General features: G+C 41.1%; 4 protein-coding genes across 6 annotated transcripts; 3 read left to right on the forward strand and 1 right to left on the reverse strand.

Annotated features, from left to right (window-relative positions):
• The first annotated feature begins 1,301 nt into the window (after nt 1–1,301).
• On the forward strand, nt 1,302–3,709 carry LOC146692335 (uncharacterized). 3 transcript variants are annotated; one of them, XR_014915173.1, is made up of 4 exons: nt 1,302–1,782; nt 2,550–3,434; nt 3,524–3,550; nt 3,642–3,672. XR_014915173.1 is itself a non-coding variant. In XM_085432419.1 (2 exons), exons 1-2 carry the CDS (start codon nt 1,740–1,742, stop codon nt 3,323–3,325), a joined length of 819 nt encoding a protein of 272 aa, XP_085288545.1. In that variant the 5' UTR covers nt 1,302–1,739; the 3' UTR covers nt 3,326–3,709. The 3 variants fall into 3 exon arrangements, 1 of the variants encoding a protein (XP_085288545.1); XR_014915172.1 differs by having other exon boundaries at nt 2,550–3,550; nt 3,642–3,688; XM_085432419.1 differs by having other exon boundaries at nt 2,550–3,709.
• A 9,117-nt stretch (nt 3,710–12,826) lies between these two features.
• LOC146692336 (inositol polyphosphate-4-phosphatase type I A-like) lies at nt 12,827–22,334 on the reverse strand. Its single transcript, XM_085432475.1, has 6 exons — nt 21,726–22,334; nt 21,450–21,660; nt 15,541–20,401; nt 14,722–14,821; nt 13,581–13,625; nt 12,827–13,022 (listed from the first exon to the last, which is right to left on the reverse strand). Exons 1-2 carry the CDS (start codon nt 21,936–21,938, stop codon nt 21,607–21,609), a joined length of 267 nt encoding a protein of 88 aa, XP_085288601.1. The 5' UTR covers nt 21,939–22,334; the 3' UTR covers nt 12,827–13,022; nt 13,581–13,625; nt 14,722–14,821; nt 15,541–20,401; nt 21,450–21,606.
• A 4,907-nt stretch (nt 22,335–27,241) lies between these two features.
• Nucleotides 27,242–31,242, forward strand: LOC146692337 (inositol polyphosphate-4-phosphatase type I A-like). Its single transcript, XM_085432478.1, has 3 exons — nt 27,242–29,074; nt 29,140–29,350; nt 30,399–31,242. The coding sequence occupies exons 1-2, from the start codon at nt 28,862–28,864 to the stop codon at nt 29,191–29,193; spliced, it is 267 nt and encodes an 88-aa protein (XP_085288604.1). The 5' UTR covers nt 27,242–28,861; the 3' UTR covers nt 29,194–29,350; nt 30,399–31,242.
• A 24,996-nt stretch (nt 31,243–56,238) lies between these two features.
• On the forward strand, nt 56,239–58,045 carry LOC146692338 (uncharacterized). Its single transcript, XM_085432420.1, has 4 exons — nt 56,239–56,437; nt 56,521–56,546; nt 57,141–57,209; nt 57,316–58,045. Exons 1-4 carry the CDS (start codon nt 56,320–56,322, stop codon nt 57,409–57,411), a joined length of 309 nt encoding a protein of 102 aa, XP_085288546.1. The 5' UTR covers nt 56,239–56,319; the 3' UTR covers nt 57,412–58,045.
• The last annotated feature ends 6,849 nt before the right edge of the window (nt 58,046–64,894 follow it).

Raw genomic sequence — 64,894 nt, forward strand, 5'->3', positions numbered from 1 at the left:
TCACCTCTGTTTTCTGTTCATTTAGGTTAAGGAAGTTAAAAGCCATCCATGCCATCCTCAACATCCTCCAAACAATCTAGCAAACCCTTCAGACGACTCACAGATTCACGTTTCAGTGGCAGGTAAATCTGTGAGTTGTCTGCATAGCAATGGAATGAGATCCCATGTTTTTCAAAAAATTGAACCCATGGGGAGCATATAAATAGAAAAGAGAACTGGACCAAGATTGGACTCCTTGAGGACCCCACAAGAAAGTGAGGCTTCTGAGGACGATGTTTCCCCCAATCTAACAGAAAAACTTTGGCTGGACAGGTAAGATTTAAACCACTCCAAAGCAGTCCCTTTGATTCTGACACAGTGCTCAAGCCGAGCGATAAGAATCCCATCAAATGCAGCACTGAGGTCTAACAGTATTAAAATGGCAAAATCTCCCAAGTCAGAAAAGTTAAAAGGTCATTAAAAACTTTTACAAGAGCAGTTTCAGTGTTGTGGTGCGTTTTTAAAACCAGACTGAAATACTTCACTAATGCCATTTTTATCTAGAAAGGTCTGGAGCTGAAGAAGGACAACTTTCTTTAGGAATGTCTGGACTGACAACCAAACATATCAAGCTTCTGTGTTTGAGCCAGAGACTGCACTTGTGGGTGAACAATACAAACATTTTATATTTCTTATATCAGTAATGTAACTTGCAACAAAACGTTCTGGGAAGCTTAAACTTAGTTTCAGAATAATTAAATCTGAAACTTTGTTTTATTGAAAAGGTTAATAAAGTTTGAAATTGTATCAAAAATAAAACAAATTATTAAATAACACCGGCTACAATATTGGTAACATATGTGTGTTGTTCAACAGAACTTTTTCCCAGGCTTTTGTTTATATGCTCAGTCGAAAACCACTTTAACATAATTTTCAGCATAATTACTATTTTTTGTGACTATTCAGTACTTGAGTATAATTTATTGAATTATTGAGTAATAAATATGAAGTAAAAAGTTTTGATCACAAATGGGATTTTTCCAAAACTAAGCTTGCTTAATAGTTCTGAACTGTTACTGTAAAGTTTATAATAAAGTCATAATAACCTGATATTTAGAATCTCCATATATCATTTCCTTTATGCTTATATGTTGTCAAACAATGGCAGTAAGAAACATAGTGTTAAAATAGCTCTATATAGCATTATCTAATCTTGAGAAGAGGTCAAAGGTCAGTTATGGGGTCTTGCTATATGCTATGAGACAAACATAGCACAGTTGTAAGTATCATAGTTTCTAGGCTCTAAGGCTTTGTCAGTTTAATAGTGAGCTTTACAAGATTGATTTTCGTGCTAAAAGCTGGCACAGAACTAAGTTCGCTTATGACCACTAGAGCTGGAAACAACCTCAAGCAATCCTAAGGCTAATCAGCACGGCTAGCATTGTTAAATGTTGTCATTGCTAACATATAGCTGTTTAACAGCATAGTGAGTAGCGAGAACGCTAAGTTATTGTTAGCTTTTAAAAGAAAAATGTTGGCAACCGTAACCATGGCCTGCGGAGGGTATATAAATGCTGCACAAGGTTCCATTCGTCCCTTTACACTTGCTATTGGACTTGTTTTGACCTGCTCCAACCTCAGCCTGTGGAAAGTTAAGTTTTCGGAAAATATTTACTGAAAGCGGATTTGACTTGCTCGCCACAACAAGTACTTCATCTTTGGATTGTTTGTACTTGTTTTTCATACAGCAAAGCCTGAAGATGGCTCGTCGTGGACTCGACAGCCCCCTGGACTTCGCTGCAGGTACTTTTAACATTTCTTCAGTTATTTTAAGAGCTACTAAATGACTGTAATAATTTAATAAGTTCCAGTGTGAATATCAAGTTTTAATGTTATCAAAATATGCTTATTCCAAGATTTTTCCCCGTAAATTGTTTGTATGCTTTAAATTTTCCGGGAGAGGTGTAGAAATTATTAACGACTGGTGTATGAATTTGAAAAAAAAGGTGTTACTTTGATTTGAAGGCTTCAAATTTGACACTTTTTTAATGATTTGGTTAAAAATAGCTTAACGGACTAAAATTTGTAAAATGCCCCAAAATCAGTCTCTGTGGTAACAGCATCTTCAGCATGTCATGACGTCAGAACACACAGGTGTAAACACACCAGATCCCGGTCCCTTCCTAACATCCTGTTCTTCTTGGATCAAAGGCTTTATTGAAATAAACTATAACTTTTCCCCTGCTACAAAACATGATAATAAAAAATAACAAAAATAAATGAATATAAAAAAGAATATGAAAACAGTAATCATAGTACAGTAGTAATAATGGTATCCTTATGTTATGCCACTACTATATCTTATTATATAGCAGTTAATGATGTGAACTTAGTTGACTTAGCTGTTTTTTGCTTGCATGAACAAGTAGAAGTGTCATTCAGTCTGACATAAATGTAGCCTAAAATGCTTTTCTCTCATCGTCTGCTCAAACTAACAGATGTAGCTCTGTTCCTTTAGCACTTGATGTTTATTACATTCTTAATGTTATTTTAAACTTGTTTCCTCACAGGTCGTCTCGACTACGTGGTTGAGCGTCCTGCAGAAGAAGGCCTTCCAGAGGTCATCAGGATCCTGGATGACTCTGATACCGAGCGTGTCAGTGAAGGTGAGTATGGTGAGTATATCCCTCTCCCATCCTCACCCTCTTCTCCTGAAGCACAGGATCCTGATGACAGTGAAGAGGAAGGTGAGTACCCTCCCTACATACCTGAGGACGTCGAAGAGGTGAGTGAAGACACTGACAATTCCTCTGACTGGAACAACTCAGAAGAGTGGGCCGATTGGCCTAGTGACGACTCGGGGTATGACACCATGGATGAGAGAGCTGATTCCCCTCTCATCCAGGAGCTCCCTCCAGAGCCGTTTTGGCACGATTGGCAACATCCTATTGCTCCAGGTGCTGCCCCGTTCGCCATGCCGCCTTTCGGCCAGGCCAACGCCCCACTCTTCCCGGTTGGTGATCCTTTAGCTTCTCCTGCTTCCTCTGCTCCTCCCTCAGCTGCTTCCTCTCCTGCTCCCTTAGCTGCTTCCTCCCCTGCTCCCTCAGCTCCTTCCTCTCCTGCTCCTTCTTCCGCTACTCTCTCAGCTTCTCCTTCAACCTCAGCTCTCACCTCCTCAGCAAAGAGAAGCGGAGACGACACCTGCACTGATGAGGTAAGTGCAAAGAGGTGCAAGGTAAGTGATGACACGTTTTATGGCCCTTCAACATCCTCGGGTTCTGTTGGTGTCAGACGCTTCTGGGAAAGGCCTTTTAACCTTTCACTTGATGACAGCGACTCTGACTAGATTATGTTAGAACTTGTTTTTAAGCTTTAAATGTTTAAGTTGGCCTTTGCAGTGTTTGTAAATGACTAACATTTTTTTCTCAAGCTCTAGCTCACCATGCAGGACAAAGGTAAGTCCGTACTTAATGTCAACACAAATAAGTAGAAAAGGTTTAAAATGATGTCGTGAACTGACTGTAGTCTCTTGTTTTTACATAAGGTATAGCCTGTGGCTCAGGGATCAGAGGTAAGGTAAAAACACATAACAGAAGAAAAGTAAAGTGAACAACTCTGTGATCTGTGAATTCATGCTTTTCTCTTTGTCTTTTTGTCTTCAGGTGCTTTACACTTGTCCTCTCCCAGCATTCAGCACTTCAGACACTCAACGCCCAGGACGGAGCTAACACAGAGAGATACTCCACCCAGAAGACAGCCTTACCCCAACCCGATGAGAAGGATGGATGACCAAATGACAAACTGGAGAGTGGTGCTGTGTTCCAGCTATGTAAGTTATCACCTCACATTGGCTACAAACTGTCTTGAAGACTAAATCCTTCCAATAGCTGGTGTAAATCATCGTCCTACAGTACTGTAGGTTTAAGTTTAGTTATAGTTATTGTGTGTATATGTTGAGTTTAAAATTGCATTTTAACAACATGCTGCAGCTACCAACAATGGAAATGCTGTTTTGTGTTAAAATGACGTCTTTCTCGTGTTATTGCTTTGCAGGGCAGCTGAGAGTGGACAGAGCTGCACAGAGGACCAAAGATCCACTCTCAGCACTTCATACCTGACTGGCCACAGCACCACCCCTCTTCACCCAGGGTGAGGAGGGCCCTGACCCCACCTGCACAGAGGGAGTTGTGAACATGCACTTCTGTGTCGGTGGGTTTAGGAGCCTCCTCACACTCACACGGATGAAGACTGTCACTGGAAGATGTCTCCATTGCATCAGCAGGACGTAAGCATTTGTATAATATTACAGTTTGTGATGTTTTATACATGTTTTTATTGCTTCACTTCAAACTAGGAGATATAAAATAAACCAGTTTTCATAATATTTTCTGTGTATTTAGTTGTTTTCTTAATAAGTTATTTGGAACATCATTGCAACCTGTCAGCTTTTTATTGGGGATTTATAAAGTTGCTGGTGGCTCAAGTGTGTACAGTGGGGTGTTGTTTTTGTCACATGGTAAAAGTGACCTCATAGGGAGCAAAAAGAACAACTGAACAATTTGGGGATTCACAGACTTTGGTAATCATTAAAAGATGAAGAAAAATAGTTTTATGTGATCAGTTTTAAGTAGTGAGCAGCAATTTAATCAAATGCTGGGATGAAATGGGACAAAAGGGTCATGTGACAGCCACATTAGTTCCCTTCCCTCGTTTAACAATGTGTAAGCAGACTGCTTTAACCTGCAATTTACTGCATGTTATTAGGCTGCATGGTACAACTACAGTCTGCTAACCACCTGTGGTGAGCGAAGGTTTTGAGGCATTGTTCGAACTACTGATGAAGCTTTATCAATGCTTGTTAAGTTTCCCAACCACATTTCATCCCGATGGTCCAAGGCTTACATCTTTATGCTCACAAACGTGCTTCTGTAATTAACCAGTAACAAATGTATTACTTTAAGTTACAGTGTGAGGGGCACTGATGAACATAAATTAGATTTAACTTGATTATGTGTTTAGGTCAAGAGACACAGACCTTCATCTGTAAGAGGCTTTTCTTAAATGTCTGATCACGATGTTTGTGTTTGTCTGCAGCATCACTGCAGCAGAGAGGGTATAACACAAGGCCACAGTCACGTGGTATTCTGTCCTGCTATTAAGTGAATAAAATACTGAAACTCTGGCAGTAGACTGGAGCGAGGCAAAGAGTATGTAAAGGGACAATAAGAGGAAATGATGGGAGAAAAAAAAAAAAAAAAAAAAAAAAAACATACATGTCTGAGAAACAAAGGAAGAAGAAAAATAAAAAAAAAAATGGTGGAAAAAAGGATTAGAGCCTAAATTCTAAAGCTGCAGCTTTGCATGCTGGCAGCTCCAAGATCTCACTGACATGTAATCATAGACTGAATAAACATAGGCCAGTGTGATGTCATTGATTTGTAGACTTTAATTTGTAACAAAGGGCAACCTCTGGGTACACACGACACAACACTGGGAAATATACCATTCACATCTGTGCCAAATTGAAACTCTCAAAACCTAAACTCTGCTGTCAAAACCTAACATTCCTTTGTCAAAATGTAACTGTTGACAAAATGACACATACTTGCATCATATGCAAACACTTACAGATCAGGGGGAGCACACTAGTCTACTTTATATAAAACACTGCAGTCTTTCATTGTTTATTCAGAAGGCATATTTTCAGGAGACACATTTTCAAACAACCAAAACAACAAATAGGCCTACTCAGTATTGTACATTGCAGTACCATGAGAATGGGTGAATGACTGAATGTAGTGTAAAGCACTTTGGGGTCTTTAGGGACTGAGTAAAGCGCTATACAAATGCAGGCCATTTACCATGAATTCAGAGAAAGCAAAAAAAACCCAAAAAACACCATAATACAGTAATAGAAAAAACACCATACTGTAAACACAAAAAATCATGACAATTGTGCATACGTGGGCTCATGGATCCCGCCGTCTGTTGGCGTCTGGCCACAGGACCTCATCGACATCGCAAGCAATGTCTTCTCTCGCTAGGCACCGGGGAAAATATCCTCTTGCATGTCGAAACCATCCATGGATTGCTGTCACCTGAATGTCGCCGCAGGCCTGTTCCATTGCCTGCAGAAGAGGCATGCGGGCATGTGGTTGGCGGTCATATACACGCCATCTCCAAGCCGAAAAAAATTCCTGTATAGGGTTTAAAAATGGTGAGTAAGGGGCAAGTATACCACTTCAAGTTGGTTGTGGTTGGAGAACCAGGCCTGGACCAGAGCAGCCTGATGGAAACAAACCTGGGCTGATCTGGTCTGTTCTGTACAACTATGTTATGGAGAGCATCTAGAAATGTGAGTATATGTTGGCTGTTGTATGGACCTAGTTTTGCATGATGATGCAGAAGCCCTCGAAGGCTTATGGCGGCACACAATGTGACATTTCCCCTGCGCTGCCCTGGGACGTGCACAATTGCCTTTGACCAATGACATTACGACCCCGTCGTCTTGTTTTGCACAGGTCGAATCCAGCTTCATCAATGAAAATGAATTCATGAGGCTGTGCAACTCCATCCATGGCCAAGAGAACATATTACTGTACTACAGTGCTACACATACAGAACCCCATCACACAGGTACCTGTGTAGCTCTCAGAATGGATCCATGTGGTACTGATATGGTACATATTCAGCTGCTACTGGATTTCACCAATACTGTATTGTACATGTAAAGGACAGTTACACTTACCCGTACATATTCAGCTCAAAGTCCTTTGACCCTGTCACTGTTCCTCTCAAATGGGACTCTGTAGAGCTGCTTCATGGTGATGCTGTGTTTACCCAAGATGCGTCTGATGGTGGTGATGCTCACATGGTTTATGCTGTTGAACACTTGCCTGTCTGCAAGTATTTGCTTTCGTAGCTGGTGGAGACGGATGGCATTGTCTGCCCTCACTAGGTCCACAACGGCAAGTTCCTGCTGTTGTGTGAACAGGCGTTGGCGTCCTCCCCCAGAAGGTCTTCGAGTCAGTCTAGAGAAATACAACCACATATTGTCATCGCTTTGCTTATTTTTCTTACAGTACTTTACTGTATGTACTGTGTCATCCACTGTACTTCAATATAAGTAATCATGCTATGTTTCACAGAAACTACCACTTTGGCTGCAAAAGGAGCCTTAGCACCCTGCAATACCCTGTACACTTGATATGGTAATGGTATATACTGTAGAACAGTGCTATAAAAACCATCTGAGTGGAGTAGAAGGTAGAGAGGTGAAGACAGACCTGTTTTCTAGTCGGAATGTTCTTATTACAGATGCCACTGTGAAGCAGCTTAGATGTGGGTGGACTCTCTGCCCAGCTTCCCTCATAGTCAGGCCATGGTTGATGACATGGTCCACCAAAGTTGCTCTTATATCATCAGAAATATGGGTCCGTGCATGGCCTCTTCGACTTCGACTTCGACCTCGACCACCTCCACCTCCTCTTGCTCTCCCTCCATCCATGCTTGCAAAGTTCTTGAATTGGCTAAACTGAGGGCTTTTTGTAGTTGGCTAATTGGTGTTCAGTTTTACAAGTAAGTGCCTTCAGGTGTGTATTTGAGTGGTTGCAATTACCCAATGTGTTTTGTATTTTGTCTGTGAATCCCCAAATTGTTCAGACCACTACGAAGAACCATCACGCCACAGCAGCCTTTTATTTCTGTGACACACAGTTTACACAAACACCCATTATAAAAAAAAACCTGTGGTTATAAAAGATAAGGCACTTTCATGTATACTTTCAGTTATCTCCTAAAAGCAGGAAAAGTTGATTTCAATCAATAAGAGACCCTCTGACTGAACTGTGCTTTATTTTAGGTCCCCTTCAGATATGCGATAACATGCTAAATGAAATATAACTCTCCAAATGATGCTATAATTGACTCTTGCACACAGGATGTAGGGAAGAAAAGTATTTAAACTTCAGTTTCACGTGGTTATTGCTTCAAGAACGTAAAATATGATTTTGTGAGTTTGAAAACACATAACATTGTGTGCTAAAATCCTTCAATTCAGAGCCTGGAGACATGCTTACAGCTGAGTTTTACTAAAGACATTGCCCATATTAGGAAAGAGACATGTGTTTGGCTTCACTGATTATGTAATTTTCTGGCCCTCTTTCAATGTGACAAATCAAATACAGTCCACTCCGGAGCTGCAGACATTTCACAACTCAGAAACCACAACCGAAAAAAAATCTGCTTGATTTATTTATGCACTTTGTAAAAGACATGATCCACTTTGTCTGACTTTCATTATCTGTATCATTGTTATATTATATGTAAACAAGGAAAGCTTTCCCCTCATAGACATAGAAGTACTCCTGATAATTTTATCACAGCTGTGGTAATGTAAGCCACAGCTGGCCAAACAACATGCTAACATGTGAAAAGGAGAATCCACGTCTTCATACACTGAACAAAAATATAAACGCAACACTTTTGTTTTTGCTCCTATTCCCCATGGGATGGACGTAGAGACCTAAAATTCATTCCAGATACACAATATAACCATCCCTCCCAAACAGTGGTCACAAATCAGTCCAAATGTGTGGTAGTGGGCACATCTGCTATATTGAGATAATCCATCCCACCTCACAGGTGTGCCACATCAGGATGCTGATCTGACATCATGAGTAGTGCACAGGTGTACCTCAGACTGCCCACAACAAAAGGCCACCCTGGAATGTGCAGTTTTGTCTCACAGCAAAATGCCACAGATGCCACAAGCAATGAGGGAGCGTGCAATTGGCATGCTGACAGCAGGAATGTCAACCAGATCTGTCGCCCGTGCATTGAATGTTCATTTCTCAACCATAAGCCGTCTCCACAGGCGTTTCAGAGAATATGGCAGCACATCCAACCGGCCTCACAACCGCAGACCTCGTGTAACCACACCAGCCCAGGACCTCCACATCCAGCAGGTTCACCTCGAAGATCGTCTGAGACCAGCCACCCAGACAGCTGCTGGAACAATTGGTTTGCACAACCAAACAATTTCTGCACAAACTGTCAGAAACCGTCTCAGGGACGCTCAACTGCATGCCCGTCGTCCTCATCGGGGTCTTGACCTGACTCCAGCTCGTCGCCGTAGCAGACTTGTGTGGGCAAATGCTCACATTCGATGGCGTCTGGCACGTTGGAGAGGTGTGCGCTTCACGGATGAATCATGGTTCACATTGTTCAGGGCAGATGGCAGCTGAGAATGTCCCAGTTCTTGCATGGCCAGCATACTCACCGGACATGTCACCCATTGAGCATGTTCGGGATGTGCTTGACCGGCGTATACGACAGCGTGTACCAGTTCCCACGAATATCCAACAACCTCGCACAGCCATTGAAGTGGAGTGGACCAGCATTCCACAGGCCACAATTGACAATCTGATAGACTCCATGCGACGATGTGTTGCACTGCATGAGGCAAATGGTGGTCACACCAGATACTGACCGGTTCTGGGTCCCCAGACCCCCAATAGCGCAAAAAACTGCACATTCCAGGGTGGCCTTTTGTTGTGGGCAGTCTGAGGTACACCTGTGCACTACTCATGATGTCAGATCAGCATCCTGATGTGGCACACCTGCGAGGTGGGGTGGATTATCTCAATATAGCAGATGTGCCCACTACCACACATTTGGACTGATTTGTGACCACTGTTTGGGAGGGATGGTTATATTGTGTATCTGGAATGAATTTTAGGTCTCTACGTCCATCCCATGGGGAATGGGAGCAGTAACTGTCACGGTCCTGGGTCTCCTGACCCAGCGTTTTTGGTTTTTTGTGATTTTCGTGTTGTTGTACTTGTGTGTGATTTATTCCATGGCTTCTGGTTTTGGTCCCTTGCCCTTCATGTCTCCCTGTGTGCCCCTCTGTGTGTCTGTGGGCCCTCGTCTCTCCTTGTGTTTTGTTCCATGCTTCCCCTGCCCATCATGTCTAAGTTCTCCCCGTGCTCTCTCTTCCCCCTGTGTGCCCTCTATGTATTTATGAGCCCTCGTCCCCTTTCGTGTTTGTTCCGTGTCTCCCCTGCCTGTTGCGTTGGTGTTCTGCTCGTGCTCTCTCTCCTCCTGTCTGAACCTCTGTGCTCCTTGTTTCACCTCTCCCGTCAGTGTTCAGTTCACCCCGCCCTGTCTCGTTATGGTTATCAGTGTCACCTGTGTTCCCACTCCCCTCGTTAACCCTCTGTGTATTTCTGTCTGCGTCTCCCTCTGTTCAGCGTGACGTCGTCCCTCATGCTGTGTGTGATTCCCCCGTGTTTCCTAGTGAGCCTTATGTTAGTTTTTCCCAGTCTAGTTTTGTATCGCCTATCATCTTCTGTTCCGCAATAAAGCTGCCTTTTGAGTTTATTCCCTCGTGCCTGTGAGTCCTGCATTTTGGGTCCTACTCCTGCCTGCCGCACAGCGTTCCATGACAGTAACAAAGGTGTTGCGTTTATATTTTTGTTGCGTGTATATAAATTAAAGTTGAAAATAAAATAACTGTACAACAAAATACACAATACACAATATAGAACTATATAAGAATGTATGAAGAAATCTAAATATAAATAAATATATACACAATAACAGCAGCTGTACAAGTATTAACCGGAAATGAAGAATATAGTGACCAGTGTTGTGCAAAACCAAAGTCCAGAAAGTCCAGTGTGTGTGTAAGAACCACATGTGTGGGTCAGTACTGTGTGGTGGTGTGATTGAGAGACCGTATCGCCTGCGGGAAGAAGCTCCTCCTCAGTCTCTCTGTGTTGGTCTTCAGGGAGCGGAATCGCTTTCCTGACCTCAACAGAGAGAACAGTCTGTTGTTGGGATGGCTGAGGTCCTTCACCATCTTCCTGGCCTTGGTCCAGCACCGCCTGCTGTAGATTGAGTGCAGGTCAGGGAGCTCGGAGCGGATGGTGCGCTCAGCTGACCGCACAACCCTCTGTAGAGCTCGTCTGTCCTGCATGGTGCTGTTCCCGAACCAGGTTAAGATGTTTCCCGCCAGGATGCTCTCTATGGTGCACGAGTAAAAGTTCCTGAGCACCTTGGAGGGCAGTTGGAAGTCTCTCAAGCGTCTGAGGTGGTAGAGACGCTGTCGGGCCTTTTTCACCACGGTGTTGATGTGACAGGACCATGACAGGTCCTGCGTGATGTGAACTCCGAGGTATTTGAAGCTGTCCACTCTCTCCACTGGGCACTCGTTGATGACGGGGGTCTGGTAGTTCCTCTCCTGCTTAGTGCTGAAGTCCACTATCAGCTCCTTTGTCTTACTGACGTTTAGAAGGAGGTTGTTCCTCTGGCACCAGTTCTCCAGATTCCTAATCTCCTTCAGGTAGGCCGTCTCGTTGTTATCAGAGATCAGGCCCACCACGACGGTGTCGTCAGCAAACTTGATGATGGTGGTGGAGCTGGTAGTGGCCACACAGTCATATGTGTACAAAGAGTACAGCAGGGGGCTCAGAACACACCCCTGGGGGGCTCCAGTGCTGAGAGTGGTGGAGGCTGAGACATGTCCGCCCATCCTTACTGCCTGTGGTCTGCCAGTTAGGAAGTTGGAGATCCACTGACACATAGATGAGCTGAGTCCCAGATGCTCCAGCTTGGTGGTGAGTGTGGAGGGAATTATGGTGTTAAATGCAGAGCTGTAGTCTATGAAGAGCATTTTAACATAATTCCCCCTTCTAGTGTCCAAGTGAGTGAGTGATGTGTGGAGGAGATGAGAGATGGCATCGTCTGTGGAACGATTTGGACGGTAAGCGAACTGTAGTGGGTCCAGTGTGTCTGGTAGTGAAGAAATGATGAAGTCTCTGACCAGGCGTTCAAAGCACTTCATCACTACTGAGGTGAGGGCTACAGGGCGATAGTCATTGAGAGAAGCAGGGTGGGGTTTCTTCGGGACAGGAACAATGATGGACTCTTTGAAGCATGTGGGGATCACTGACTGAGATAAAGAAATGTTGAATATCTCAGTGAATATCTAATTTGTGCTTTGGACTGTCACCAGATTTCTTCTAGAAGTTTCTTGCCAGTCAGCAACTATCTTGGCAACACCACTTGAGTTTGTGTGTTGCATGCTAACATCCTTATCATATGTGTAATAATAATACTAAAGCTTCATCTTATGCACACACAAAAAACAAATATGGCTCCTTCGTGCAGGGTTTTCTGGTATGTTCATTTATGCTTCCCAATTAAAAAAAAAAAAAGAAAAAAAAAAGAAGAAAAAGCAAAGTTCTTGCTTCTCAGCCACTGCGGCCACATCCTCACCGTTTTTTAGGCAGTTATATAAACATACTGTGAGTGAGTCATAAGCTTAAATACAATAGTTGAAGGAACAAAAACTTAATGTTTAAAAATACCAGTCAAATCTGATTAAAGTAAATAAATAATAAGTATACAATGTAGTTTTAAGACTTCTCAATGTTTCGTAACATTAATGTTCTATGAACTCGTGAGTCCAGAAATCTGAATGTCATGAAAAGTATTATTCGTGTATTATTATTTTACAATACAAGGTTGTTTTTTTCCTGATACTTCATGCAAACCACATTTCTCCAGGCCTGTCCTAATCAGCTTACTCAGTATCACTAGATCCAATGCTGCTCCTCCAGCAGAGCACACAAAAGTAGGAGAGACCAGAGATGCCATGGCTTAGTTAGGAGACTGTTTGCTTCAAGGCCACTAGAGGGTGCTGCCATAAAACTACAATAAATGAATTGACCTTTTGACCTGCTCACACTCTTTTATGCAAAACCCTGCTGATGACACACACACACACACACACACACAGATTCTAGGTCTGACCAACCGTGGGCAAAAAGATGACAGTCAATAAAATTCTAAAATTTTATTTATAAACACAATGAATAGTAGTTAAAAGTCCAGTGTCCCATTTAGGTACAAAGTAAAAACACACAGTCCAAGGCCAGAGCCAGCTATGCCACAAAGCCAGTTGCACTCCACACGTTGTTCACTTCAACAGGGGTAGCAATTGTCCTCTGAGACCCACCACCCTGTAAGTAGAAAGCCTGCACAGAGCGACAAAATAAGACAATTCACTATATAATTCACAGCCCATCCATCCCAAACATATCAGATCATTAGAGGTTTTGTCACATTACATACCTGCACTGAGAGACAAAATAACACAGCAGTGTTTGTAATGTGGGCTATAAGTAGACTAGCATATCAGTGCAATCAATTACACCTGCCTCCAATTAGTCCAGCCCTTTTACAGTCATTGACTGGGTGAGAAAACACGAGCAAATCAACCCAAGAGACAAGCAGGAAGACTCTCTGAAGGCTCCTGTGGCTGCACAGGCAGTCTTACAATTACGAGGTTGGAGAGTTGTTGTTTCAAAATGTTCACACTGATTTCACATGCTCATTAACTCACAACCAGCTGACCATATATATTTCTGCTGCTGAGCTGCTTTTTGATGGAGATTTTCTGAATTTATTTTGCTACCATAAGAGCAGACTCCATGCTGAAAGCATGTGCACTGTCACTTGCAATGAGTGGCACTAATGACGCTAAATTTAATTACAGGTCATGGACAGCCTTCATAAATGCTCATATTACTCACCCACACTGAATTCCAGCACAGGTTCATCTGGGTCCTGACTATTTCCTGCAAAGTAACACAAACGTCATCAGAACATTAAGTCAGAGAAACAACATTTGGAGCTTTTGTACATGATAAATTATACTGCAGTAGTAAAACAAAGTCAAGCAGCAGTACATTTATTAAAATCACCTTCAGCTGTAATATTTAAACTGATTTAGTGTCAATTTAGATTATGTTGAGATTAAAATGAAACTAGTACCCTTGTAATGTCTTTTTAAATTAGAGGTAAATATTTGTATATTTTTTACATAATATAATTATATTTACTGGATTTTCTCTCTATTGTAGTTTAGTATTATAGTTATTACTTGTTTTTTATTGACTTGTCTTGTTTTTACAATGATTTGCTCTGAATGCAGCCTTTAAAGAAAAGACTATCTGTTCAGTAACTATCCATCAGACTGGGTCCATGTTACCAGCCAAATGGGTAATAATTAAAGTAAGTTTTGAATTACGTATATTTGGGTGTTTAGGTGACACTTTTGCAAAAAAAAAAATAATAATTAGGTTTAAAAGAACTAAACATGTATGTATTTAAAAACAATAAGTGTGTTAGAATTACTACAGCAACAGCTTGTAGCTCACTGTACTATTTTTGAGCACAACTTTGGTGCTTTTGCCTCATTTTTAAATCAGTGATCCCAGTAGCACAGTCTAAGCAGAGACCTCAGTGCTTGGCAAACAATCAATAGAATCAATATAATTATTAAAAAGAAACAAAATAAATGCCAACCATATAAAAAAAAAACATAAACTTAAGGAAAAAACTAAACTTGATTTTGTGTCTTTAGGCTATTGTTAACAGCAAGCATGAGGTTAGTGCATATGTATTATTATTGGAAAGATTACTGCAAAGAAAAAAAGGTTGAACCAGGAGGGGGCGATATTGCTCTTCTTACCATGAGTTACATGCAGGCTATTACTTACCATGTCACTCACATTTATTTCACAAAACAGCTGAACCCACTTAATTCGATTTAATTGTATTTATGCAGAGCTGAATCACAACAACAGTCTCCTCGAGGTGGTATAGATTGTAAGGTAGAAAGTCTACAATTAAAAAGAAAAAACCTCAATACAGTGGGAAGGAACAACTCACTTTTAACAGGAAGCACCCTCTGGCAGAACCACGGTCAGGGAGGGGCAGCCCGCTGCGACCCTTTGGGGATGAGGAGACGAAAAAGGGGACAAAAGACACACTGTGGACGAGAGCCAGAGATGAACAAGAACTAATTATTGAATGCAGAGAGGTGTATAAACACATGGTGGGAATCCCCCAGCAGGGTAGTCCCAGGGTAACTAAGGGAGGATTCATGGTCACCTGATTCAGCCCTAGCTATATGCGTTGGCAAAAAGGTAACTTTGAAACGTAATCTTAAAAGTAGAGATAGTGTCCGTCTCCTGCATTCAAACTGGGAGCTGGTTCCACAGAAGGATGATCCCCTTCTACTTCTAAATATCCTAAAAACCACAAGGAAGCCCACAGTCTGAGAGCAAACTATCAAACTACGAGGTCTTTAAAATAAGATGATTATTCAAGACCTCATGTGTGATGGGAAGGATTCTGAATTTGATGCTGGACCCACAAATCATAAAAGAGAAACACTAACTCACACACACCAGAAAGTGCCAAGAATTATAATTATATGTAATTTAGTTTTGCGTTCCTTTATAATGCTTTCAACTATACAAATAAGACACTTCATGGGGGCGCCTGAGCCTTGTAGACACAACAAATACTGAACAAACCTCATGCGCCCTGTTGTTGACAAAACGATAAAAATGAATGTGTACTTCTGTCTTATTTAGGTCATTTTTGTAGTTTTTGTAGACAGACTACTGTAATTTCTCAATAAAATGTCGCTTATTATCGCTCACTCTCAAGAACAAAAACGTGAGTAATTTCCCAGTAGCTCACCATATTTGGGATCTTCTAACATCCACACTTCATGTTTAAACGGTGGTGCGGAGGCGGTGTACCGTCGCAGGCCGGATGTAGCATTCAGCGCGGTGTGCCTTTTTTTCAGTTGCTAAGCAACAGATTTGTCCCGCCCCTTTCGTTATGACGGGGCGGGCCAGTCCTTTGACTGGTGACGTTACAAAGAAACGTCAGGTGACGTTACAAAGAAACCTTAAACCGACCTTATATATAGACCTGGCTGTTCAGTTGAAACGCATTCACACAGCGGGACAGCAGCGCTTTAAACGTTCAAACACGGAGTTTAACACAAAACAACATTTTAGACATAAAAAACAAAAAAGTGAAATGGCAAGCTCGAACTGTAACACAATGACAAATGATGAAACAGTTCAGACCAATGGGGATAATTCTACAGTACATGCTTTGGTATCCCTCTTGAATAACTTGTTCAGTAGTTTTTCGATCAAGCAGTGGGGAGAGCTTATCTCAGGCTATCCGGATTGCTTCACCGCTAAGCGGCTTGTAGGTTTTGTAGAGGACGTAATGGACCTGTGTGAACAGTCAGTAGCAGTATCACCACTGAGGTCTTCCCAGAACTCCCCTGTACATGAAAACTGTTCTGTCCACACCACTACTGGCAAAACGGTTTTGTCACGTGTGAAATTTTTGGACGATTCTGCTGAGCAGGAGTTTGATACAGCACAGAATATAGATGCTAACAGCCAAGAAACAGCTAACACAGAAGAAAGCTGTCAAAATGCTGACCAACACAGTGCTGCAAAAGCAGAAAACAATCCAATTCCAGATCCCCAGCAGCAGAAATCCTGTGTTGAACATGAAGCCAGCATCCCACCGTTAACAAACGTAAGTCAAACGGAGTCATATAAAAAGATACAGCATCACAGATCTTCTGTAGACTGTGAGCCACCTGAAAAAACCTTAGACTTTGAAAGATGGTTAGAGACATTAATTCAGGCTGTGCTTTCAAAGCTTGGTAAACTTTTAAAGTGCCCTCATTCTCACCAAAAACGTTTGTTGGATCTACTCTTGGACAAATTCAAGGGGATGGATTTGCATTTAGACCGAAAAGTGCAGAATTATTTTGACTGCATTGCTAATGCGATTTTCACTGATATTTGTGACAAATTACATGAATTGTCACTAATATCATTGGAAATGGGGAGGAGTGGGGAGGAGGATTCAATGAATTTAATGGAACAACCAATATTTAATATCATAACTACTTCAGTATTCCAAGAACACCTGTTGGCAGTAACAGTTACTGATAGACTGGAATCATATGAAAAGAAAGAAAGATGCAGACTTTCAGTGGAAATCTTTGTGGAAGGACTGATTTCCCAGGTTTCAAAAAAATCAGGCACAGTCTTCAGCATTGAAAGTGCTGAAGCTATCTCCAACCGGCTTACCATGAAAATCTGGACTGAAATCAGGGCCAGATACGACAAAATCCCACCAGAGAAGTTCAAGAAACTCAGCGAGAGGGTTTACAAATCCCTCTGTAAAAGATGGAAGCATGCAGCGGTTATGGTGACAATCTTGCAATTAAACTTCCAAGATCTTGATGAAGATATTGTTAAAACTTTCAAAAGAAAGATATTCCCAGAACCAAGTTGCATATCTAAGTGCTTCTCATCGGTGCGTGCATTTTTTGGGAGGTGTAAGGGAAGAAACAAAGTTTCCACTTTATAGTGACGTCGTGATATCAACAGCAAAATATTTTCTAAAACTCACTGGACACTTTAAATGAGCTAGTTTTACATTTAGATCAGATCAAGTCATTTTTGAAATCCCCAGGAATGGTCGCGGCAGATGGCCACCCCGCCCTGAGCCTGGTTCTGTCGAAGGTTTCTTCCTCTTAAAAGGGAGTTTTTCCTTCCCACTGTCGCCTCGTGCTTGCTCAGAGGGGTTTGTTCTTTTGGGGTTTTCTTTTTAATACTGTAAGTTGTTACCTTACAGTGTGAAGCACCTTGAAAACACCATTGTTTCCTTTGGTGCTATACAGATTGAAGTGACTTGCACTGATAACATAACTAAGCTGGAACTTTAATTTAACATCAATAAAATTATAAAAATATTACATCTTGATTTCTGCTTGTTTTCATTGTCTGTGACTTAATGAATACAAATGTGTAATTTAACAGATTCTTTCTTTATGTTAGTCTGACCGGTGATTCCACGTTGGCCTTAGGTGTTGGCGCGGATACGCTGCAGCCCCTGAGCCATTAATGGCCCAGCACACTACAGTAAAAACAAAACAACAGCCATCTGTCCAACTAGGAAAGGAAAATAATAAACTGCCTCCTTGGAGGCAACCTGACTCAAAACAGTTGCAGTCCAACTCAGACCGACTGCAATCACTCTCAGGCAGATTGATGAAGATCTGCAAATAACTGTTGTCTAATTTATAAACGCAGACAGATTGCCAACACGTCTGTTCACAATAGAGGACTGTACTTACATGGTTGCAAACTGGTTGTTATCTTGCTTATATGAAAACATTGCTTTGGAGCAATGAAACTCAAACACATTCATTTTTAAAATGCTTCAAAATGAAATTTTGAAGCATTTGGCTTTATGCTTTGAAAGTGCCGTTGTGAGTGGGAGTGTGAAATCCTTACTTGATGTGTTCCCTTTGCCTTTACTGTTTTCAGTTTTATCAGTTTTCAGTTTTATTTGTCATATGCAAGTTAGCACAGGGTCAACATTGCAATGAAATGTGTTTGACGAGCAGCAGTCACTCAGCAGCATGGTACAGTAGAAGAAAATATAATAAAATATAATAAAATAAAATAAAAAATAGAAAAATAGTAAAGAGCAAAATATTTGAAAGACGTGGTAAAAGAGAAAAGATGACTAAATATATATATATGTATCTATAAATATATGTACACTAGTGATTAAATAAGAAAATCTTGAAAAGAAATATGACGGGAGGTCAGATGGGATATTGCACAGGAATGAGCAGCAGAAAATTACAGTATTACTCAGACTTTTAATAGTCATATTGTCAGTTTTGGCCGACGGTCATGGGTCACTTCCACTAAAATAGCACAAGACTGGAGTAAAATGTACTTTATTAATGAGAACACATGGTGATACAGCAAAGAATCCAACCCTTCTGAAAAGCAAATGGCTTCCTGTTATACTCTACCTGATTCAGGTGAGCATCTGGAATAGACCAAGTCTGGGGGTCAGCAAACCAAAGGGAAACAAAACCCTCCCCATAAGAAAACCACTACAATATAACCAACATCATAGACATATGAAGATTTGTAACAAGTCCTATAAATAACTCCATAACATATAAACTTCAGTCTCTTCTATATACATTAAAACAGCGGTCCCCAACCTTTTTTGCGCCACGGACCGGTTTATGCCCGACAATATTTTCACGGACCGGCCTTTAAGGTGTCACAGATAAATACAACAAAATAAAACTAGTACCGATACCGGAAAAAAAGAAGATTTATTCATAACACACGTGAAAGACCCAGGAAAACAGAGTTAACGATAAAAACGATAACAAAATAACGATAAAAAACGATAAAAACTCTGAAAACCATACATTTCACACACCTTAACCACAGTTAGGTTTCAGCCCTCGCTGACTCAGAACAAAGTAAGACAATCAGAGTTCGATTGGTTTTTACTTGTGCAGGGGAAGCCTGGTCGGATTCTCAGAGTTGCAAGCTCTACACCCAAACTCAGACAACTCCAACTCCAGCCTCCACTCGCAGCCTTTTATTGAATGAAAACAGTTACACAACCGCCCATTGTAAACCCCATATGTTGTGTGGTAAAAGCTAAGGCACTGTGTGTGTGTGTGTGTGTGTGTGTGTGTGTATGTGTGTCTGTATACGTGACTTCCTGCTTACAAACGTTTTAACCGCATCTCTAGTCATAAAAGGGTCATCTCCCCTCAACCTCGTATATGGCTTAACCTCTCTAACAGTCCACCATTTACATGGTGAGCCCATAAAGGGCAGGAAGTGAACACTCCTTACCAAATAAGGAAACCAGAATCTTACATAGATTGTGCCTGCAGTTGAAAACTATAGCTAGTAACATCCCCAACATCCTACATGTGGGGGAGGAACAGAAAATATCTGAACATACAGTTCAAGACAAGGTCCAAGCACAATAATGACAACTTTTAACAAAATCACTCCAACACACACTCCCCTAGCCTGGCACATTGGTTTTCTCCAGGAGCTCATAAGCAGGTGATTGAGCTGCTTTTACTCTTTACAAAGTGAGTACTGTTAACACTTCTCTTTTTACATATACAACTAATTTAGGTTACAGACAAATGATTAAATGTGAACAGCTCTAACACGGGTTCTTTTCCTGACACAGGTAGGATGGCCAGTCCCCCTGTCTCTTCACCTTTAACGAGTCACTTAATTAACAACCCAAAAAGCCTAATAAAGAATCACAATCAACCAGTGTGTGTTTTTCTTCATTACGGTTTTTAAATACAAATCAGTCAGTCAATTAATAAAAATACAAGTAAGGGTAATGGAACCCCTGGTCTCCATTACACACATAAATACCATAAAGACACTAAGTCGTAGAGCTCTGAACTCCTTGCTTCTATGATATTTACACTTCTTCTTGGCCTTCTCCTTCACTCTGAGTCACTCCAGGATAAACGCATCAGCTCAGACATACAATAATTAAAATATGTGTAGGTGACCGTTTGGCAGAAGACGATGTCGAGGCGGTACTGCAGTGACACGTCCGTGGCTATCGTCGGGGCGGTGTCCTGCATCAGAAGGAAGTCAATAGACTTCTTGGCTTTGTTGCTCATCATGGCGCTGTAGTCTGTGGGCGTGGCCTGCAAAAAGTGTAAATAAACCATCAGAGACCAAACACAAATATGCCTTCCAACCACTAGTTTAGACAACATCTTGCAAAGAGTGTGTATTTCAGAGTGCAGTTGTTTTTAAATTTGACAGAAACAGAAATAAAGACGGAAGAGAAGGACAACAGGGAAAGCAGAAGCACCGACACACTGAAATCTTTTAGGGTCAAGCTCCAGAACTAGCCACAAATCCTGCTGGAAAGAACCTAAAAATACTTAAAAATACTTGCAGAGATCGAATGGAGCCGTTAACTCAAAAGCCTGGTGTCAGGCATGTTCTTTAATAAATAAGAAACGAGCTGATATGTTACAGACCCCAGTCTTTACGTAAAGAAAAAGCTGACATTTAGAGCGGTCTCGCAGCAGATTTTAAAACAGTGACACTGATTTGTGGGGTTTTTGGGCACAAATTTGAACCTTTTTTGTTTTATCCATGTCCTTGAACACAGCTCGTGACTTGGGCGCTTTCATATGTACCGATTCATTTAGGTTTGTGCACTGAGGCCAGATTTAGGTATTAAAAACGAGTCAGTCATAACACTTCTTACATTAGTTAAAAAGCTGAGCTTACACTAAACCAACATTTAAATTTCCCCTTGTGGGACTAATAAAGGTATATCATATCATATCATATCATATCATTACTAAAGTATTGCTGCAACATTGTAAAGACAAAGATGACACACAGACCAGACATAAAACACTGAACACTTTTTAAAGACGAGTCATTTAAGAGTATTTTCTCATAGAATAAAGTCGGCTGATATGGTGAAGGAAAAATCTGCTCACGAATCCTCCAACTTCTTAAAAGTAAGGAGTGACCTGAGCTGGAAATCAACATGAGAGGGATGACTCAAGAAGAAGAAGAAGCAACAAGAAAAGAAAAACAGAGTTCAGAGTGTAGTTAAGATATCAAGCTGTATCCACAATGTGTGCCAAGAAACTAAGCTTGTCTGTTGTCATGCTAAAGAAATAAAAAATCTGGAATCAGAAAACAGCCAATAACTGCTGATCAACTCACCCACTCCTCTTCGTGCCAGTCCACGTGCAGTGACGACTGGCTGTTGTGACCGCTGTACTTTGCTCTCAGCGTATCCTGGTCATTGCGGAGCACTACTTGTTCAGACTCAGCGGAAGGAGAAGCTTTGGTTGCGATGTACTCGTACTGTGTTCAGGGCCTAAATAGCTGAAGCTAGCAGCTTGCAGCCGCACACTGCCACCAGCTGACGGGTCTGAAAGGAAGAGGGTATGAATGAAATATGAAGCGTCCCCACGTAACGTCAAACACTTTTAGTACCTTGTCAACCAGACTGGCGAGCGTCCACTCCAGTCCGCTGGCCGATTGGTCTTTGGCAGCTTGAGACAGCCTCTCTGCGTAATAGCTGACCTGAGTCTTCAGCGTGTTGACGTAGGCGATGATCTCTTTGGCTCGGACAGTGTCCTGGGGTATGTGGATGATGACTGAGCTGGAGAGGGCACTACTGCAGGGAACAAAGACACACCGACACATCTGTATCCGAGCTGGGACTGAGGACACTCACCAGCCACTTTATTAGGTACATGTGTTCAAAAGCTTGTGGCAGCAATTTAGTGCATTTAGTCAAATAAAGACAATAGAGTGGCCTGCAGGTGTATATTTTTGTAATGTTTCTGTCTTATGCCTGAAATATGCTTCAGCAGGAAATATACGCTGTAACTGGAAACAACAGCATGATGGACCGGTTTAGTGTTAAGAGGTGTTACATCTGAAGTTAGAACGTAAATTTCCTGCAGAAATCTAAATCAAGCTTCAGAGGTACTGTTCCAAAAATATAGGGAGGGACGTTACCCACCAGATGTAAAAACAAACACTGTCTGCATGCACATGCCTGCTCTCAATGAGCCTAATCGTGGCTTAGAAAAAACAACGAGGAGCCGACTTCGATAAACGCGATACCACTCGCTTCACAAATTCAGACCATCTGTGTACAGTGGCGTGTCTAGAAAATTTTTGTTGGGGGGGCCAGGTAGGGGCACAGATTTGGAGAAGGGTGGCAGATTTAATTGGCAGATAATGTTTTAAAAAAAAATTCTACCAACCCTTAACCATAATTCAATAATCCTATAAACCTAATAACCAAATGCACTTTTAACTCTTATTAGAATGAGATTTTAACCACTACGGTGCAAAGTTTTTAGATACTGCGTTGATAAAGTACAAGAGATACAATCAGTGCTTTGTCAGTGTTTACTCAGCAGTCAAGGACAACAATATTTGCATAGTATTTTTACTGACATATAGTGCACATATGTTTTGGGCAAAAACATTTTTGAAAATTAAAATACGAACATTTGTAACAAACAATTGACAAATTAGCCAATGCCAATGCAAAACTTTATCTGCCTGTTAAAAAAAGAAGATAATCTTCTCACAAACTGGTGTTTGATTTTGAAACAGGAAAAAAGTGGGGAAACAACTGAAAAGACTAACATTTGAATGAAACCTGAAAGCAAGTAAATACTTTCTATGCTGCCTTATCGTAAACTTTGGTAATATTGATAAAGAACAACACTGGCTGATGATAAAATACAGTCAGCTGGCATGGTGACACTGCCAGTATTAACCTGCAGGGCTGGACTGGGACAAAAAAATTGGGCATTTTTACTACAGACCGACCCACCAGGTAGTAAAGCCATAAAGACTTTGACTGAAAACAAACCCTGTTGTGACAGTGATGTACAGTCTTGTTGGTATATGTATGATTTCTATACATTTTACGTCAGATAAAAACTTTGGTTGTAAGATTTAGATAATTATTTAATAAAAACTAGGTATTTTAAATGAGAATAAGAAAGAAAAGTATTTCTTTGTGCCCACCTTTCCCTGTTAATGCCCTACCTGGCCCCCTGGCAAAACTTTGCTAGACCCGCCCCTGCAGTTACCAGCTGTCTGCTACATAAAAAAGGATCCTGGTGTTATTTGTCTCTCAGAAACAGTTCATAACTTCCCTTCAACTCATTCATGTCACCTAAAAGGTAAACCTGTTTCTCCATCACCTGTTCAGCTCTGATGGTTCAGTAAGGACATCTCCTGGTTTCATCTTCATGTTTCCCTCTCACCACATATCTAAACAGACATCATGACCAGCAGCTTTACAGCTGTGGCTCCAGCAAACATCAGCTGATACTAGAAATTAATATTAAATACATTCTAACAACAGCCGATCAAGCTTAAACGTGCTGCTGTTGTTTAGCGCAACATCTGCTGGTTTCCTCTTTCTGGCGCAAAGTGGGCGATAAACAAGAGAGAAAAGCCGATCAGCTGATCATTGATCAGTTTCATGATTGAAGTAGCAACAGGAGAGGGAGGGGGAGAGAATGAGAGAAGAGGCAGCTGTGCAGCGTAAAGACAGAATAAATCCAGCTTTGTGTCTTTTTTCCATTCTAGCTAAAGTCCGGGACAAACTGCGTCTCTTCTCAGCTCAATACCAAACGCGTAATATTTTCTCTGAATGAGGGACCATTCCATTTTTTTAAGGAGCCGTTGGCAACTCTACTAACCTTATGAATAAAATAAAGTTCACTATCAGTAACATCATAGCACCCACCCAGCTGTATAGAAACTCCGTCAAACTGGCTAGAACGCAGTATGAGTTATTGCAACTGACAGTAAAAAGTCAGCAACATGAAAATAAACTCCACCTAAACTTGGTTTATATCTGACCCAGATAGACTGCAGGTCATAACTTCTGAAGTTCAGTTCACCTGACACTCGGACTGGCGGCTGCTTCGGGTCTCTCCTCCTGCCTCCCCTTCCCTCATCCACCTGTTGCCTCTGTGGAAGCCCCGTCATAGCCACCACCAAACAACGGAGTTATTTCTACACATCGACCGGTGTTCCAGATCAACTGGCGTTTAGATCAACTGGCGTTGGTCGAACAGATGTGTGGCAGTCTTGCGTTTCAGGAGCTACTACCGACAAACCAGCAAAAAAACGCCAAATGTGTCATCTGTGACACTTGTGAGGTTGTCTCAAACACACTCCGTCAGTTTTGATGCTGTTGAACAACAAAATGTTTAAAAATGTGGCGAGTTCACCTGGTGATATCCTCATGCGCGACGCGATCGCGAAAACAGCAAACAAGTAATACCACGCCGATGTTGTTCACAGGACAGCAAGAGTAAACGATCGGGAGACTGTCGTCGTTATCGTTCCCCTCGCACGGTTTATTTCTCCGAATTCAGCGTTTTTGCTCCACAACTAAAGCGAGCAGTTTGCTCTGTGCACCAACATGGAGTCGGGTCAACCAGCGCCACCTCTGGCCAAGTGCCACAGCCTACAGCCAGATCAACCTGTGACACACATCTGCAGCACGTTTGAATTCGTGTCATGCACATTTGTACCTTTCAATTGTGTCTGTTTGTGCGTCATGCAAATAAACCTTTGAAATGAATGAAATGATATCATATATTTATTATCAGCCTACATTTGTACAAAATGCCAAATGACATACACATAGTCATAAGAATCACCATCCTGATATCAACACTTATGCCCATAAGAAAAATGTCGTGAACAAATATATGACACACCAATATTTCACCAGTGTTGTAACTCACATGTCGCCAGCATAGTCTGCCTGTGTCTCCCCTCTGCAAACGCACATTTCAGAGTTGGATGTGATATACAGTCTGCATAAGTGTGGTCAATCCCATAACGATCCGTAAGGGGATGGCAGCTACGCTGAATGTACAGCAGTCACACAGTGATCAGCAATAAACAGTCCCCAAAACTTGCATATAATCCCCAATGTGGAGCCCATCTACTGACTACCACATAGCAGCTGGACCAGTCCCCAATGCAGGTCAGTCCACTGCTGCCACCTGTGGCCAAGTACCATAGCCTACCACTAGATTAACTTGTGACACACATCTGCACCTGCTGCTATGATCACATTGAGTAAAGGCTGAGTGGCTGCACTCACACGTGGTGCATCTAAATCTACCCACAAACATGTTGAAAGATGCAATGCCAGCAATGTGGATTGTCAACACTGACAACAATCAGTAAGCAAAGACAACAGGGATCATTTGTTTCTGTTTATTTAGCACCCACAACATTTGTAGTCGCCTTCTGCACAAGGGAAGTCCACACACACCGTGTGGTACCACTTTCCACAGAAGGTGCAATCTGCAAGATTGAATGAGATTGTCAGAGTCATTGTCTGACTGTTTATTACTAATCACTGTGTAACTGCTGTACATTCACAGTAACTGCCATCTCCTTATAAATGTTTATTAGATTGACCACACTTATGCAGACTGTATATCACAACCAACTCTAACATGTTTGTTTGCAGAGGGCAGACACAGGCAGACTATGCTAACGACATGTGATGTTACAACACTGGTGAAATATTAGTGTGTTCACGACATTTTTCGTATGGGCTAAAGTATTGATATCAGGATGGTGATTCTTATGTGTATGTCATTTGGCATTTTGTACAAATGTAGGCTGATAATAAATACATGATATCATTTCATTCATTTCAAAGGTTTATTTGCATGACGCACAAACAGACACAATTGAAAGGTACAAATGTGCATGACACGAATTCAAACGTGGTGCAGATGTGTGTCACAGGTTGATCTGGCTGTAGGCTGTGGCACTTGGCCAGAGGTGGCGCTGGTTGACCCGACTCCATGTTGGTGCACAGAGCAAACTGCTCGCTTTAGTTGTGAAGCAAAAACGCTGAATTCGGTGAAATAAACCGTGCGAGGGGAACGATAACGACGACAAAAGTCTCCCGATCGTTTACTCTTGCTGTCCTGTGAACAACATCGGCGTGGTGTTACTTGTTTGCTGTTTTCGCGATCGCGTCGCGCATGAGGATATCACCAGGTGAACTCGCCACATTTTTAAACATTTTGTTGTTCAACAGCATCAAGACTGACGGAGTGTGTTTGAGACAACCTCACAAGTGTCACAGATGACACATTTGGCGTTTTTTTGCTGGTTTGTCGGTAGCAGCTCCTGAAACGCAAGACTGCCACACATCTGTTCGACCAACGCCAGTTGATCTAAACGCCAGTTGATCTGGAACACCTGCATCTGGCCAATCCACCACCTCTCATTGTTCATGCCATTACAAAAAAAATAAAAAATAAGTCACTGGGGATATGCCCGGTATGCCCGATGGCCAGTCCAGCTATGTTAACCTGCAACCAAATCTGCAGCTCCATACAGCAATGTTACGACTTAGATTATATCTTATAACGCATAACTCTTATGTTAGCTGCCCTCAGTAGCATACTGTCTGAAATATTCCACAGCTGCATTAATTCTTTAAGTGTTATTTTTTTCCTTGGTATTCTAATTTCACCGAAGTTTACTAAACTCAACAAACTTGATATTACTTACCGGGACATTTATTCTGTCCTCATTTTCTTTCACCGAAAAATTGTTTCCTGCAGTGCCATCTTTCGCGCTTGGCTCTCCTACCTTTGCTAACGTGATGCGCATAGCGCAGAAGCGATGCTGCATTCACTTACACTCGGATATCTGAGCGTCACCGTGAAAACATAATCGGACATTTGATATTTGATTGAATTTTATTGTTTTGCCTTTGGGGTGGCACCTGGGGTGGCCAGTCTGGTTTGGGGGGTGGCCTGTGCCCCCCCAGGCCACCCCGCTGGACACGCCATTGTTACCGGGGCACGATCACCGGGGACCCGTTTTTCCAGCACACACGCCCGATACCACGTGACAACAAATACGTCATTTCCTGTTGACTAAAAAAAAAAAAAAAAAGCACCCTCTCACGGTCCTAGGGACCAAAAAATTGTCCCACCCGATCAGCGGGCGAAGCCGCTGCTGCACGCCGGAAATGAGGCTTCATTTCCCGCAGGTCTATCTAAGCAGCCCGCTGTTTTCCAGCCCGGGGTCAAATGTGGAGCAAGGGCGCCACCCGGTGGACAAATAAAAAAATTACAACTCTAAGGCCCGTCCTGCAAAATGAAAATGAACGCTAAACATCAACGATCCCTTTGACCGTATTTAATTTGCAGTGAAAAATAGCGTTTATAATGGGTTTCAATGGGGCACAAATCGACCACTAAGCACAATAGTGTAAGTTTGTCTGTAGCTTAGCCACTGAAGCTAATTGAAGGAAGTCAGACTTGAATTTTGAAATAAAATCATATCAAACTTTTTTTTTGGAGAATTTGGCTATAGTCCATTCAACACTGTGCAAATGGCATGTAATCAAAATTTGAAAATAGCCACAAATCGACCCAAGACCCTCCAGGGGTTTTAAGTACACGCAATATTTTCACTCTCACATTTTACTCTGTACTGGAAGACTTGTTCATTTTCAAGATTCATTCATCCATCCACTTTCTTCCACTTTATCCGGAGCCGGGTCGCGGGGGCAGCAGCCCAAGCAGAGAAGCCCAGACCTCTCTCCCCAGCCACCTCCTCCAGCTTATCCGGGGGAACACCAAGGCGTTCCCAGGCCAGCCGAGAGATATAATCTCTCCAGCGTGTCCTGGGTCTGCCCGGAAAACCTCGCCCAGGAGGTATCCAGGGGGCATCCTTGTCAGTTGCCCGAACCACCTCATCTGGCTCCTTTCGATGTGGAGGAGCAGCAGCTCTTCAAGATTCTCTCAAATAATTTTTCACCATATAAACTAAGGTTTTTTTATTTAGGCGTCATAGTTCTGAAGAGAGATATGTGTTTTTTAATAGGTGGACATTTCTGCCAGCAGGTTGGGGATTAAAAAGGTCGATCATGCTTGGCTAATTTGAGCAACTGTGCCAACTTTACAAAACTATACGTTTTTATACCACAACTCCCCGTTCAGCCTTAAATGCCAGAAGAAGAAGACTAGTCTCCCTAAATCTGACTCTGTTTATTACCGGAATCTGGAAAATACTGTAAGAAAGCTACATAAAGTATCAGCATTGAGTAACAATTTAAATTCACGTCCTCAGCAACAGCATTTAACAGTATTTCCATGTACTTCTTACCTTTGCAATTAACTGCAGGTTAAACGGCCCGGTGACTTGCAGCCACGATTAGGCTCATTGAGAGCAGGCATGTGCATGCAGACAGTGTTTGTTTTTACATCTGGTGGGTAACGTCCCTCCCTATATTTTTGGAACAGTACCTCTGAAGCTTGATTTAGATTTCTGCAGGAAATTTACGTTCTAACTTCAGATGTAACACCTCTTAACACTAAACCGGTCCATCATGCTGTTGTTTCCAGTTACAGCGTATATTTCCTGCTGAAGCATATTTCAGGCATAAGACAGAAACATTACAAAAATATACACCTGCAGGCCACTCTATTGTCTTTATTTGACTAAATGCACTAAATTGCTGCCACAAGCTTTTGAACACATGTACCTAATAAAGTGGCTGGTGAGTGTCCTCAGTCCCAGCTCGGATACAGATGTGTCGGTGTGTCTTTGTTCCCTGCAGTAGTGCCCTCTCCAGCTCAGTCATCATCCACATACCCCAGGACACTGTCCGAGCCAAAGAGATCATCGCCTACGTCAACACGCTGAAGACTCAGGTCAGCTATTACGCAGAGAGGCTGTCTCAAGCTGCCAAAGACCAATCGGCCAGCGGACTGGAGTGGACGCTCGCCAGTCTGGTTGACAAGGTACTAAAAGTGTTTGACGTTACGTGGGGACGCTTCATATTTCATTCATACCCTCTTCCTTTCAGACCCGTCAGCTGGTGGCAGTGTGCGGCTGCAAGCTGCTAGCTTCAGCTATTTAGGCCCTGAACACAGTACGAGTACATCGCAACCAAAGCTTCTCCTTCCGCTGAGTCTGAACAAGTAGTGCTCCGCAATGACCAGGATACGCTGAGAGCAAAGTACAGCGGTCACAACAGCCAGTCGTCACTGCACGTGGACTGGCACGAAGAGGAGTGGGTGAGTTGATCAGCAGTTATTGGCTGTTTTCTGATTCCAGATTTTTTATTTCTTTAGCATGACAACAGACAAGCTTAGTTTCTTGGCACACATTGTGGATACAGCTTGATATCTTAACTACACTCTGAACTCTGTTTTTCTTTTCTTGTTGCTTCTTCTTCTTCTTGAGTCATCCCTCTCATGTTGATTTCCAGCTCAGGTCACTCCTTACTTTTAAGAAGTTGGAGGATTCGTGAGCAGATTTTTCCTTCACCATATCAGCCGACTTTATTCTATGAGAAAATACTCTTAAATGACTCGTCTTTAAAAAGTGTTCAGTGTTTTATGTCTGGTCTGTGTGTCATCTTTGTCTTTACAATGTTGCAGCAATACTTTAGTAATGATATGATATGATATGATATGATATACCTTTATTAGTCCCACAAGGGGAAATTTAAATGTTGGTTTAGTGTAAGCTCAGCTTTTTAACTAATGTAAGAAGTGTTATGACTGACTCGTTTTTAATACCTAAATCTGGCCTCAGTGCACAAACCTAAATGAATCGGTACATATGAAAGCGCCCAAGTCACGAGCTGTGTTCAAGGACATGGATAAAACAAAAAAGGTTCAAATTTGTGCCCAAAAACCCCACAAATCAGTGTCACTGTTTTAAAATCTGCTGCGAGACCGCTCTAAATGTCAGCTTTTTCTTTACGTAAAGACTGGGGTCTGTAACATATCAGCTCGTTTCTTATTTATTAAAGAACATGCCTGACACCAGGCTTTTGAGTTAACGGCTCCATTCGATCTCTGCAAGTATTTTTAAGTATTTTTAGGTTCTTTCCAGCAGGATTTGTGGCTAGTTCTGGAGCTTGACCCTAAAAGATTTCAGTGTGTCGGTGCTTCTGCTTTCCCTGTTGTCCTTCTCTTCCGTCTTTATTTCTGTTTCTGTCAAATTTAAAAACAACTGCACTCTGAAATACACACTCTTTGCAAGATGTTGTCTAAACTAGTGGTTGGAAGGCATATTTGTGTTTGGTCTCTGATGGTTTATTTACACTTTTTGCAGGCCACGCCCACAGACTACAGCGCCATGATGAGCAACAAAGCCAAGAAGTCTATTGACTTCCTTCTGATGCAGGACACCGCCCCGACGATAGCCACGGACGTGTCACTGCAGTACCGCCTCGACATCGTCTTCTGCCAAACGGTCACCTACACATATTTTAATTATTGTATGTCTGAGCTGATGCGTTTATCCTGGAGTGACTCAGAGTGAAGGAGAAGGCCAAGAAGAAGTGTAAATATCATAGAAGCAAGGAGTTCAGAGCTCTACGACTTAGTGTCTTTATGGTATTTATGTGTGTAATGGAGACCAGGGGTTCCATTACCCTTACTTGTATTTTTATTAATTGACTGACTGATTTGTATTTAAAAACCGTAATGAAGAAAAACACACACTGGTTGATTGTGATTCTTTATTAGGCTTTTTGGGTTGTTAATTAAGTGACTCGTTAAAGGTGAAGAGACAGGGGGACTGGCCATCCTACCTGTGTCAGGAAAAGAACCCGTGTTAGAGCTGTTCACATTTAATCATTTGTCTGTAACCTAAATTAGTTGTATATGTAAAAAGAGAAGTGTTAACAGTACTCACTTTGTAAAGAGTAAAAGCAGCTCAATCACCTGCTTATGAGCTCCTGGAGAAAACCAATGTGCCAGGCTAGGGGAGTGTGTGTTGGAGTGATTTTGTTAAAAGTTGTCATTATTGTGCTTGGACCTTGTCTTGAACTGTATGTTCAGATATTTTCTGTTCCTCCCCCACATGTAGGATGTTGGGGATGTTACTAGCTATAGTTTTCAACTGCAGGCACAATCTATGTAAGATTCTGGTTTCCTTATTTGGTAAGGAGTGTTCACTTCCTGCCCTTTATGGGCTCACCATGTAAATGGTGGACTGTTAGAGAGGTTAAGCCATATACGAGGTTGAGGGGAGATGACCCTTTTATGACTAGAGATGCGGTTAAAACGTTTGTAAGCAGGAAGTCACGTATACAGACACACATACACACACACACACACACACACACACAGTGCCTTAGCTTTTACCACACAACATATGGGGTTTACAATGGGCGGTTGTGTAACTGTTTTCATTCAATAAAAGGCTGCGAGTGGAGGCTGGAGTTGTCTGAGTTTGGGTGTAGAGCTTGCAACTCTGAGAATCCGACCAGGCTTCCCCTGCACAAGTAAAAACCAATCGAACTCTGATTGTCTTACTTTGTTCTGAGTCAGCGAGGGCTGAAACCTAACTGTGGTTAAGGTGTGTGAAATGTATGGTTTTCAGAGTTTTTATCGTTTTTTATCGTTATTTTGTTATCGTTTTTATCGTTAACTCTGTTTTCCTGGGTCTTTCACGTGTGTTATGAATAAATCTTCTTTTTTTCCGGTACCGGTACTAGTTTTATTTTGTTGTATTTATCTGTGACACCTTAAAGGCCGGTCCGTGAAAATATTGTCGGGCATAAACCGGTCCGTGGCGCAAAAAAGGTTGGGGACCGCTGTTTTAATGTATATAGAAGAGACTGAAGTTTATATGTTATGGAGTTATTTATAGGACTTGTTACAAATCTTCATATGTCTATGATGTTGGTTATATTGTAGTGGTTTTCTTATGGGGAGGGTTTTGTTTCCCTTTGGTTTGCTGACCCCCAGACTTGGTCTATTCCAGATGCTCACCTGAATCAGGTAGAGTATAACAGGAAGCCATTTGCTTTTCAGAAGGGTTGGATTCTTTGCTGTATCACCATGTGTTCTCATTAATAAAGTACATTTTACTCCAGTCTCGTGCTATTTTAGTGGAAGTGACCCATGACCGTCGGCCAAAACTGACAATATGACTATTAAAAGTCTGAGTAATACTGTAATTTTCTGCTGCTCATTCCTGTGCAATATCCCATCTGACCTCCCGTCATATTTCTTTTCAAGATTTTCTTATTTAATCACTAGTGTACATATATTTATAGATACATATATAAATATATTTAGTCATCTTTTCTCTTTTACCACGTCTTTCTAATATTTTGCTCTTTACTATTTTTCTATTTTTTATTTTATTTTATTATATTTTATTATATTTTCTTCTACTGTACCATGCTGCTGAGTGACTGCTGCTCGTCAAACACATTTCATTGCAATGTTGACCCTGTGCTAACTTGCATATGACAAATAAAACTGAAAACTGATAAAACTGAAAACAGTAAAGGCAAAGGGAACACATCAAGTAAGGATTTCACACTCCCACTCACAACGGCACTTTCAAAGCATAAAGCCAAATGCTTCAAAATTTCATTTTGAAGCATTTTAAAAATGAATGTGTTTGAGTTTCATTGCTCCAAAGCAATGTTTTCATATAAGCAAGATAACAACCAGTTTGCAACCATGTAAGTACAGTCCTCTATTGTGAACAGACGTGTTGGCAATCTGTCTGCGTTTATAAATTAGACAACAGTTATTTGCAGATCTTCATCAATCTGCCTGAGAGTGATTGCAGTCGGTCTGAGTTGGACTGCAACTGTTTTGAGTCAGGTTGCCTCCAAGGAGGCAGTTTATTATTTTCCTTTCCTAGTTGGACAGATGGCTGTTGTTTTGTTTTTACTGTAGTGTGCTGGGCCATTAATGGCTCAGGGGCTGCAGCGTATCCGCGCCAACACCTAAGGCCAACGTGGAATCACCGGTCAGACTAACATAAAGAAAGAATCTGTTAAATTACACATTTGTATTCATTAAGTCACAGACAATGAAAACAAGCAGAAATCAAGATGTAATATTTTTATAATTTTATTGATGTTAAATTAAAGTTCCAGCTTAGTTATGTTATCAGTGCAAGTCACTTCAATCTGTATAGCACCAAAGGAAACAATGGTGTTTTCAAGGTGCTTCACACTGTAAGGTAACAACTTACAGTATTAAAAAGAAAACCCCAAAAGAACAAACCCCTCTGAGCAAGCACGAGGCGACAGTGGGAAGGAAAAACTCCCTTTTAAGAGGAAGAAACCTTCGACAGAACCAGGCTCAGGGCGGGGTGGCCATCTGCCGCGACCATTCCTGGGGATTTCAAAAATGACTTGATCTGATCTAAATGTAAAACTAGCTCATTTAAAGTGTCCAGTGAGTTTTAGAAAATATTTTGCTGTTGATATCACGACGTCACTATAAAGTGGAAACTTTGTTTCTTCCCTTACACCTCCCAAAAAATGCACGCACCGATGAGAAGCACTTAGATATGCAACTTGGTTCTGGGAATATCTTTCTTTTGAAAGTTTTAACAATATCTTCATCAAGATCTTGGAAGTTTAATTGCAAGATTGTCACCATAACCGCTGCATGCTTCCATCTTTTACAGAGGGATTTGTAAACCCTCTCGCTGAGTTTCTTGAACTTCTCTGGTGGGATTTTGTCGTATCTGGCCCTGATTTCAGTCCAGATTTTCATGGTAAGCCGGTTGGAGATAGCTTCAGCACTTTCAATGCTGAAGACTGTGCCTGATTTTTTTGAAACCTGGGAAATCAGTCCTTCCACAAAGATTTCCACTGAAAGTCTGCATCTTTCTTTCTTTTCATATGATTCCAGTCTATCAGTAACTGTTACTGCCAACAGGTGTTCTTGGAATACTGAAGTAGTTATGATATTAAATATTGGTTGTTCCATTAAATTCATTGAATCCTCCTCCCCACTCCTCCCCATTTCCAATGATATTAGTGACAATTCATGTAATTTGTCACAAATATCAGTGAAAATCGCATTAGCAATGCAGTCAAAATAATTCTGCACTTTTCGGTCTAAATGCAAATCCATCCCCTTGAATTTGTCCAAGAGTAGATCCAACAAACGTTTTTGGTGAGAATGAGGGCACTTTAAAAGTTTACCAAGCTTTGAAAGCACAGCCTGAATTAATGTCTCTAACCATCTTTCAAAGTCTAAGGTTTTTTCAGGTGGCTCACAGTCTACAGAAGATCTGTGATGCTGTATCTTTTTATATGACTCCGTTTGACTTACGTTTGTTAACGGTGGGATGCTGGCTTCATGTTCAACACAGGATTTCTGCTGCTGGGGATCTGGAATTGGATTGTTTTCTGCTTTTGCAGCACTGTGTTGGTCAGCATTTTGACAGCTTTCTTCTGTGTTAGCTGTTTCTTGGCTGTTAGCATCTATATTCTGTGCTGTATCAAACTCCTGCTCAGCAGAATCGTCCAAAAATTTCACACGTGACAAAACCGTTTTGCCAGTAGTGGTGTGGACAGAACAGTTTTCATGTACAGGGGAGTTCTGGGAAGACCTCAGTGGTGATACTGCTACTGACTGTTCACACAGGTCCATTACGTCCTCTACAAAACCTACAAGCCGCTTAGCGGTGAAGCAATCCGGATAGCCTGAGATAAGCTCTCCCCACTGCTTGATCGAAAAACTACTGAACAAGTTATTCAAGAGGGATACCAAAGCATGTACTGTAGAATTATCCCCATTGGTCTGAACTGTTTCATCATTTGTCATTGTGTTACAGTTCGAGCTTGCCATTTCACTTTTTTGTTTTTTATGTCTAAAATGTTGTTTTGTGTTAAACTCCGTGTTTGAACGTTTAAAGCGCTGCTGTCCCGCTGTGTGAATGCGTTTCAACTGAACAGCCAGGTCTATATATAAGGTCGGTTTAAGGTTTCTTTGTAACGTCACCTGACGTTTCTTTGTAACGTCACCAGTCAAAGGACTGGCCCGCCCCGTCATAACGAAAGGGGCGGGACAAATCTGTTGCTTAGCAACTGAAAAAAAGGCACACCGCGCTGAATGCTACATCCGGCCTGCGACGGTACACCGCCTCCGCACCACCGTTTAAACATGAAGTGTGGATGTTAGAAGATCCCAAATATGGTGAGCTACTGGGAAATTACTCACGTTTTTGTTCTTGAGAGTGAGCGATAATAAGCGACATTTTATTGAGAAATTACAGTAGTCTGTCTACAAAAACTACAAAAATGACCTAAATAAGACAGAAGTACACATTCATTTTTATCGTTTTGTCAACAACAGGGCGCATGAGGTTTGTTCAGTATTTGTTGTGTCTACAAGGCTCAGGCGCCCCCATGAAGTGTCTTATTTGTATAGTTGAAAGCATTATAAAGGAACGCAAAACTAAATTACATATAATTATAATTCTTGGCACTTTCTGGTGTGTGTGAGTTAGTGTTTCTCTTTTATGATTTGTGGGTCCAGCATCAAATTCAGAATCCTTCCCATCACACATGAGGTCTTGAATAATCATCTTATTTTAAAGACCTCGTAGTTTGATAGTTTGCTCTCAGACTGTGGGCTTCCTTGTGGTTTTTAGGATATTTAGAAGTAGAAGGGGATCATCCTTCTGTGGAACCAGCTCCCAGTTTGAATGCAGGAGACGGACACTATCTCTACTTTTAAGATTACGTTTCAAAGTTACCTTTTTGCCAACGCATATAGCTAGGGCTGAATCAGGTGACCATGAATCCTCCCTTAGTTACCCTGGGACTACCCTGCTGGGGGATTCCCACCATGTGTTTATACACCTCTCTGCATTCAATAATTAGTTCTTGTTCATCTCTGGCTCTCGTCCACAGTGTGTCTTTTGTCCCCTTTTTCGTCTCCTCATCCCCAAAGGGTCGCAGCGGGCTGCCCCTCCCTGACCGTGGTTCTGCCAGAGGGTGCTTCCTGTTAAAAGTGAGTTGTTCCTTCCCACTGTATTGAGGTTTTTTCTTTTTAATTGTAGACTTTCTACCTTACAATCTATACCACCTCGAGGAGACTGTTGTTGTGATTCAGCTCTGCATAAATACAATTAAATCGAATTAAGTGGGTTCAGCTGTTTTGTGAAATAAATGTGAGTGACATGGTAAGTAATAGCCTGCATGTAACTCATGGTAAGAAGAGCAATATCGCCCCCTCCTGGTTCAACCTTTTTTTCTTTGCAGTAATCTTTCCAATAATAATACATATGCACTAACCTCATGCTTGCTGTTAACAATAGCCTAAAGACACAAAATCAAGTTTAGTTTTTTCCTTAAGTTTATGTTTTTTTTTTATATGGTTGGCATTTATTTTGTTTCTTTTTAATAATTATATTGATTCTATTGATTGTTTGCCAAGCACTGAGGTCTCTGCTTAGACTGTGCTACTGGGATCACTGATTTAAAAATGAGGCAAAAGCACCAAAGTTGTGCTCAAAAATAGTACAGTGAGCTACAAGCTGTTGCTGTAGTAATTCTAACACACTTATTGTTTTTAAATACATACATGTTTAGTTCTTTTAAACCTAATTATTATTTTTTTTTTTGCAAAAGTGTCACCTAAACACCCAAATATACGTAATTCAAAACTTACTTTAATTATTACCCATTTGGCTGGTAACATGGACCCAGTCTGATGGATAGTTACTGAACAGATAGTCTTTTCTTTAAAGGCTGCATTCAGAGCAAATCATTGTAAAAACAAGACAAGTCAATAAAAAACAAGTAATAACTATAATACTAAACTACAATAGAGAGAAAATCCAGTAAATATAATTATATTATGTAAAAAATATACAAATATTTACCTCTAATTTAAAAAGACATTACAAGGGTACTAGTTTCATTTTAATCTCAACATAATCTAAATTGACACTAAATCAGTTTAAATATTACAGCTGAAGGTGATTTTAATAAATGTACTGCTGCTTGACTTTGTTTTACTACTGCAGTATAATTTATCATGTACAAAAGCTCCAAATGTTGTTTCTCTGACTTAATGTTCTGATGACGTTTGTGTTACTTTGCAGGAAATAGTCAGGACCCAGATGAACCTGTGCTGGAATTCAGTGTGGGTGAGTAATATGAGCATTTATGAAGGCTGTCCATGACCTGTAATTAAATTTAGCGTCATTAGTGCCACTCATTGCAAGTGACAGTGCACATGCTTTCAGCATGGAGTCTGCTCTTATGGTAGCAAAATAAATTCAGAAAATCTCCATCAAAAAGCAGCTCAGCAGCAGAAATATATATGGTCAGCTGGTTGTGAGTTAATGAGCATGTGAAATCAGTGTGAACATTTTGAAACAACAACTCTCCAACCTCGTAATTGTAAGACTGCCTGTGCAGCCACAGGAGCCTTCAGAGAGTCTTCCTGCTTGTCTCTTGGGTTGATTTGCTCGTGTTTTCTCACCCAGTCAATGACTGTAAAAGGGCTGGACTAATTGGAGGCAGGTGTAATTGATTGCACTGATATGCTAGTCTACTTATAGCCCACATTACAAACACTGCTGTGTTATTTTGTCTCTCAGTGCAGGTATGTAATGTGACAAAACCTCTAATGATCTGATATGTTTGGGATGGATGGGCTGTGAATTATATAGTGAATTGTCTTATTTTGTCGCTCTGTGCAGGCTTTCTACTTACAGGGTGGTGGGTCTCAGAGGACAATTGCTACCCCTGTTGAAGTGAACAACGTGTGGAGTGCAACTGGCTTTGTGGCATAGCTGGCTCTGGCCTTGGACTGTGTGTTTTTACTTTGTACCTAAATGGGACACTGGACTTTTAACTACTATTCATTGTGTTTATAAATAAAATTTTAGAATTTTATTGACTGTCATCTTTTTGCCCACGGTTGGTCAGACCTAGAATCTGTGTGTGTGTGTGTGTGTGTGTGTCATCAGCAGGGTTTTGCATAAAAGAGTGTGAGCAGGTCAAAAGGTCAATTCATTTATTGTAGTTTTATGGCAGCACCCTCTAGTGGCCTTGAAGCAAACAGTCTCCTAACTAAGCCATGGCATCTCTGGTCTCTCCTACTTTTGTGTGCTCTGCTGGAGGAGCAGCATTGGATCTAGTGATACTGAGTAAGCTGATTAGGACAGGCCTGGAGAAATGTGGTTTGCATGAAGTATCAGGAAAAAAACAACCTTGTATTGTAAAATAATAATACACGAATAATAAATACTTTTCATGACATTCAGATTTCTGGACTCACGAGTTCATAGAACATTAATGTTACGAAACATTGAGAAGTCTTAAAACTACATTGTATACTTATTATTTATTTACTTTAATCAGATTTGACTGGTATTTTTAAACATTAAGTTTTTGTTCCTTCAACTATTGTATTTAAGCTTATGACTCACTCACAGTATGTTTATATAACTGCCTAAAAAACGGTGAGGATGTGGCCGCAGTGGCTGAGAAGCAAGAACTTTGCTTTTTCTTTTTTTTTTTTTTCTTTTTTTTTTTTTAATTGGGAAGCATAAATGAACATACCAGAAAACCCTGCACGAAGGAGCCATATTTGTTTTTTTGTGTGTGCATAAGATGAAGCTTTAGTATTATTACACATATGATAAGGATGTTAGCATGCAACACACAAACTCAAGTGGTGTTGCCAAGATAGTTGCTGACTGGCAAGAAACTTCTAGAAGAAATCTGGTGACAGTCCAAAGCACAAATGAACATGTTTAATACTCGTGCAAGACCCTGTGGGAAGGTGCCAGATTGCTGTATTTTGTGTGAATCAGGAAAAGTGCACGGTGATGACTAAAGCTTATAAAACATCTCTCTCCTTATGTGTGCATATATGAGAAAGAAAATTCTGCCAAAGCAACTTTAGCTTCTTGCAAGCATCAGTACACAAAGGATGCTAACACAAAGCTAGCCAAGAACCAAGAGTGATTTTAAAGTTGAACGTATGCCGACCCCAGCAGCCAAAGGGAGCTCCGGGGAGAGCTTCTTGGGGTCCAGTGATGTGTCCTGAAGAGACGACATGAGCTCTCCCTCCTGTAGGCCCACCCCAGCAGTAGGTGCTGTCTGTCTCATTCCGAGTTAACTGCTACTCCTCTACATCTAAACGAGCCAGTTGAGGAGGTTTAGGCATCTGACAAGGGTGCCTCTTGAACGCCTCCTGGGTGAGATGTTCCAGGCATGTCCCACCAGGACAGACAGGACACACCCAGGACATGTTGGGGAGATCACAGCACTCAGCAGAGAATGCCTCAGTGTCCCCCAAATAATGGAGGAGCTGGCTCGGGAGAGTAAGGTCTGGGTCTTCTCTGCTTATGCTACTGCCACCGAAACTGGACACCAGATAAGCTCAGAAAAATGAACAACCTGTTTAAATAAAGGTTAATTTAAAAAAAAATGTTTGTCATTAGCTAGTCTGTGTACATGTACTTCTTCTCCAGTGTTGAAAATGTTAAACTCACAACCTGCACATTTTCTGGTTGCATCATCAAATAAATACCCCCAAAAGTAGTCTGAGTACTTTTACACTGGTTTTATGCTGCGATATTTTCAAAGTCTTTCACTGAACACATTCAGTCACACATTGTTCATAATTTATTGGAAGTTTATTGTTTAATGTCCTGTCTAAATAACTTCAGTCACCATTTGTATTCATTAATGAATAACTGACTTCCAATATTAAAAGAAATAGAAACTGTTGTGCTGTTGTTCACGTAGAAGGGCCTGCTGCTGGATGTCCAGACTTTGTGCGTCAGCAGGAGGGTCAGGGTACAGGGTTCGAACCTCCTCATGAGATGTCGTATCTGCTGGATAAAAGCAAGCTACATCACATCTGGGATTGTCCTAGAGCTGCCCTACAGTAACAATCAACTGACTAATATATGAAATACTTGCAGTAGCACAATAATAAACACAAAGCAAAAAAGTGTTTAGTGAAGATAAAAAACCTCATCAAAGTTTTAGTTTGGATAAAGGGAGACAGAGCACCAATCTAAACAAGTCTAAACCATCTGGCACCTCCACACTTGTAAGAACAGCATGACCAAAGTGATTGTAGGAGGAAACAACCTTGACTTCCTTTACATAGCTTAGTACTGAGAATAAAAGAAAAGCATGATTAGAATTATTTGTGCTTCTTCTTCTTTCGGCTGCTCCCTTTAGAGGTCGCTACAGTGGATCATCCGCCTCCATCTCTCTATTTCTAGCATCCTCCTCAGTCACACCAACCCCCTGCATGTCCACCTTCACTACATCCACAAATCCTTTCTGTGGTTGTCTGAAAACATCATCCACGGAGACTCTTGCCTGATCTCATCTGTCAGCCTCTCCATCACCAGTGCAAACAAGAAGGGGCTCAGAGCCTCTCTCTGATGTAATCTCAACCCATCACATACTTCTCTGCCCCTCAGGACTTTCTTATGCAGCACCACAGTTACTCTCTTCGCACCTTATCATAGCCTTCACTCCTACCCTCTCTATGCCTCCCGTCTCCATCCTCTTCAGAGTTGCCTCACTTCCTTCTCTAATTCAATTTTCGTCCAAAGTACTCCTTCTCCCTTCTCAACACACTTTCTTCACATTAGCACATTTCCATCTCTATACTTGGTTACTCTCTTCCAGCACAATTTATGTGCCTTGCCATTCATTAAAAATCATTTTCTCCTTAGTGTCCAGCCTCACATACAACTCACTACAAGCCTTTTCCTGTGCCAGTGACACCTCTCTCTTTGCTGTGCACCTAGCCTTTTAGTACTCCTTCCTTCAGCTCCCTGACTATCCCACTCTTTCTTTGCCAGTCTCTTCCTTGAATACATTCCTGAATCTGTTATTATTTGTGCAATGAAAATTAAATCAAGAAAGATTTTGCTTTTACAGTCTCACTGCAGGTTGATACATTATAAGCACGCCTGTGGTTCACATAAGCATTAAAAGCTTGTATTACTCCCTGATGTTTTGCCTGTTAGCATGTGCAGCAGCTGGAGAAGGACTCCTAGCTGAAGACAGGACAGCTTCTCGATGTGCAGATTGGTCGTCTTCTACGAAGAAGCAAAGGAGAAAAACCCCAAATTAAACAGAACAACTACTTCTAATAACAAACAGACGTCTCTCTAAAACCGTGGCAGCAGTTCACCATGTCAAATGCTTTCTTGTCGTGCACAGTGACTATAACAATCAGCCCCACTGGCTGCACTGTCCTGCAGTGACATAAGTTAATTCAGCATTGCTATAAAACAATGAGGCTATTACGTTTGACCTGTACTTGCAGAATACATTCCAAAGCTTTTGTTTCCTAAAGCATTCGTCCTTCTTTGTGAGCAGTTTGTGACAAAAGAAAAGCCCAGAAACAGGCACCAGTTCAAAGGCATTTCTCAGATGATTTGCTGTAAACTTGAATACAAGCACAGATGAATAAATGTCTTGGAAAACATTGTACTGAATACATTCTTCACTACGAATATCAAATTAAGATCACACGTTAACAGCCCAGAGTTAGTATCGTGTCTTTGCCTCACCACATCTGGGGGTTAACTGGGTTAAATTCAACATAGCAGCGTCTCTAAATGACTGATTCTAAGCCTGGCACAAAAGATAGAAATCCCTGTTGTTCTGGCATCTTATGCCTGCACACATTACCCTGCTGTTCAGTGGTGCCTGACTGCAATACCTGTTTACCAGATTGTAGTGGGTCTCGTGTGAATCTGTGCAACCCATCTGAACCTCCAGTTGTCACCGCTCTTTCCTCAGACACCAACGTAAGGCTGACAGCACTCTGAACACTTCCTGTTGATCATCTGAAGCACGACAGGGGACTGAAGGCAGGGCAGGGATCAGGAAAATAAAGGTTTATAATTTGCACAAATCTTACCCTGCTGGCTGGGAATTTCATTGGGTGGTGGGTGGTTTGGTGCTGACACTGAGCAATTCTGTGAATGCATTTTTATTTATTTATAGAGTTGTCATACAGGGCAAAATGTGAAAAAATTTGCTGTCCTTGCAATGAGTTACTCAGAGTTCTAGACGAGCGCTGGCTAAAAACAGAGGAGGGCCTAGATGGCGCAAGATTTGCCAGCTTTTTCTGCAAGGTTGGGATGGGCGGAGAGGGCTGCCTCTGCAGGACGACAACTAGATTCTTTCTTTGTCATTCTTTGACAACGACACAGCGAGCTGAAGCGCTCCTGTCTTTTCAGGCTTACTGTACCTCATAATTCGACCGTGAGTCTCTCTCCACCCTGGTGGCCTGAGGTACCTTCTTAGTCTCTTTTTCCTGCCTCACCACCTTTTCCTCCTTCTGCTGACGTGTTTCAGCTTCATGGATCCTGCCTTGGTTTTTCAGCTTATGCTGCAGAGTAGATAAAACTATCTTTCAAAGTCCACTCCATTGTGATACATATATATTTAACATTACTGTTTCTCATTTTCTAAAGCTTAAAACAACACTAATTTGCTTTAAGACCAAGAGTGCAGCAGGTCAACTATCACAGTAAATATAAGGACTTTTTGTTAATAGGTTGTTGCATTTGCTTTGTAATGCTGACTTCACACAAACTGGACGGCAACAGGTTTTTCAACTCGAGCAATCTAAACATCACCACAGTTAAATCAAACCAGTCGTCGTCTGAATTTTGTTATGTTTAAAAACTATAGTGTCACCGTCTGCCTGAGAAATATTCTGCTACAAGTGGGCTTTGGTATTGTTTTTCTCTCCTTTTCTCTCCCTCTATCGCCTGGGCGGAGGCCATTGTGGGCTCCCGCCTTTGGCCTACATACCTGGGAGATGGTGAACACCTGCGTCTCATTAACCAGCCTCTACTTACGGGAAGAAGTTAGACTGCTCTTTGCTGTATTGTTGCTTGACTCATGTTAGTGAAGTCCTGGCTAGGACACTAGTAATCTAGTTCTCTTGGATTTTGAATCTTGTGCTAACACGTCGTTTCCCTGTGTACAGACACCCTGGACCTGCCCTTGTTCCTTACAGAAATTCTGGTACGAGAGAGGAGTGAGAGACTGGTGAGACGCCAAGAGAGACAGAAGGAGAGTGAGTGTGTTCCCCCTGCTTTTCCCTGCAGATTCCCTGGAGACCTGATCCCTGCACCCTTGTCTATAGCACTTTGACACTGTCGCACATTTAACTTGGTCTAACACAGGGCCATATAGGTTTTCCCCCTCTTAATAATAAACAACTTCATTTAGGAATTGCATTTTGTGTTTATTTGTGTCATCTTTGTTTAATATTTAAATGTATTCATCAATTTCAGAGAAAGCTCACATACTCAATACCAACAAGAAGAAAGAAAGAACTACAAATGACTAAAGTTGCAGTGAGGAAGTGAAATCTGACTAATGACAGGAAGTAAAAAGAGTCATCAGTTCAGAGACTGTGACGGTTGAGATCGACAACAAGAAAGACGTGAGGCAGAGAAGCACGATGGATGAATTCAGATGGATTCAAATGTTTTTATCTCTGATGCTGATGATTCTGATTCCAGGTAAGGATACAGGAAACATTTTATTAGCAACAAAACTAAATATTATCAGTATTACTATGGTCAATAAACTTTACAGTAAATAAGAAAGCTGAGCATGTACTGTTGTTTTAGGGAAATATGGGACATGTTTACAGACCCGAGTCTAAAATCTTCGCTCTGATTGTAAAACTGCTGCATTCTAATTTATCTTTCATATTTCTCATCAATCTTCTCAACAGTATCTGAAACTGAAATATCCATTTTTATGAAAGTTGGAGATGACGTCACTCTGCCTTGTCTAAATGTGATAGATGAGCAGAATAACTGTGACAGTTCTGAGTGGACCTTTGTTTCAAGACACAAAACAACAGTAGAGCTGATCACACTTGGACAGACAAAGTCAAATCAGACAGACTGAGTGTTACAGCGAACTGTTCTCTGGTTATTAAGAAGCTCACATTTGAGGAAGTTGGTCTTTATTCATGCCTACAGTACAAATTAGGAGAAATACAAACTCTAAACGCTCTGGTTCATCTGTCTCAGGTTAATCTTTTTATTATTAGTCATTGGGAAGCACCTACAAAGAAATCCGTCACAATGAGAACCTGTTCAAACCATTTGATTTTGTGACCAAAGGTGCTGGTGTAATGACTTGTAATTGTGACAGCCCTGACACTTTGATATAAGTACTTGCTTTTGATGAATATATTATCTGTGTTGATTAAGGGACTTGCTTTTGAAGCATTGACTACTTATTTTGAGCAACTGACTTTTCTTTTTGATGAGGTGACTCACTTTTGCGAGTTATCCACCATGTTTTGCAGTTTGCACTAATTGTTTTGAGAAGAGCCTTAGTAGTGGTGCAGAGATCAATTCTGTTGTGAGAAATGCACCAAAGCAACTGATAAAAACTGTAAACTGCTCTGTGGTGACATATGGACAGTGTCATCACACCGTGAATTGGCTGATTAAACGTCAAGATATGAACAAAGATGACAAAGAAATACTGACCTCACAGACTGACTGCTCCACTACTGTGACCCTTTGGAAGTCTCACTATATCTATCCATCAAGATATGAGAAAATGAAGTGTGACGTGACTGATGCTAACACAGGAAGTGTGCAGCTGTTTACCTTTAGCTGTCAGACCTCAGATGAGGAAACAGGTGAGCTCACGATCAGCTGTTTAAAACAACTAAAAATAGCTAAAATATTAATTAGATGTATTTCAGGTGTTTGGGCAAAATAGCTTTTGTTGTGTTTATAATTTTGGGGCGATCGTGGCTCAAGAGTTGGCAGTTTGTCTTGTAATCGGAAGGTTGCCGGTTTGAGCCCCAGCTCCGACAGTCTCGGTCGTTGTGTCCTTGGGCAAGACACTTCACCTGTTGCCTACTGGTGGTGGTCAGAGGGCCCGGTGGTGCCAGTGTCCGGCAGCCTCGCCTCTGTCAGCTTGTGGGGATAGGTTAATTGATTAATCCAAAGTGCCCATAGGTGTGAATGTGAGCGCGAATGATGTCTTTGTGTGTTGGCCCTGCGACAGACTGGCGACCTGTCCAGGGTGTACCCCGCCTCTCGCCCTATGACAGCTGGGAGAGGCTCCAGCACCCCCCGCGACCCTAAGAAGGATAAGTGGAAGCGAACGGATGGATGGATGGATGGAAGGGGAGACCTTGGCAGTACAATAATGGTAACATTTAACAATTTCAACCTAACACTCAAAAACACAAAAGAAAAGAAAACTAAGAACTAATGGAAAGAATATAACTGAAACCACAGGTAATAATAAACACAATGCCAATTTATTTGTCTCACAATCTGATACATTTGGTTTTGGGTTTTTTGCTTGTTTTTCACAGGTACATTATGATAAAGATGATGTTTCAATAAAGTATGAAAGCACTGGAGGCTCTGGTGTTTCTGTCAGATACCACTGATCCACAACATCAGCTCAGCAGAAAAAAACTGCTGTTGTATTATCAGTATAATCTTATCTAGTTTAATAGATTTAATCCTATTGTTACGGCTCTGGCCATCTTTTGAATCACAGTGGCTGGATTTTGCTGGCAGCTGCTGATTGGTTCCATCATCAAGTGGCTGTTTTAAAAATCCTCTCCAGCAGTCTCCCCGGCAGTAGCTGACAGCAGCAGCAGGCCCGTCCTTGGCCTCCAAACCATCTATGACAGATCTGGGTGTGTGATTTCAGAGAACTGCCAAGTTTTGTATTTAGTGTGTTGATACTTTGACTTTTAACTAAGCACTGAAGCAGAAAGAGAGAACTGCCTTATTATTTTCTATCATTTTTTTTTCTTGTTTATTCAATTAGTGAGTTGGGGGTAGCGCTCGGCTTTTGTTTGTTTTAGATTTCTAAATGACCGTTATGGGTTTTGTAGCATGAGTTTATTGACCGTTAAATACCATTAAATCTGTATCAGTTTCTTCCTTCTTATTGCTTACAATAATGTCATCTGGAGATAAAATGTTTTTCTATTCATTTGTTATCTGCCCACAACTAGTTTTGCTCTAAATGAATGCCTGGCTCATTAGGTGTTTGTCTGGTCTCTAGATTTGTCTTTTTTCATTTCCTATTTTATTTTGGTTAGTTTTCTTTCATTTCTTGGTAGCTTTACTAACACCTTTGCCAACTCTGCCGTGATTGCCTTGAGCTGGGTGTATTTACCTTCACCGGTTTCTGCCTCCCAATTTGTGTCTTGTCTTCCCTTTGCCCTTTTTAGTTTACTGCCTTTGCTGTGATAGTTTCCCTAACTAATCTTATCTTCCTTGCGTCAAGCTGGATTTTGATTTTGGGTGTCCTGTTTTTACTGTTCTTATTTTGTATTTAGCCAAAAGAAAAAAATCCACTGTGTAACTTGAATAATACCGACAGGCCTGTGACTGAAACACTGGTTATCACAAATAAGGTGTTCGTGATATATTTGTTGAATTTAATTTGCTGAACTCTAGGGTTTTAAACACTAGAGCATATTGATGAGCATATTAATATATTATCTATAACATATTAATGAGCATACATATTTACCAATTTCACAGATTATTGTTAAATGCTACTGCTGATAACCCCTGAACCACAGCCTCTATTCTCACCACTTACCGTTTTCTGTCAGAAACCAAGAGTGTCGCTACGAACCCAAAACATTTGGGGGCCTTACCTTCCCTTAATTTTTTTAGATTTTCACTTGTAACAGCAGATTCTTAAAAAAACAGTAAAATGAGCACACCACATTGTAACGAACACACTTCCTCTCCACCTCATCAGGGGGAAATTACTTAAGATTAACGGTGAGGAACTGTTGGGTTTCACTCCAATAGCATTATCTGCTATATTTCCTGTACCTGCAGTTGTAAAATCAATTCATCTCACTTATGTTGGTTAAGGAGTTGAGTCTGACACATTAACTGTCATGCACCTTCTGATTTAAAATATTTAAAAAAGGGGAGCTGCATTATTCCAAAAAATATCTCACATTCGACTTCTTTATTCATTATTTTCTTTTCAATGTCAAACACATCAATGTCACAAATCAACTGTGAGAATGACAAAAATATGAACCTGCCAAGTCTTCATATAAATTTCCTTTAGAAAAAATGTTTCAGAAAAGCTGATTTACTCCAGCTGTGTAACATTATCATCAACATAAATGAGAGACGACTAAAAATTGCTAAATTTGTGGTGAAACATGACAAATGACAGGAAGTACAAACCGTCCTGAAGGGTCATCAGTTCAGAGACTGTGACAGTTGAGACTGAGAACAAGAACGAAGTGAGACAGAGAAGCAGAATGGATGAATTCAGATGGATTCAAATGTTTTTATGTCTGATGCTGATGATTCAGATTGTAGGTAAGGATAGAGGAAACATTTTTATAGCAGTGAAATAATAATCGTATCAATATTATTACAATCACTTACCAATAACATGAATAAGACAGCTGAGCATGATCTGCTGTTTCAGGGAAGCATGTTTATAAAGTTGTTTCTAAATTGATTTTCACTCTTATTGTAAAAAGTGCTGTATTCTAATGTTTTTTTATTGGTTTTCTTCAATGAAGATTGTTGATGACGTCATTCAGCCTCGTCTAAATGTGATGACCAGAATAACTGTGATGGTACTAAATGTTTTTTTATTTCAAGAAACTAACAGCACAGCTGATCAACCTTCGACAGATCGGTGAAAAGGCCACAACTAAACCAGACAGATTGATTATTGAGGTGAAATGTTCTCTCTCTGTTATAAAGTATTACCCTATTTACTCAGCAGGATACAACACAGTGAAGTGTGAGGTGACTGATACAGACACAGGAAGAGTGCAGCCATTTACCTTCAGCCCTCAGGTGAGGAAACAGGTGAGCTCACGATCAACTGTTTAAGATGACCTCAAATATTAGTTTGATAGATTTTACATTTTTAAGATCTTTTTTTCATTAACAACTTGTGAAATAATGACACACTTTTTGGTTTGCTTTTGTCATTTATTCAGCTGAAGCAAACACAACAAAGGAACCAGCGAGAAAAACTGAAAGCAGCACAAAATCAGAACCAAAGACAATCAGCAATCCTTCAAAATCACGTAAGATTATGATGATTAAGCAGGAAAAACACGTTTTCTTTTAGAGTTTTAAGGAGAGTTCATACTTTAGTTTACATCTTTTTTCCTAATGAATATTATTTACATTTTGATGACAGAAAATCACTTACCTATCCTATAGGAAACTTAAGATGTAACATTTGATATGATGGTGTGGTTTTGGCAGGAAACATTGTTCACTTGAGTATCATGGCTGTTAAATGGTGTGAAACGTTTTTCAAACATTAACATGCAAAAATGTTTCAAATTTGTTTTGTCTGCTTTATCGCAGCTATTTCGTGGTGTTCTCAGGAGTAAATAGTGGAGATCTTTTGCTCTCCTTCACTGTCAGAGATGGAGATAAAGTCACTTTGCCTTGTGAAAATCTCATCAACAATCATCACAACTGTGACACTACTGTCTGGCTCTTCACTGATTCAAGAGGCACACCATCAGTAGAGCTGGTTTATCTTGGACAAATCAAAGAACAGAAATCAGACAGACTGAGTGTTACAGCAGAATGCTCACTGGTTATAAAGAAGGTCACAGCTGAGGATGTTGGTCGTTACACCTGCAGACAGTTTAGAGGCAATCCAGGGAGACCGCAAGGTCCAGATGCTGTGGTTTATCTGTCTGTTGTTAGCAGTGAGTATTTGCAACACTATATTTTTGAGCTCAAACCATCCTGTTAGAACAACATGCTGACAAGTTACATTTTGAAAAAAGGAAACTTATATTTATTTGGTATTTCTCTTGAATTTCATCTTCACCAGTGACTGAACACAAGAAAGCTGTTGAGGTGACTTTAAACTGCTCTGTGTGGACATATGAACGGTGCAAACACAAAGTGAAGTGGATCCATATCAGTGAAGCTCTGGATAGAGATTACTCAAATTTAAAAACATCGGAGTCTTCCTGCTCTGCTGCTGTGACATTTCTGAATGATGCATACACTCATATATCAACTTATGACTTTAACTGTAGCGTAACAACAGAAGGAAAAAAAGAGCAGCTTTTTACCTTCAGCGCTCAGTCATCAGAAACCAGGAGAGATTCTGAAGAACCTTTCAAAATAACTTTGCATTAATCTGACTAATTACCTAAAATATCCGCTCATTTTATTGATCTGAAGCTTTACAGTTTTTTCTGATTTCTTAAGCACATTTTTTGTAACTATTGGCTAATTTTGCAAAACTCTTCACACAAATAAGAAAACCTGTCACCCAATAATCAAAACATTGTAGTTCTCTTGTAAAAGCAAACACAGCTAGATTAACTCTTCACACCTTCGTAAAAATGGTGTTTCCGTATCAAACAGTACACACAGGCCATCATCTACTAAGCACACAATGCACCAACTGCACACTGATGGTATGAATACAAAACACATCTGGCTTTTGCTTTCTCTGTGCACAAGGTAGGCTATGTCAGTTTGAGCTCATACTTCTGTCATAGATCCATAAGCATAGAGGGATCCAAACTTCAAGTACTGGTGTTTATTCAAACACATCAAAACAAACACAAGTGTTTATTTCCAAGTATAGGATTATTTGCAATCGCCATAATGACTATATGGGTTACTTGGTCTGCAGTGAACATGCTTCCTCTGCCCCCAGCATCTGGTCATCTAGCAATTCTGTAAAGTAACAATTTCAGTATTTTTACATCAATGGTATTGGTGTGTTTCTCATTGGCATATGGCAGTGCTACAAATCTTTGTGCGAAGTGACTGTACTAACCGATTCTCATTTCAAGATGTCCTTATGGTACTTGCTACAGTGTAGCGGCTCGAGTTAGGCTGGACCCGTTGGCCAGCTACCCTCAGGGTCATTCCACGGTTGATTACATGGTTCACTATTGTAGCTCTGATGTCATCAGCAATTCTATTTCTTACTCTTCCTACCCTTCCTCTCCCCCTCTCCTCATCTTCCTCTCCCCCCTCCTCATCTTCCTCTTGCTCCTCCTTGTCCTTGTCGTCCTCTTCATTCTACTTCTTCACCTCCACGTCCTCTTCCTCGGCCTCCTCTACTTCTCACTCTTTCTGCTCCCTCCATTGTACTCCGCACACACAGCTTACCTGTATTATAGTGCTTAGGCTGATTGCAAAGTGGACTAATTATCTAAAAAAGTTTTCACATGTGAAAGTGTGCCAGACAGTTGGCAAATTAGTGTTAATGATAGCCATACATGTGTATACTTTTGCTAGGAGTGTGTTGGAAATTTGGTAATTGAGTGTTGTGCAGTGAATTGTGCCTACAGTTTTGCAAAGTGTGTGTTACAAAATTGCAAACTGAGTGCAAAGCAGTTTTTGTGCTTTTAGTTTTGCAAACTCAGTGAGTGGTTTTGCTATAAGTCTGAATAGTTTTAGAGATTGTGCTACAGGAATCACAGTTAGGGTTTCAGCATTCAGAAAAAACTGTAATTGACTGAATTTAGTTTCCTAATGAAAGGTCCACTGAATTTTATTCAGGTGAGAAATCAAATACTGCAACAACAATAAAATCAGAAACTACAACTGGAAACACAACAAAAGAGCTGGAAATCATGGATGATTCAACAAAATTACAAGGTAATCAACAATATTCAGCTTTTTTTTTTTCAATATTTCTATATTTTAGAATGAAATGTTTTAATTTCAGATACATGTTTTTTTCCCCTCTGTATTCATCTACATTAAAAAAACAAAAACAATCAGAAAATGACATTTAAAATATTATTTTCATGCTTTTCATGCTCTGTCTCCAGGCTCATGCTGGTACAGGCTCATCATAGTGCCTCTGGGTTTAGCAGCACTTATAGCAGCTGTTGTGGTCATCAACATCTGGACAAGAGCTGGTGAGAATGTTCACACATAAGCAAGAAGGGTTGATAAACCAGACATGAAGCTCTGAAGAAGCACGGGTTTATGATTTTGTATTTTACAGGTGTGTAAAGATGGTGAACAATGAAAAAGTCCAGTCTACTGAAGTAGCTTGACCAACCCTCCAGCTTCTATCAGATCTCACTGATCAGCACATCAACAAGCTTTATATTTGCACGAGGAGCAGAAGCTTTTAAAAAGAGAATCGTTGTTTTTGCCTTAGTCACAGTTTGGACAACAATTTGAAATCTTGATATGATCTTTTTAGAACCACAGTGACTTTTCTAAAATACCTGCCTGCATCAGCGGTAAAAAGCTCTTTCTCCTTGTACTGTGTTTTTTGGAGGTGTACATTGTTTTTCATCAGTTTTCAGCAGGCAGGGGTAGCTTTTGGTGGTTTTCTGGACCACAAAAATAGAAACACGTTTGACATGTTGTTTTCTCTTTCTGCAGAAGCCTCCTGTACAGCATGGTTGTTGTAAAAAGAAATACACATACAAATATTTTTCTTTTACATCTGCATTTGCTGATCATTTCTGAATTTGAAAAACATGCTCTCACTATTATTTCCAAAACACTCCTGTTGGCACTTGGGTAATAGATTTCAAAGCCATTTTTCATTTCTTTCTTTTTCAGCTGCAGAAAGTTAGTTTAGAGTTTTGAGCTTAGTTTTATGAGCCTGAGCCTGGATACAAAGTCATTTGTATGTGGTCGAATCTGGTCTGCGCTCAAATGAGTTTTGATTGATGATGTAATCACACACACTGTTATCTTTAATGGATTTGAACATAATGCAATCTTTAAAATAAATAAAAATTCTAAGCAGAAAGTCTATTTTGCATCTCTCACTTCAGTCACTTTTGGTGTCTTGTTTCCAGTCTTTAACTCTCATGTTATTTTAAGAACAACCACTTCTACCTGTCCCAGTTCCATAAGTACACCCTATCTTCGTTCATTTCTCTCCTTTGAACTCTTTGACAACCCTTCCCAGCATCCTGTGACTGGTTTGTGCTTTCATGACTACAAATGTAAATTTGGATTGGATTTTTGCCCTATCCTGTTAGCTTCTCTATTTGACTTTAAAGTACATTTAAATATGCCATTCAGCCACAACTTTGAGACCTGCCTGTCACAGTCAGGCTGCAAAGCTGACTGTGTGAATAAAGGAGGTGAACCCAAGCGCAGACACTCTAAAACAAAACTCAAACTTAACAGAAAGCGAGACGTTTATTAAGGCTGGTAAGACATTGCAAAACAAAAGGCAGAGGTGATGCTAAACAATAACCTAAACTGGGGAAATTAAAGATAAACATAAAAAACCCAAAACATGACGTGGATACGTGATACGTGACACATGATAGATGGAACATGGTGGTGCAAAGGACAAAAGACAACCTGACACTGAACAAAGTAGGACAGAGGACTTCAGTACACACAGAGATAATGAGGGGATGTGGAACAGGTGGGAACACAGCTGGGACAAATCAGACCTAACGAGACAAGGAACACTGCACATAGGACAGGGACTTTCACAGTAAAACAAGAAACAGAGTGGAATCCAGACATGGCAACACAAGCTTGACAATATGAACAAGAAGACAAGAAACATGACAGACTAACACAGATGACTTAAGTAAAACATAACTAAACTAAACTTAAGGTAACCAAATGATAATCCTATTACATAACATATTTAAAGGAATAACTTAAAGACTCAAAGCACTGCCCAAAAGCTTATCTCCATCTATACAAGGACAAGTGACCTCTGAGGAAGTTAGAGGAAGCATGAATAAAAACATATCTGTGATATCTGAAACAACTCATTTGGACTGTCTGCAGTGTTTATGTGGCAGCTTTGTGTATCCTATCTCATGTCAAGGCTTTCATTGGGGAGTGTGAACATTTCATTCTGTGGATTGCATTGCTCTACTGAAAATAAATCTCTTGTAAACTGGTTCATTCATTATAGAAGGTGATAATTTATACTTTGCATGTCCCACTTCTAGTAAACTTTTCCACTAAAAAGCATAATTGGATACTGAAATGTTTAAACATAAAGAATCATTCATCTTCTGCAGCTTTAAAATATCTAAAAGACACTCTGTGGTTTTTTGACCTGTGTCTGGTCGTCATTAGAGGTTAAAACCTGCAGAGTTATGCTGGGGCTGTCGTATCCACATTTGCACCAAAGCACTTCCCCTTCAGTTCTCAGAAAGAGACACTTAAATAAGATGTAATGAGGAAGAAATGATGTACCAATGAAGTGACAACAGTTGAGCCTGTGAGTTTGTTGCCTTTGCACATCTATGCAGATTAATGTTTCTACCCTGTTGGCCTTACTTTCAGTCACGAATAAAAAAAGAGAGAATGAAATTTACAGTAATCTTCCAGTTTGTGTTTTAATGAGACAGTCTGAGCTGAAAATTATATGATTGAAATGTTTACTATTAACAACATAGGCATGAGCCACAAAAAAAAAAAACAATATGTTGAACTTTCTGAAAGTGTAATAACCAACACCCTCAGCTGTGAGAACAGTTTGCTGTTACACTTAGTTTAAATGTCTAAAGGACATTTAGTGTGTGAAGCGTCTGTTTCTGACGGTAACTCTTCTACATTCTCACCAACTCTGCCCCTTCACTTCTCAGAAAAACAACACTTCACAGACACAGTGAGGGACCAACAAGTATCAGAGCAAGAAGACATAATCTTACCTTCACAAACGGACAGTGGGATTATCATAAGTCACTGAGCAACATTCGGCTGTCTGTTCTACGTGCTCGTTTTAGTTTTACAGGGTTTGATGGCCTGCAGTGACCTTTGACCTCTTTAATATTGTTTCGTTCCCCAGCCATTTTATAAACAACAGAAATTGTCAGAGAAAGGACTTCCTGAACAGTTAGCGTGAGATAGTGAGATAACAACCACAGGAACCGCCACAGGGAGCACAACTTTAAAGTCTGCGACTGTCATTACTGTGAGAAACAGGAAGGAGAAATACCGAGAAGCATGATGGCTGAATTCAGATGGATTCACATGTTTTTATCAGTGATACTAATGAGGACATTATTATTATTATCATCTCAGCAGATTCTGAGTTCTATGAATGTATTACCTCACTAATAACAGGGAAGCTGATACACTTATTTTTCAGAAGCTCAAGAAGAAAGTGAGAAAAGAGAGACTATGAGAAATGATGGTTAAATCTATTTAGCTTAAAGTGTTTTTACTGCTGTACCTGTGCTTCAGTTGGTAAGGATACATCCAACATGTGTATAAGAGAAAGATTTAAAAACATTTCCAGCTCAGTGCACTAGTGAAAATGAAAAAGATACAAATGCATACATGTGTGCATAACTGTGCAAAATTATCTGTGCTCTGACATGCAGTGTTACCTTTTTGATTCTTTGTCGTGTTCTCAGGAACACTAAGTGGAGATCTTTCACTCTCCTTCACTGTCAGAGATGGAGATAAAGTCACTTTGCCTTGTGAAAATGTGATGAAGAATCATCACAACTGTAACGCTATCAACTGGCTCTTCATTGAATCAAGAAGCACACCAGCAGTAGAGCTGGTTAATCATGGACAGATCAAAGAAAAGGCCAAATCAGACAGACTGAGTGTTACAGCAGAATGCTCACTGGTTATAAAGAAGGTCACAGCTGAGGATGTTGGTCGTTACACCTGCAGACAGTTTAGAGACAATCCAGGGAAACAGCAAGGTCCAGATGCTGTGGTTTATCTGTCTGATGTCATCAGTGAGTATTTATACCACACCAGACCACCAGTACTTACAAGCTGTGAACAACTAAACAATATGCTAACACCTTACATTTATTTTTTTTTTTAAATGTTTGTTTGTTTGCTTTTTTCTTCGAATCTTCACCAGTGACTGAACAGAAGAACACTGATCAAGTGACTTTAAACTGCTCTGTGTGGACATATGAACGGTGTAAACACAAACTGAAGTGGATCCATGACAGTGGAGGTCTGAATAGAGATTACTCAAATTTAAAAACATTACAGTCGTCCTGCTCTGCTGCTGTTACTTTTATAAAGTCATCATACAGTCTGTTAAGGTTCAAACATTGAGGAAGGAGAGTACAAACAACCAGGTCCAGAAGATCTTGGTCAAACAATGATTTTAATGAATACACGCGTGGGAAGACCAGTCTGTACGCAGACAGCACTTGATCTTCGACTTACTCAAAGCATACACAGATTTTTATAGCATCAGGGTCTGAATTAATGACGCCCCTTCATACGTCACAGACAGGATATATACATACGTCAAATCAAAATCACAATGACTTTTAACACAGTTTAAAAGAACGTTGTCTTCGTCTCGTCTGGAACACGAGCCCCACATCCTGCCAGACGCTGTTCCTCTTTCCAGAGACAAACATGACCAACTTCTCACCTATAAATGAGTCTACTAATGTGTGTGTGTGTATGTGTTGACCCTACATGCCCTCTCATCTCACCCGTTGCACTTCTGACCTTTTACCAGACCAGAGGCTCATCCTTATGTGTAATAACCTAACTGAAACTATATGTACTATGTTGAATAAATGTTTTAATCAAGAACCTCTACTAAGAGCTTAATAAAAGAATATAAAAGTATAACAGACAATTTGAATAACCTAGTAATTCAAATAGCCTCATCTAACCTGCTCAGAATAACTTAGACTCTGCTTTCACTTCTGCTTTCCCTTCTGCAAACTCTCTGCAACTTCCTGTCAGCCTGCAACTTATTCTTTCTAAAACACACACACTGTTTAAACCTCTGAATACAATATTAATGCTGCAGATTCTATTATTAATGCAATGGTAATGATGATTATTTAACAATAGCAGTAAAATAATTTCCCTGCTCCACAAGTCACATATCTAACTCTGACTTTAAGTGTAGCGTAACAACAGAAGAAAACAAAGAGCAGCTTTGTACCTTCAGGCCTCAGTCATCAGGTAAGAAACCAGGAGAGATTTGGTTGAGAAAATTACTTTCAACTGATGTGAGGAAAGAACTTTTAATTAGCTGAATTTGATCTTTTGTTTGAATGATGAAGATACAGTAACATCAGCAACAACAACAACAACAACAAGAAAAGTAACAACAACAAGAACAACAAGAACATCAAGAACAACATCACAGACTGATGACCCAGGTGATTTTTCTTTTTTTTTTTTCTTTTTTTTTTTTGGGGGGGGGGTTCAAAGCAATGATTGAATAGTTTTTTGTTAAGTCACATGCATGTCATATTTGCAACTTTTCTACCTCTTAGACATTGAACAGTAAATGAAAAGCTTCAGATATTTGTGTTCAGGTGCAGCTCTGGTGTGGCCGTACATCCTCGTGGCTGTTATTTCAGCAGCACTTTTAATCTTTGCTGTGAAACTGATTGTACTGAAGAGAGGTGAGAGAAAATCCCACATTAAATATTAAAGCTGAATCTTCTCTGTGGTCAAGTGTGTAATCCTGTTTTTCTTTTCTTTTCAGGGACCAAAACACAAGCCAATGAAAATGTGAGTTTAAAAATAATCTTTACTAAACATTTTAATTCTAGATCAGAAGTGATGCAGTGGTTGGTGCAGCAAAAGATCAAGAAAAGAAAAAAGAGGGTGCAAAATTCATTTTTGCTTTGATTTTATAATTATTAACTCCAAAAATGACCTCAGCCTATGTGCAAAGTCCTTTCTGGTCACAAAAAAGACCCTATGGTACTGGTAGTTGGACTTTTGTGTTGCATTTTATGTGTTTTATGTCATTATCTATCTATGATTGTTGCAGATGTTTAAACACTCAAAAGTAACTGGAAGTTGCACTGATGTAATGCATATATTTATTCAGGCTTGACTTCAAATCCTTCAGTAATTTAGAAAATAATAAGGTCAAACTCACAACTTCTGCTGTTTGCATTTGTTCTTCAACATTATAAAACTAACTTTACAACATGAGACTGTGCAAGAGATAGATTTCAAACTGAAGGGAAGTGAACTGTTGCTGTCAAACTAAGCCAAAAGAAGTGGTAACAAATTTTGACATCGTTGGCAGAGACGGGTCAGTGTAGATCCTCCTGCATCTCAGAGGGCAGTAATCATGTTTTCTTTACTGTGTAGGCGGATCATGAAGATGGTGTTTCCTACATCTCCATCAGCTACACCAACAAGGCTAACAGTGAAAATAAAGTAATGCATATGATATGTTTCTGGCTTCATCGGTGCATTAGTAAATGATGTTTTCACTGTGTTGTGTTACATGTGGTGAAACATCCTGTGGTCTGTGTGCTTCCAGGTTCGGGATAAATGTGAGAGTGATGAGACAGTTACCTACTCCACTGTGAAAGCTTCCTCCACAGATCCCAGCAGCCTCTATGCTACCATAGAGTAAACAAAAAGGAAACTTAATCATCAGGTCATTGCTTCTGTGAAAAAGCTTCGTCCCTATAAGAATTATCGGTTTGCTCAGTTTAAAAGGAGGAAGCAGTTGTGTGAGTGCTTAAAGAGCAGAATTTGTAACATTTGAAAGGCTTTCAGTTTTATTTTATCTTTTGTTCAAAGTTTTGAAATGATGTACATAGATGTGTTTATTTTGCTATTTGCCTGTAAATTTTCTAAAACTGCAGTAATTTATAAGTTTAGTTTCATTTTTTCCATAAACAATTATTCAAACATTTGTGTCTCATTACTCTAAGCATCAAAAGCAGGATTAAATGGAATCAGGCATCAGAGTGGGAGGATATGTCTTTACCTGTATGAAAAACACAATTTTACATGAATGAATGAGAAAGTTTTATTATGTTGGTTGCATTTCTCTACTGACAACAAACCTTCCCTCTGGTGAGCAGGTTTTTTCACAAAGGGCTTAAACAGATGCAGATGACACGGCCATCATGGGGTGTATCTGGGATGATCAGGAAGAGGAGTACAGAAGTCTGGTGAGGAACTTTGTCGCATGGAGTCACACAAACCACCTGCAACTCAACACCTCAAAGACTAAGGAACTGGTTGTGGACTTCGGGAGGTCCAGAGAAGGTCCACTGCCGGTTCAGATAGATGGGGAGGAGGTGGAGGTGGTCAACAAGTACAAGTACCTCGGGCTGTGGGTGGACAATAAACTGGACTGGTCATGCAACACAGAGCACCTGTATAAAAAAGCCCAAAGCCGACTGTACTTCCTCAGGAGGCTGAGGTCTTTAAACATCTGCAGAAAGACCCTGTATTTCCCTCAAGCTATCGTCCAATTTCTCTTTTAAATGTAGACCTTAAAATAATCTGCAAAGCTCTTTCAAAGAGATTAGAGAAAATGACCCCCCTCTTAATTCATCCTGACCAAACTGGTTTCATAAAAGGTCGGCACTCCTCAACAAACACTCGTAGATTACTTAATTTAATAGACTACTCATACGATAAAAACATCGAAGCCATAATATTATCTCTAGATGCAGAAAAAGCATTTGACAGAGTTAACTGGAAATTTTTATTCGCAACTTTACACAAATTTGGTTTTGGAAACTCTTTCATAAACTGGATAAGAATATTATACAATTCCCCAACAGCTCGTATCAGAACAAATGACCAGACATCCTCCAGCTTCTGTCTCCTGAGGGGCACCAGACAGGGATGCAATTTTTATCGAACCTCTAGCAGCAGCATTTAGACAGGCTACAACAATTAAGGGCATAAAATGTAAGAACATAGAACATAAAATCAGTCTCTATGCGGATGATGTGTTGCTTTTTCTGCAAAACACACAAACCAACCTCTCTGAGGTAATTACTCTAATAAACTGGTTTTCAAGAGTTTCAGATTATTCAATTAACTGGCCAAAATCTACAGTTCTCCCCATTAACTGCTCCTTCCATAATTCTTCCTCTGCCTCACTGCAATCCGGAAATATTAAATATTTAGGTATTAATGTTTCTTCTAAGCTTTCAGACTTAACTAAATTAAATCACATCCCACTTCTAAAGAAAGTAGAAGGCGATCTGACTAGATGGAAATCTTTACCCATATCACTCATGGGAAGGGTCGCCACTATAAAAATGATGATCTTGCCAAAAATAAATTACTTATTTTTGATGATCCCTAACAAACCATCACAAGATTGGTTCAGATCTCTGGATTCATATATTTCCAAATTCCTTTGGAAAGATAAACCCCTGCGTATCAGCTTAAAAACGCTACAAAGAACCAAGGATAGAGGAGGATTAGATCTGCCTAATTTTCATCAATACTTCTTAGCCAACAGGCTTCAGTTCATCTCAGAATGGTTAAAACATACCTTCTTAGTTGAGCCTTGGCTAGATGTTGAACAGGCACTATGCAAGGATCTAGAGATTTCAGACCTACCATTTATTAGCTCAAACATCAAAAGACATGAATGCTTTAAAAGTATCAACATCAGCTTTTCTCTGACAGCATGGTGGGAGTTTCTAAAAATAACGGAGTCTTCATTAATCCCATGCAAACGTACACCTATCTGGAATAACCCTGACATATTACAAAACAATAATATGATTAATTTCCCAGAATGGAGTTGTAAAGGAATTAAATACTTAGAACATATATTAGAGGGAACAGAATTTATTCCATTTGACAGACTAGTTGCACAATATGGGATCAACAAGACAAGATTTTTAGAATATCAACAAATTAAATCCATAGTAAAAAAAAAATTTAACCTCAGTCAAGTTGAATTACAAACACCACTAAGTGCGGCACATTTTCTTACTCTTAAATCCCCCAAATTATTATCTAAAATATACAGAACACTTTCTAAATTAGATGAATCAATATCCCTTCCTATTGCAAAGTGGGAAGCAGATTTATCAGTCAGCTTAGACCAAAACTTCTGGTCTCAGATTTGCTCAAAAACCTTTAAATTAATTAAAAATCCCAGTCTGCAATTAATACAATACAAAATACTACATAGAGTGCACTATACAGGTCATCAGATGTTCAAGATGGGCTTTACATCTTCCAACAACTGCTCACACTGTCAAGGCAATACACCAGACAATTACATCCACGCTCTTTGGTTCTGTCCACCAGTGCAAAAGTTTTGGCGCGAGATATGTGAAGACTTATCAAAGTGTCTGAAATGTAACATTCCAACTTCCCCCTTAGTGTGTTTACTGGGCAGCTTAGATAATGTCACTTCAGAAAAGAATATAGCCCATATGATTTTCACTGCCCTATGCATAGCCAAGAAAACTGTCCTCATGAACTGGAAAAATAAAAATAATCTTAATTCTAACCAATATAGAAATTATCTATTAGATTACATTAGTCTTGATACAGCCTCTGCCACCACATCAGATCAATTGCTCTGGGCCCCTTTTATCAGCTCCATCACCTAGTGGGGGTGGGGGGTCATAGTTTGGTCCCGCCTTCACTGTTGTGATCGGTGTGGGGGTAGGGACAGGCTTGGGGCGTCGGGGGGTTCCCCGGAGGCAACTTCCTTGGGGGGCTCAACCCGGGGTAGCGGTCATGTCCGGTTGGGGGCTCTGTTGGCTCTCAGGTGACTGTTTCCTCGCGGCTGCGTGCAGCGGGGCTAGGGGAGGGTCTGTGCTGATGGACGTGGGTTACTGACCTGGTAGCCTGGCTGGCCCTGGGTGGGTCCGGGATGGGCGTGAGGTTCTAGGGGTGCTCCGTCTCTGGGCCGGGGCCCGGGCCGGGCCTTGGGGGCTTGGGTCCTGGTTGGTGTGTTGCCGGGGTTGTGGGCGGGTGGGTGCATGGGGGCCCGGCCCTGGAGCAGGGTGCCGCCGGTGCGTCGAGCCACCTGGGGGGCTCTTCAACTGGTGGGGGAGATGGTCACATCTTGCAGGAGCTCTCCTCTCTTCAGGAACTCTCTCTGCAGGAGGGGGAGATACAGGAGAGGTGGAGGAAGATCTCAGCCTGGGCGTTTACTGTCTTATGTAGTCTGGAAGATGAGTGGATGGTGGGGTGGGTGCAGTTTTCTCTGTGGTGGGGTTGGGTGGATTGTCCTGGGCTCTGTGGGGCCGGGGGGCGCTGCTGCACTGGGCCCCGGTCTGGTTGGGCCTGAGCCCCCTTTCCCTGGCGGGTCGCGGAGTATGGGAGTGCCTACTGGGGTCAGCGGGGGAGCTGGCCCCAGGGAGGGGTTACCTGCCCCTCCCTTCCTTCCCTCCCCATCTCCAGCTGCCTCCCTCTTCCCGCTCCACCACAACCACCCACACATGCAGGCCTTGGAGTAGGGGTATGTCACCAGGGTGCGGAGGAGGCTACCCCCCCCCCCCCCCCCCCGTCCCCTTCTGGCTGCCTCTGCCTCAATTTTATCCCACAACTTAGACATTCACATTATTCACACTCTCATTACACATACATATAGGATCTTGGGGGTGGGCACAATCACGGAGTCCAAATTACCATCAGGGTGTACACCTCACCCCTGGCGTCGTTGCCCACCTCTCAATTTTAAATACACTTAGACATTGAGGGCTAGCAGGAACCTGCTGCTCCTTGGCAGGTAGCTCCATGCCCTCCTGGGTTTTAATTGCACCTTAGAACACATGCATCAACACTACAATGAGCGGGTGGAGGGAGGTTTGGAATCTTCTCCCACCCCCGTTCTCTGCGGCCTGCTGGAGCGGGAGGGCTAGGAGGAGTTGGCCGTCCGACTGCGGTCTGGGGTGTGGGGCCTCCCTGCTGCTACGGAGTCGGGGTGGTCTGCCTCTCCCCACCGCAGGGAAAAGGGTAACACCACCTGGGTCTGGGTGCAGTTCCCCCCTCCAGGGGCAAGGGTACCTAGACCCGGTTTGTAGAGTACGCTTGGGGAGTGTGATCGTGTGTACAGCGTCTCTTTATGTCTGTCTCCACGTTGGTTGAGTGTGGAGTGAGTGCACATGAGAGCATGAGGGTGGGAATGAATGTTTGTGTCTGTGTGTGCCTGTATGTCTGGGTCTATATGTCAGGTTGGGTATCAGACGCCACCTCTCTGGGGACACCTCAGGCCCTCCAAGGTTTGGAGGCCTATCTCCCCCCACCACTTCCCCTGCCGGTGGCAGACTCCCTCAGGTGTCGGTGCGTTGGTGGTTCTTTGTGTCTGGGGGTGGGCGTCCAGGTACACACCGGCTCACTCCTTGGCGGCTGCTTATCGGGGCCTGGAGCCTGGGGCTCGCTCGGGCCCCTTCGGAGGTGGGGTGCCCCCGGCCTCTCGGCCTGGGGCTCGGTCACTCAGGCGCAGCTGGGGGCCGGCGGAGCTCATGGGCGCGTCACTGCAACTCCCCCTGGCTTCTGCTCCGCGGCTGCCCCTCTGTTGGTCTTCCATGGTCTCTTGTGTTCTGGGGGCCTCTGGATGTCGAGAGTTTGACCTCCTCCATACCCGCTTCACACCCTGGAGGACGGGGCTGTGGCCCCCCCACACTCCCTAGCAGATCGTTACATGGAGAAACCTTTGGAATACAAGCGCGCTGATCCACACAGGTGTACACACGGGTGTTCACTGCTCGTAGACCCAAATTACACCTTTCTTGGCCGCTACTTCGAAGCACATCTGTCCTGCGTGCTGCACAACAACATTGAATATTTAGTATTTACTGCTGTTTACACTTAGCTAGATTAATGCGATGGTGTTGTGTTTAGTATGTTGCTTTGTTTTTTTTGCTTGTTTTCTATTTTTCTCTCAACAGGTGATCCAGGAGATTTTTATTTTTTTTCTCCCCCCCTTTCTCACTGTCCCTCTCCCCTTCTGTTTTTCCTTTCCTTCCTCTTTCTTTCTTCCTTTCCTATCCCTCACTCATGTCTGTCCCGTCTGTAACATCTGAAAATAAAATATAATAAATAATAAAAACAAAGATCGACCAAATGGACCAATACGGCAATGCCACGATGATCCATTTGGCAAAGTAAATCCATTGGGTATCCTTGTTGGTCTTCAGACAACAATTCTGATGGCTAAAGAACCAAATGGGACAGGCAGAAAAAAAAAAAAAAAAAAAAAAACATCTGCAGGAAGCTCCTGAGGATGTTTTACCAGTCGGTGGTTGCTGGAGTACTTTTCTATGCTGTGGTGTGCTGGGGGAGCAGCACAGCAAAGAAGGACTCATCCAGGCTGGAGAAACTGATCAGGAGGGCTAGCTCTGTGGTCGGCATGAAGCTGGACACTCTGGTGACAGTGGCAGAGAAAAGGACATTAAAGAAACTGCTGGACATTATGAACAATGCTGGGCATCCTCTGCACACGGCCATAAACAATCAGAAGAGTCTGTTCAGTGACAGGTTGCTTCTCCCCAAGACAAGAACTAACAGACTTAAAAACTCCTTTGTCCCACACGCCATCAGACTGTTTAACTCCTCTCTGGAGGGGAGAGGGAGGGGAAACAGGAGGACAAAGGAGGGGGGAACAACTAAGCTGTAGTGCCTCTTCACCTCACTGTGCAATACCTTTTGTGCAATACTTTTGTAAATAGTCAACGGTGCAATAGACTCAATACTTGAAATGTGCAATTCACTTGTATTTTTATTTTTTTTATTCCTATTTATTCTATTTATCCCCTTTGTATATTTTATTTATATTTGTCTCTGTATTTATATATGTGTGTGTGTGTGTGTGTGTGTGTGTGTGTGTGTGTGTGTGTGTGTGTGTGTATATATATATATAACAATTCTCTTTTTGTAACTGTAACTTCGGTCGTTGCTGTGCTTTTCTTTGGAAGTCGAATTTCCCAGAGGAACCCACCCGAGGGATTAATAAAGTTCTATCTTATCTTATCTCTTATCTTAAACTTATCTAAATGAAGAAATTCAGTTCAAGACACCTGAGATTGATCATAAATCAGGACACATACATATGAGAGTTAAAGTGAAAGGAGACAATATCCACTGCAAGTTTAGAATATCTAAAGGACACACAGGCTACACACACAGTGACATTAAACTGCTCTGTGTCCAAATATGAAGAATACAAATACACTGTGAAATGACTATATAACAATGACAATGGCGTGTGGATATCACAGTCTACCTGCTCAGCTAGTGTGACCTTTACAACATCTGATCATATTTACCAATCCAACAATTGTTGGAGATTTTGAAGTGCAAAGTGACACATGGTGGAAAAGGTGGACGGTGGATGTTTTTCCCATTGACTGACTTGGAGAGTGGCCCAAAAAAGTAAATAACAGCACAGGTCAGTGTTGAACAGATTTAAGCACCTGCTCCGATCAAAGTTTAGTGTTGGATTATTTAGACCTTGATCAGATCAATAACATTGAACAAATACATTTATTTCATTACATGACAAGCTTATTGTCATCTGTGAAGTCAGTGAAAACAGTTGTTCAGTAAAGTTACAGTCATGACCACAACCATACCCAAGTATATTACTTTAACCAGGACTAATGAACTTTCCCTGAACCTGCAAACGTTTTTGGACCTTAGGTGTTTTTTTAACCACAAGGGTGTATAGACAAAATACAACAATAGGAAACCCAACAACAGTGTTTTCAGTTTGGAATTATATTGGATATTATATTATTTAGATTTATATATTATATTTTCTATTATATTTTCTGTTCTGTCTTTTTTGGATTGTTCTCTTTTATTTACAGTTTTATTTTTGTTGCCTGCACTTTCTAATAAATTTCACTTCCTTTGTATTTGCCTCCTTGATTAGTCGCAGCAGTGTTTGTTTTCCCATCTAGTTTACCTTCCTTCATTACCTGTTGTGTATTTAAACACACGTTGCTGCTGGAGTGTATACTTGCTTAATCGATTAGTTGCGGCAGTGTTTGTTTCCCTTTCATTTCCTGTGGGTGTAACCACTCATTCTGTTCGATGCTTACTGTCTGTCTGCTTATGAGATTTCCTGTTGTATATTCAGCTTTGTTTGATGGATATTGTTATCTGGTCCC

This window comes from Copadichromis virginalis, linkage group LG15 (assembly GCF_057382275.1).
Source record: "Copadichromis virginalis isolate Kocher_CV1m ecotype Utaka linkage group LG15, C_Virginalis_male_GT1.1, whole genome shotgun sequence".
NCBI lineage: Eukaryota > Metazoa > Chordata > Actinopteri > Cichliformes > Cichlidae > Copadichromis > Copadichromis virginalis.

Coding starts and splice junctions, on each gene's coding strand:
- LOC146692336 (XM_085432475.1), bottom strand. CDS start 21,938: ATGTGTCGGTGTGTCTTTGTTCCCTGCAGTAGTGCCCTCTCCAGCTCA. Junction 21,661..21,725: donor TCGCCAGTCTGGTTGACAAG/GTACTAAAAGTG, acceptor TCTTCCTTTCAG/ACCCGTCAGCTGGTGGCAGT.
- LOC146692335 (XM_085432419.1), top strand. CDS start 1,740: ATGGCTCGTCGTGGACTCGACAGCCCCCTGGACTTCGCTGCAG. Junction 1,783..2,549: donor CCCCCTGGACTTCGCTGCAG/GTACTTTTAACA, acceptor GTTTCCTCACAG/GTCGTCTCGACTACGTGGTT.
- LOC146692338 (XM_085432420.1), top strand. CDS start 56,320: ATGAAAAGCTTCAGATATTTGTGTTCAGGTGCAGCTCTGGTGTGGCCG. Junction 56,438..56,520: donor ACTGATTGTACTGAAGAGAG/GTGAGAGAAAAT, acceptor TTTTCTTTTCAG/GGACCAAAACACAAGCCAAT. Junction 57,210..57,315: donor AGGCTAACAGTGAAAATAAA/GTAATGCATATG, acceptor GTGTGCTTCCAG/GTTCGGGATAAATGTGAGAG.
- LOC146692337 (XM_085432478.1), top strand. CDS start 28,862: ATGTGTCGGTGTGTCTTTGTTCCCTGCAGTAGTGCCCTCTCCAGCTCA. Junction 29,075..29,139: donor TCGCCAGTCTGGTTGACAAG/GTACTAAAAGTG, acceptor TCTTCCTTTCAG/ACCCGTCAGCTGGTGGCAGT.